This window comes from Orcinus orca, chromosome 16, assembly GCF_937001465.1.
Source record: "Orcinus orca chromosome 16, mOrcOrc1.1, whole genome shotgun sequence".
Classification (NCBI taxonomy): domain Eukaryota; kingdom Metazoa; phylum Chordata; class Mammalia; order Artiodactyla; family Delphinidae; genus Orcinus; species Orcinus orca.
The window spans coordinates 76564856-76636944 of record NC_064574.1 but is presented as its reverse complement, the minus strand read 5'-3'; positions in this window follow the sequence as shown (position 1 = coordinate 76636944).

The following is a 72089-nucleotide window of genomic DNA, read 5'->3' as shown; positions in this document are numbered from 1 at the left end:
AACTCCAGTCTACAGACAGCCACCATCACTGAGCTCAAAGATACCAGTGTCTCCATCACTAGTGCATCCTCTGTTAAAGAAGTGGCCTCTGGCCCTCCTAGGTACAAAGTCAGTAAATTTTCAAGTCTTACATTGTAAATCCATTCCAAGCCCCTGAGCATCCCAAGAAAGTTTAGGTATCTCTACTTTGTTACTGTAGGCCACTGACATGACAAGGCTTCACAGAGGTATTCATGTAAATATTAGAACCAGCTCCAGATAGCCTTGCCAAAGTATTAAATTTGAATTCACAAATAAAGTTCACTAAAGGAATGTGACAACTGCCTGCCACCTGTGATATGTGATTTCCTTTCCCTATAAAGGACACCGTCAGGATAATTGGTAGACTTTGTTTTTTGTGGGTTTTTTTGTTTTAATTTTATATTGGAGTATAGTTGATTAACAATGTTGTGTTAGTTTCCGGTGTACAGCAAAGTGACTTTGAATAAGGTTAATATATTAGCTAAAATATTACATTAATGTTAATTTCTTCATTTTGATAATTTTACTGAAGTTGTATGACAATGTTTTTGATTTTAGGAAATATACATTGAAGTATTTCTGGTTAAAGGGCAAATGATCTCTAACTTACTCTCGAATAGTTCAGAATAAACAGTATGTATGTAGGCATGATGGGGAGAGGAGAGAGAAAGGAAGGAAGGAAGAGGTAAAGGAAGGGAGGAAGGAAATGGGGAGCAGGGGTAAAGCAAATGTGGGAAAATATTAACACTGGGGAATATGAAGTTTCTTTGTATCATTTTTCAACTTGCTTAAGTCTGAAATTATGTCAAAATAAAAGATTTTAAATGTTCCGGTCAAAAACAAAATAGGAGAGAGCCCACATGCTGCAAACTACAGAGCCCACGCGCCCTGGAGCCTGCGTGCCACAACTACTGTAAGAAAAACCACACGCCGTACAGAGAAAGATCCTGCACGCCTCAACAAAGATCCCACGTGCCGCAACTAAGATCCGACGCAGCCAAAAAAATATAAGGAAAATAAATAAATTAAATATTAAAAAAAAAGAAACAAGATAATTAGCCAAAGGTAAACAAAGACCCAGAAGGACCCTCCTGTATAAGTGCTTTCAATCACCTCTTTCCTGCACTCCTCATTCAGGACGCCTGCACTCCTCTCCAGGTGCGTATTTCTGCCCAGCTTCTGACTTAAAAAAATAAACCGTTTCTCTGTGTGCTCTCCCATACGTTGTGCTGTGTCTCCTATGATAAACTTTGTACCTGTTTTTACAGATTTTGCCTCCTTGAAATATTCTTGCTTTCAAACAGGGGAGAGAGCCAGGGCCACTTTGCTTCTAGCCTCTAGGCCCTGGTGGTCTAGTGGCTAGGATTCCTGATTTTCATCCGGGCTACCCAGGTTCAGTTCCTGGTCAGGGAACTAAGATCTCTCTTCAGGACTACTCACTGCTGTCTCTCTGAGATCAGTTCTAGGTGGAGGATTGAGACAGCCATCACCCCTTTTCAGTAGATGCTTGCTAGATAGAGCTTGGCTTCCAGCCTCTCTCTTAGGCCCTTTACCCTGCTGGTCTTCAGATGAAATGCAAGCTGCCCCCAAGGCATTTCCCGCTGTGAGAAGCAGGGCTGGGGGGACCCTGAGGTCATGGCCACTCCAGAGCCTACTCTTCACTCCTGAGCATCTGTCTCCAAATGCTTCATTCCTTCTCTGCAGCTAGCAGCCATCCATTTCCTCCTTTGAAAGACAATGCCAAAAGAGAAAGAATTAGGCTAAGAGAAAGAAGACACAATTTGTAAGAGTCTTTCCTTGTGTATCTCTTGTTCCTTCTACTTAAGACATCGTTATCCATGATTTGTGCGTTGACACCCTCTAGATGTGGGAAAGCCCTGTATATAGGAAGGAAATAGACACTTTGATGGATGTCTTCTTGTTTTTCTGTCATTCACTTAATAACGTATCTTATTCCAAACCATAATAGCAAGTAGTTTTTAGATTGCATCTTGCAGGGGAGAAGATATGTTAGGAATGGTCTTTCTCTGCATACTCTTTTCTCTGGTACCGTTTAGGAGGAAAGATATTCACTGATTTACTTGCGAGCTGAGGTGGAGGGTGCCCTTGGATAGACTGTGGGGGCGGGGCGGGCACCAATCTGACTGTGGTTCATTTGTCTGAAATGCAAACATGGTCATTTCCTATGAAATAAGCTGACCCTGCAAACAAATTCCATCCAGGTGTAACACTTTGTACGGACCTCGAAGATCTCTGATGTGTTTCCTTACTGGTATTTTTCCACTGTGAAGCGTCCTAAATTCCTTAGAACTTCCAAGGGTCAGAGTGAAATGTCAGTGGTCCTGCCTTCTGGTATTCTGTCTTCCTCCTCCAATTCATGTAGTTGTCAGGCATCACTAAGTGTACCAGGGGCAGTGTACCAGACATATTAGGGCGAACTGGGGCGCAGGCTCTGCATTCAAATAGCTGCACATCGTAAGGAAGGTGGATTATGCAAATAGAGTTAACAATCGATGTATAGATAGCATCACATCAGGCAGGGGCCTTAGAACACAAGCTCATGAGAACACAAGGGCAGGGGCATGAACTCCAAGCTGTGCACTGAAGGATGAGTAGGAGTATCTGGGCAAACAGAGTAGGCAAAGGATAGCCCAAGCCGAGGGGAGATGACGTGCACTGCAACATGTCATACCAGAGGCTGCCATGCCCGGAGATATGCACGTACCTCCAAGAGCACGAACTGACAGAAGTGGCAGAGGGAAAGAAAGAATACTTTAAAAATAAAAAAAGGACAGAGACTTTTATTCTGAGAACAGTACATTTAGCAAGCACTGTATGTCTTACATTGTATGCAAGCATCTTACTTTTTTTTTTTTTTTTTGCGGTACGCGGGCCTCTCACTGTTGTGGCCTCTCCCATCGCAGAGCACAGGCTCCGGACGCACAGGCTCAGCGGCCACGGCTCACGGGCCCAGCCGCTCTGCGGCATGTGGGATCTTCCCGGACCGGGGCACGAACCTGCGTCCCCCGTATCGGCAGGCGGACCCTCCAACCACTGCGGCACCAGGGAAACCCCAAGCATCTTACTATTGATAGAACTTCACTGACTAATCTGAAGTTGATTTAATTTTTTTAATTAACTTATTCATTTTGGGCCACACCCCGCAGCTTGTGGGATCTCAGTTCCCCGACCAGAGATTGAATCCAGGTCACGGCCGGAAAAGCCCGGAATCCTAACCACTAGGCCACCAGAGAACTCCCTCTGATTTTAAAGATATGTATGGACCCCAGACAGCAAACCTCAGTTCAGAAGTGAGAGTGCTGGGCCCGTCTACTTGATCTATGTGTTCCCAGCACATATATAAGATACTGTGGTTAGTTCTACATCAAGGCTGCATAGCACAGTGGCTGGGGACACAGTTTCAGTAGCATAGGTTTAAATTCTGGCACCCCAGGTACTAGCCAGGTGAGTGCACCTAAACTCTCTCCATCTCAGTTTCCTCATCTACGATTTGGAGATTACCATGGCACCTACCTCACTGGGTTATCATCAAGAGTAAAAAAGCTAATTTATTAAGCACCTACAAAATACCCTGGAATATAGGAAAGAACTGTATACTTTCTAAACGTATTAGTTTGTTAACTAAATAAACTAGATTTTATTGGAAAGCTTATCAAGAGATGATCCCTGCCTTCAGAACCTGAGAATAAGAGTTATAACCTGATTCTAAAGGACAGTAACTAGCTATTCACAAACCTGAGCTGTGAAAACCGGGCTGTACCTCCGAATCAAATCAGCTTGCTGAAATGAACCCTGAGGTTACTGCTGCTGTTGCAAACTGCTGATTTGGGGAACCTGGTAAAAGTTGGTCCTCTCTAGACTAATCTTCATTCACAGCAAAGAGCAGCAATTCTGAGATTTTACTTTGAGTAGGAAAGAAAGGACGAGTAGAGGGAGTTAAATTTCCTCCCTGGTCACAGACTATTTTCTATGTAGGGATGAAAACCATTTTAAACGTCCTCAATTTCAAATTCTTCCTCTTTTTCCGTTCTCTCTCCTCACTCATGAGGTATTGATCACAAACTTTACAGTTCTTTTAGTTTAAAGGACAAATTTTAATGCAGAGTAAAAATCGACTGGTATTTAGAGTTGCTATTTGTTAGTTTGAATGTTAAGTAAATTTTTTAGAAATTAAAAAGCTCTTTTTCTTCTCTGACCCCTTGAGCCAGGTAAAAACAAGGATAAAAAAAATTTTTTTTTTTAAAGCTGACTTCTTTTAGTCAGTACTTGCTCTTACAAAAACACTGACTATTTGCTGGTGTTAACATTTTCTGTCATCGCATCAGCCATGTGGAGGCTTTGACTGATTCTAGGAAAACAGCAGGATGGGGGCAGGGTGTTAATTTCCTTGAACAAATCTGGTTGACCCACACCCTAAAAGGAGGTTCCAGGGCACATGCAAGCCTCCTGCTGTCACGGAAAAGGCTCCCTCCAGCCTCAACAGACACTGTTTCCTAGGGTCCTGGGGAGACCTTGCTGGGCGAAGTCTGGCACCAGTCTCAGTGTGCCCGACATCCAGGGAAAGGGCATTCCAGGGTTTCCCCTTCATCCCATTGGTTTGGGGTGGACGGAGCTTTTTTTCTTTATGTTCCATCAACAGAGGGAAGAGGTGGGAATAATCATGTCAAAAATAAAAGATATTACAACCACTGCTTCCTTCTCAAATTGGGTCCCGACAAGGACTACCATTAAAAAAAAAAGTCAAGTTTTCAGCCTGGTGGCCAAAGACCAATATAGGTAGAATCTGAATATATAATGTAATCATCATCAGTTTTAGCTGGTTACATTAAGAAGAAATTATATGCACTCTTTAACCCAAATTAAAAGGTTATGCGGAGTTATAGCAAATAAGCTTTGAACTTCAGACCTCATACAAATCAGAGATTCTTACCTCCTTCTTGCCAGGAGTTGTGTTTAAACCTCCCTGCCTCCTCTGAGCCTACAATTATGCCCTCCTTCAACCTCTTCAGTAACAAGCTCTCAAGGCTACCCTTTCAAAGGGCAATCGCTTACAAACCACAGAGGTACACAGCCCTTGGACTAAAGGATACTGTTAAATATGACTTTGATTTAGTGGCTCTGATTTTATCTTTTGTACTGTGCAAGGAAAAAAAAAAGCAGTAATGTTTTATCAGCAGCTACATGGTAAGCACATTGTACACTTCAATTAGATTCCCTTTATCTAGCACATCCTTCCTTAAGTGAACTGCTGCCTCGTGTTTCTCCCGTTCCCCAGGCAGGCACACGCAGCCCATGTTGAGGGTTCTAAGATGCTTTATTAAACAGAAAATTAATATAATGCTATTGTGTCGGCTGGCAGCTTCTTGAGAGTAAAAGACTTTGCAATATTTTATTATCAGAACCAAATTCCAGCTTCTGGGAACTGACAACCTAGAGACTTTAATATCCATGCTTTCCCAGGAGAAAATTGCATAAGCCCCAATGTGAAGCTTTGGCTACAACCACATGGAGCCAAAACAACAAGTGATTATATGAATTAAGCCAAACACCTGGCTCTTTCCTAACCAAGCATAAAACTGGTCTTCATATGGTGTATAAACTGATGGGAGTTGGAGGATTTGTGTAGATTTCATTTGTTTACTCAATAAATGTTTAAATGAACCCCTTCTATGCCCAGCACTGTAGGTCCTGGAGAGAGGGGAATGAGCCATGCTCTGGACTTCAAGGAACTCACTGTTTAGTAAGGAGAAAAACAGGAAACAAAAGAATTATAATACCATATGTGGCGGTTGCTGTTGTCATTATCATTTACCCAATATTCAATACTTTCTCTCATTTTCCCTACTAACAGATGCCACTTGTGTTTGGGTTGGTGACGTGCCCAACTCTATACTCACTTTATCAGTTTCCTTTGTAGCTAGGAGTAGGCTGGTAACACAATTCTGGACAACAAAATATAAGCTGATGTCGAATGGAATATTCTGGGATAGCTTTTGCCTGCTTGAATAAAGAGGACAGACATGGCCAGTGCTGCACTAATTTCCACCTTTTGCATTGAACACAGATGTGATGCCTGGTGCAGCAGCAGCCATCTTGAAACCATGAGGTAACAAGCATGCAAATGAGAGCTAATGCTCAAAGCATGGAAAATAGAAGGACAGAAAAGTCCTGGCTTCCTGATGACAACACTGAGATCCTGAGTCAATGCCAGATACCACCCAAACCTGGATGTTTTGTTAAATAAGAGACATCAAAGAAACACTTTTTTTTTTTTTTACTTAAGCCATTCTTCATCCAGTTTTCTGTTAATGTATAGCTGTATTCCTAATAAAGACTGGCATAAAAGCTAAAGATGTATACAGGTTACAGAGGAAGGTGTGAGTAACTATTCTTGAGTTGGGAAAGGTCAAGGAAGATCATACATCCTCCTTGGGAGGACATACTTCTTCCATGGAATGACATTTAGATCAATTTCAGTGGAAGCACAAAAGTTCCCTTGAGGGGGTGTGGTGTCCAATGGAGAAATGCAGACTAGACTGAGGGACCAGCACATGTAAGGCTGGGTAGCACGAAAAAGCAAGCATGCTGGGGAACCAGAGCGGTTCAACACGAAGGAAGCATGGGTTTGGGGAAGAGAAAGTGTGGAAGTGATGGTATATGAAGATGGAGACATATGCACATGGGAGCTAGACTGTAAGGGGCTTTGAAAGCAGATTAGGAAACCAATAAAGGTTTTAAACAGGTGAGCGATGTGAGTTTGAAAGATAACTCGCTTCCATGGAAACATGAAAGAGAAAGGGGTGGGGGTTGGGAAGGTGGCTTGAGAAAGATCAGTTTGAATATAATTTTATAATTATCCAGAACTATTTAAACCCTGGAGCCAATGAGCGGTTTTTATAGTATGTGGGAGAGAAACAATATTCGTATTTCAAGCCCGGCGCGTACACTATCTTATTTAATCTTTCCTTAACCCACTGGGTTGGGCGTGATATATCCTTTTTACAGATGAGAAGACTAAATGTACGGAGCTTAAGTAGTTGCCCAGGTTCTCACAACTACGGATAGGAGGTCTAGTTCCTAAGGCCACGTGGGTCTGGTGTACCACCCTGCCTGACACCCCCCGGCTCCTATGTGACAAGGAAATTTGCCCCCAACTGGATGGGGGGTTACAGGTCCCCAACACAGGGACCCAGAGATCACAAACATGGTGACCTGGAAACCAATCTCCTGACCCTAAGAAGTATCAACCAGAGGAAGGACACGGGTGGACTGATCTTGTCGGCATGGTCCAGGCGCACATCAGCTCTGCCAAAAACAGATCTGCAGGGAAATCCCTCTTGATAAGAATTCCCTAAATCTGTGGGAACCAGAATCATTGTCTTCAAGCTTGTCCAAGATAGATCACCTCGAGACATTTATTTAATATATATTTTTTTTATTTTATTTATGTTTGGCTGTGTTGGGTCCTCATTGCTGCCTGCGGGCTTTCTCTACTTGCAGCGAACAGGGGCTACTCTTCGCTGTGGTGCACAGGCTTCTCATTGCGGTGGCTTCTCTTGTTGCGGAGACGGGCTCTAGGCACACAGGCTTCAGTAGTTGTGGCGCACGGGCTTAGTTGCTCCATGGCCATGTGGGATCTTCCCGGATCAGGGCTCGAGCCCGTGTCCCCTGCATTGGCAGGCGGATTCTTAACAACTGCGCTACCAGAGAAGCCCTCAAGACATTTTTTTAAATGGTACTACTCATAACAAACCCTTTAAGAGTAACTTTTCCCAGTTGCCAGGCACTGTTCTAAGTGTCTTACATACATTATTTCATTTAATCAACAACAGCAACACGTGGGAAAACCTCCAAAGCAGGGTTTTTATGTTGCGCATTAAACCGCGTAGAGGCTGCCAATATGGAGTGGTACCTACCGGGGGAAGGGAGGGAGCTGCCTGCCACCTGCTCCCTGCTATTTAAAACCTCTGCAATGGGGATCAAAATGTGTATTCCTTCAGGGCAGAGCCTCCAGAGAGAGGAACACAGTGGCTGAGCCGGGCTGAAGGGAGAAAAGGAAAACAGCCAGCATTTATCAGGACATATTATAAGACTGAACCGGAGATGGGTCCTTTGAAAGCCCATACAAAATTGACTGCACAGTACCCACCCCTGAGCTAATGCTATCAAGAGGGCTGTTTAATGGCGTTACCCAGAAGAGTCATGGCAGTTTTGCTCCTGCCCAGCGAGGAAATCCATTTTCACTTAGGACATCAACCAGGAAGTTCCACAGCCAGGCAAATGGAATAAAGCATGGATCTCATGGCCCCACGTGGGCAGCACACAGGTGATAATTCTGATTGCGAACATTTATCGAGTACGTATACATGCCAGGCACAGCCCAAAGCACTGTACGTTTGTTATCGCGTTTGATCCATATGAGGTGAAAATGCCATCTCCGGTTTATTGGTGAGGAGAGGGAGACAGAGGGTTTCGGTAACTTGACCAAGTTTATCCAGCCGCTGAGCCGGGGGTTGGGGGAGGGCTACAAAATACAAGATACAGAGTGGTCAGATCCACGAGAAGGGAGGCAGAGCTAATAAACTGTAGGGTCTATTCTTGGAGTGGTTAATAGGAGTCATATCAAGTCCAATGATGGCCAGTAAGGCACTGGCACAAGCCAAACGGACTGGATGCTGGCCGTGGGCACCCACCAGAGCTGGTAGGTGTTGAATGGCTGAATGTGTGCCCAGGTGATGAGCAGGCAGCCAGCATCAGGGCAAGTATTTCGGAAGGAAGCCATGTTTCCCAACAAGAGCACAATAAAGATCTAGCTCTTGGAGCAAACACTGAACAAGTGTTTAAATGAAGACTAAACATCTTTACCAGGCTTTATTTTATTTCATGGTGCTCACTAATTCTTTCACTCAATCAGTAAGCATTTGTTGAGCACCCACTGTATACCAGGCATGGCTGTAAATGCCTAGAATACAACTGTGAATAAGAAGAGACAAAAATCCCTGCCCTCATGGAGTTTACATTCTAGTAAAGAGAGAGAGAGAGAGAGAGAGAGAGAGAGACATTAACCAAGAAAAAGTAATAACTAGGTAAACTATACTAGAAGATGATGTGTGTTATACAAAATAAAATAGGGACAGGTGGATTGGGAGTGCTGGGACTAGGGCCAGGGCCCCAGTGAAAAGGTAACATTTGAGCGACACTTAATGAAGGTGAAGAGCTTCCGATCCAGGCGTTGGAAACAGCCAATTCACAGACCCTAAGTGAAAGCAGTGTTTGGGCTTCATGGGGGAAGAGAGGAGAATCCAGCAACACCAGTGGCAGGAATAAAAGCCAGTGAACATGGCGTCCTGGAGTCTAGGGGATGGGGCTCATGTCCCAGCTCTACCAGGTTCTGAGCAAGTTCTTCACCTTTCTGAGTCTTACTTTCCTCATCTGTAAAATGGGAATAACAACTGTAGCTGCCTCACAGGTTCTCACGAGGATTAAATGTGACAATATGCAGAAAGCGCTTAGCACCCTCGTGCAGGGCAGAGAGTGAGCCCTCAGCGACGTCAGCTCCACCGTGGCCTCTCCCCTCAGCACCTAACCCCATATTTGCACTTCCGTGGTTACCTGTTGCCCCCACTTTACCTGAGGGGCAAGGGCTGTGTCGTACTTAACTCTGAATCTCCAGACCCTCAATCAGGATGTGGCACGGGGTAAGCCCAGGGTGTAGGGGGGTGTGGAAGAGGGGACTGAAGATGACCCAGCAGGGAAACGGTAGGTAGAATTGTAACTCCAGTACTTAATAATGCAAGTTATTGGCTGTTGCATTGAGCAATATAAACACTCTCTAAAGATGAGAGCTGGGTCAGGTGTTCCAGACCTCAGCCTGGAGGGGAAGGTGTAGCCAGGGACGTGGAAGAACCACCGAAAACAGACACTGACTGGAAGGGAAGCAAGTGAACCAGGCCTGTGAGGCCCTTTACGGCTCTTGGACAGAGGTATAATTTGGGAGGGGTCCAGGGCCACTGCCATCCATAAAGCAGGAGAAGTTGGAGCCTCCTTCTCTGCAGTGTGCCGCCCGAGTCTCAGTGCCGGGGTCTGCCCAGCGCGACTTGCTACAGCTTCGCATCACTGCACAGAGATGGGTGCTAATGAGCTGGAATTCAGCTCATGCCTCGTTCGTGGGATTTCTCTATTGCCAGTGACAAAAACAGGTACTTTTTTTTCCCCGTGGAAGCCTGAATCTGTGCTTTTCATGTATCTCTGTCCTCAAATAGCCTGCGAACAATGGGCTTGTGTGTTACGTGAAGAACAGAACAGGAAGAGGAGCGAAGGAAAATCTATACTCAGTGGGAGGCTGGACCCCACACCCACGACGGGGACATGGCTTGTGCACAGGCTCGGGCACCACGCTCGGGCAGAAGGTGCCTCAGGAGCTGCCGTTAATTCCCGAGCCTCTCCTGCAGCCAATTTTAGTCCAACTCCTTGATTTAATTACACTCCCACGTACAATAGGAAGCTTGCATTCTCTTATACGCAATGAATATTAAGCTGATAGACCTGTAATTTCCTCCGCCAGGCGCACTCCCATTTTTGCATATTGATGCCACATTTATTTTCTAATTTTCCATCCTCCTGGTCCTGTGCTCACCACCTTATCCCCATAATAATTTCTATCAGCAAGCACGTACATCCTCCTTCGCTCTCTCCTCCGACCTCACCCAGATGGCGAGCAGCACACACTTGAGCAATCTGAGCCCCCCTTTACACCTGTCACAGCAGTGGAGCGAGGTCTGGGCTCTGGGCTCTAATCGGAGGCCACATGGCTATAAATGGTCAAGGACAGTCAGTAAAGAACAGAGCTGCAGGTGGGGTTCTGAGGGTGAATGGGGAGATGGGAGACATGTGCACATGCTCACAGACATAAGAGCTAGCCTTCCTCAGGACGGCCTCCCTCCATAAGGTGTCCAGTACCTTTAAGGTATTCAGGGGACAGCAACATCTTGCCAGGGAGGAAATAGGAATAAAAGTCAGGAGCAGGTTCTGGTGTCCAGCAAAATTCAGCCTGGCTCCCACGTGTCCTCTCCTGGCAACGGTTTGTAATTTCGTAAGTTCCCTTGGTGTCTTGGTCAGTACAGCCTGCTGTAACAAAGCACCACAGAGTGGGTGGCTTACAAACAACAGACGTTTATTTCTCACCGTTCTGGAGGCCTGGAGGGCAGGCTTCCTGGTTCACAGAGGGCTGTCTTCTCACTGAGTCCTCACATGGTGGAAGGGGATGGAATGGGAGCTCTCTAGAATCTCTTCTATAAGGGTACTAATTCCATTCATGAGAGCTCCATCCTCATGACCTAATCACCTCCCAAAGGACCCACCTCCAGATACCATCACATTGGGGATTAGGTTTCAACATATGAATTTGGGGGGAGGAGGGCACATTCAGTCCATAGCACTTGGCTTTAGTCTTATGTAGCAGCCTCCCTATCATTTCTCTGGAACCCTGTCTCAGGGGCAGCTCACTCTAGGCTCCATCCAATTTGGTCTCAGGCTCCCAAACTTATGCACGTTCTCTGATTCCATTTGAACACCCCCCCCCCAGTTTTGACCTTGCTTTGTCCAATTCCTGGGTCTGTTCTCACCCCAAACCTTCATCTAGCACCACCACAGGCTCTGACTCTTCCTTCCTTCCCCAGGAACATTTCAGGGGTCTGCCGTGCCAAGTACTGGGCTAGACCCTGGTTGAATGGGCACTTGGACTCTGGCTTCAGGCACATGCTCCAGCCAAGCCCTAGGTCCCCTGCTATCCGCAAGGAACCTCTCCACCAAAGACAGGCAGAAGAAAAGAAAGGACATTCAGAACTATTCAGTGCAGGCAGCTTTGCCTGCATCTCCCAATAGTTCGCCTTTGTGTTGAACCATTTGGACACTTCTAACCTGCTTGGTCCTCAAAGAAATTCTTCATTCATTGGCCCTGTGGAGGTTGATGACCAGATGAGCTGCCTGCTTACTCTTCCATATAGGACACTGGATAACACTGTCAGAGGCTCCCTCCCTTTGAGAGGATGAGTGACACCATGCACATCCTCCCGTGAATCACAGTTCTCATCCACACAAGTCATTCCTTGAAAGGACTGGGGAACAGAAGGGGAGCAAGCCCCATGGATATCAAACTCTCCATGGAGACCTGTTTCAGTCCCCATCAACACCTTCTGATACGTACCCTTACTGACACTCACTGACAGACAACTGCTGTTTACATCTGCGAAGTTTAATAAAAAACTTAAATGGACATTTTAATAGAGATGCATCCCTCTGGAGGAAATACAGATATGCTTTGGAAACCACATGAAATGCGGATGGCTTAGCCTACTTAAACGTTTAACCTTAACTTGAGTGCCATGTGCTAAATGCACAGTGCATTATTTCATTTCCTCTTCACTACAGCCCTACAAGGTAACTATTGGTTTCATTTTTATTTTATAGATTAGGAAATTGGGGTTCATAAATGGTGAAGGATCTGCCCAGGTCCCACTGGCACTAAGTGGCAGGATGGAGATTCAAACTCAGAAGTCTTTATCCCAAAGCCTATGTTCTTAACCACTATGCAGAAAAGACATCCAGGTGTGATCAGGTGATGGTACAGACTGCCCACTCATCTCTCAGGACAGTGCATGGCAGAGCCAGCAAAATTCGGAGTTGGACTCAGTTTGAAGACAAAAATCTCCATTTTATTAGGCTTTCCAGAGGTCCTACCAACAGATGACCAAGTCCACAGGGCCAGCAGTTAAGCCAACGGCCCCTTATTCTTTGGGGAGGGGGAGCTTCACAAAAGCCTTCCTGCGCATCAGCAGTCATCTCGTTCTCTCTCTTAGAGGCAAGGGTCCAAGGGAAGCCATTCTCCCACCTGGGGCCATGTAGGGCACCTAGAACTGATCAGAGACTAGGATAATCTTAAAGCCAAAGTCACTCAGTTAGGCAGCCTGGGGTCGACCTTCACTCTAAGAAGAAGCCCGTCAACCAGCCAGCAGAATTCTTGTTACTGGACACAGCGACTTTTTTCACCAGTTCTAACAAGTTCTTACTCACTGATTGCCCTTCTACAACTGAATGTAAATACTGTCTTTCTATTATTAGTCTTTGTTTAGACAAACTAGGAGTTACAGTTTAGGTTGAGGCTGGCTTTCTTTACACGCTCATCCTGAGCACACTCTGGCCACCCCGGTTAGACTGAAAGACATGCCAGGCTAATGGGATTTTCTGGTGGTCCCCAAATCTCCTTAGCAACACATTTATAAAGGCTCTTGGAATAGGTTACGTCTGCAGCTGACTAATTCCATCCATTATGTGTTGCTTCATATGGGTTCCATTTGGAAGAAGATCTTTCCCTCTGTGATCCTCAATTATCTCCCTGATAAAATGGGGATCATTACTTAGGATGATGATGATGGTGATGATGATGATGATGAAGATGATGATGATAAGTGACCTGTATCAAAGGACTGCTGTGAAGATAATCAAAGGAACGTATGTGAAAATGTAAACTGTCAAGTGCCCAACTGCAGCAGATGTATCTAACAGACTATATGATAAAATAGAGCAAACACTGAACTGGGAGTTAGATTTCATGCTATTTCCGAGGCTGGGCACATCACTTAACATTTCAGTGAAATGTTCTCCCACCTGTGAAATGCAAGCCACGACCCTTGCCTTTCCCACTAGCAGAACTATTATGGAACCCGCGTGAGCATTCTGGAAAGTCATTTGTAAACTGTAACATGGTGCGCAGGCATACAGGACAGCCAAATTCACCAAGGAGGTTTCTTACGTGAAGAAATCATATGGCAAATCCTTTTGTAAAGCAAATAATCTCCTGCTCACATATGCCTCGTAAGTCCAAAACACACTTAGATTTCAATTTTAAACTTCACACTGAAGTGAACTTTACTCAATGGCTGTTTGATAAATGAGTGAATGAGTGAATGAATGACTGAATGATGCCAGGTATAATGAAGAGATGGCTCTCTTCTTATATCAACAACTCCACATGAAGTTTTTTTTTCCATTTTCTTTTACTGAAGTATAATTGATTTATAATGTGCTAATTTCTGCTGTACAGCAAAGTGACTCAGTTATACACATTCTTTTTTAATATTCTTTTCCATTATGGTTTATCCCAGGAGATTGGATATATATATAGTTCCCTGTGCTTTACGGTAGGACCTCGTTGTTTATCTATTCTAAATATAATAGTTTGCATCTACCAACCCCAAACTTCCAGTCCATCCATCTCCCTCCCCTCTGGCCCTTGGCAACCACAAGTCTGTTCTCTACATCTGTGAGTCTGTTTCTGTTCCACATGATGTTTTCAATTCCTCCGTATAATTAGCTTCGTGAACCACCAAGCAGCGTAAATCTTTATTGGTACTAAGAGTATCTGAATTATTGAAAAATCACTCTTACTACAAAGTTTTATTAAGAAGTGTGACTCATACAGTGTTTCTGTTAATCGAACATCAAGTGAAGGCAATACACCCAGATGCAGAGAACTCACCAGGTGAGCAGTAGAGACTTGGCTTCTGCACCCAGCCTCACAGCTGTCCTGGGTCTCTGTCCCCACCCAGTGCCCTGAGCTCTGACAGCTGTTAGGAAGACCCTGCCAGCTTCTCTTGTGGTCAAGCTGCCATCTCTTTTCTCCACCCACGGCAAGCCCTGTCCTTCAATGTCCGGGCTGCAGTCTCTTCACACCCCATTCAAAACCACACAGTAAACAAACAAACAAAACAAAAAACGCACAGTAGATGGTTCCTGCTTACTCTGCCAGCAGGAGAGGAAGCCATACCTGATTTCCTGGGTGCCTGGTACTGTGCTTGCTTTGCCTTAGGGCGTTCTTCCTGTCCTTTACCCCACAAGGACATCCTTCCTTCTCAGCCCCTGAACCCCACACTTTGTGTATGACACCTCTATATTACAGGATGCTATTCTCAAGTGCATTTTCTGGCCCTTCCCTAATACTGTAAAAAATTAATCGACTGGAGATTTGTGTCCAGTTCTCAAAGAACTTCCCTTAAAAAGCTGCAATAGGAGAAAGCCTAGTTCAATGGTAAAAATGATGACTAGCTTGGATGATGACCAATTCAGATAATTGGCCATAGACCTCTAATCCTGCTGGCATCCCTCTGTCACTTAGCAGGGAACCAGCCGATCAATACATTTATTTTGTCAGCTGTCACTGTGTGGCGCCCACACGTCTCAGCTGGGTAACTTAGGCTGAGAAATGGAAACCTGACAATATCAGAATCATTTCATCCCTATCACGTGCCTTTCTTGTCAGTGGGTTTCAATGCATTTCTGCCTGGCTTGGCAAACCTAAGCCATGATCTTGCTTTTAGCTGCTGGGTCCCTTTAATTATTACTACCAATTCCAACCAGCTTGAGTCAGTGCGTTTCCAAACTACATTAATTCAGTAAGTTCCACCCACAAGATTTCTATTTATTCTGTCCCACATCCACCTTTATAAACACACACACACACACACACACACACACACACACACACACACTCTTATCCATTATCACTTTGAACTGGTTATTTCTTCTTAGCAGCAAACACATGTATGTACATGCATTGATTGATTTTCATGCACAGTTTTTCTTTAGAGTAACTTTACTCCTGTCAAAGGAAAGTACTAGATTCTTGATAATGTTAAATAACTAAACTATTGCCTATTCAACCTTGAGTCCTTCCCATCAGGCACTATTAAGTTCACAGGCTATCAGTCATCATTTTGAGATGTGAAGCAAAACAAAACTCCAAAAAATGGTTCTCAGAGAAAAGCTATCTCTTATTTTTTTATAACCCCCAAAATGAAATGAGGACATCAGACATCTCATGAGAAAGTGATCATGAAATAGCCTGTCCCACCCATCAGGACTAGGGATGCACCACTGGCCTCCTCCCTTTATAGGGCCCTTGCCGGCTGGTCTCCAGGTAAACAGTGCTTCTGAGCATTGCACCTAAAGTGATTTTGCTCTGATGTCGAAGGCTGGGCACCCAGGTGTGGAAGGGGGATGAATGAGAGTTTTCAAGTCAGGTCTGCATTCAAACCAAGCCCTGGAACCTGTGATCATGGATAAGCTTTATCATCTGTATAACGGGAATGATAATAGGGTTGTCAGCTGGGTTCAAGTTAAGTAATGCACACACACAAAGGCCCAGAACAGAGCCTGTTACTTTGTAGCACCTCAAAGGTATATGCTACACCTGCTGCTGCTACTGTTCTACCCCAGCTCAGCCATTACCCACGTATATAAACTGTAATACTTCTTATTTTGAAACAATCCTTGGACTCCTCACCCCTCTCAAAGAACAACGACAAATAGTGTAGAGATGCTACTAGCTAACTCCCAATATATATCACCTTCTTCTTTAATAACATAATCATGATTTCTCACGAGCTATATTGTCAGCCACTTGGAAGAGTACATTCCACAGTCTCCCTTGCATCTACGTGCAGACATGACCACGTTCTGGACAATAAGATATAAGTAAAAGTCATGTGAAATTTAAAAAATGTGTTTTTTAATTTCAGGAAATATCTTTAAAAGAAGGAGGCATTCCCTCTTTCCTGCTACTTCGTCCACCTTGTTACCTGGAACGTTTATGTGAAGACTGGTGCTCTAGCAGCCATATTGGGTTATGAGCAGCGGTCCCCAGATTTTTTGGCACCAGGAATAGGTTTCGTAGAAGAAAATTCTTCCACGGACTGGGGCAGGGTGGGGGGATAGTCCAGGTGGTGATGCGAGCGATGGGGTGCCGCAGATGAAGCTTCACACGCTCGCCCGCCGCTCACCTCCTGCTGTGCTGCCCGGTTCACAGTAACAGGCCTCGGACCAGTACGGGACTGTGGCCCGGGGGTTGGGGACCCCTGATTATGAGGACAAGCCCATACCCCATACCCCATAGCCTAGGAAGGCAGAGTACGAGGACTCTAGTTCTCTGACATCTTCTTATAATGGCTTTACCATTCATGGGCCACTTATTCCTGGACTTCTTTTATATGAGAGAGAAATCCATTTTTACCTTATGTAAACCATCAAGTTATTGGGGGGTTTCCTGTTATAAACAGGCAAACGAACTCATGTGCCTGATTTCTGTCCTCCCCATCAGCTCAAGGGCCAGTTGGGCTCCGACTATTTCTTCTCCTCTTCCTTCATTTCAAAGAGTCTAAGGTCCCAGGATAGACGTTTCCATTCGCTGAGTTTAGATCAGGTGCCTGACCTTTCTCCATCAGGGATGAGGGACACTGAATTGGAGGAAGGAGCCTCCAGAGACTTCTGGACTGACTGACCACACCTTCACGAGGTGAAGGTAATGTCCCAAAGGGAAATGAGGGCGCCGCTGACACAGGTCCACCACCAAACCTTCTCTTCTTCATTCTCCCACTGAGCAGCTTGTCACTTCTGAGACCGTGGCAGGAGCAGTAATTAGTGTGTTTGTGACTGAGTGCCAACATCTCTGCCTTCCCAAAAGGGATGAACAACGCTTTTATCATGGGGTGACTCTAGGGGTGGGACAACGAGGCACGTATTTGTGGCACAGAAGAAGGTTAGAGGCTTCTTTGTTCCAATATTTATCGTAAGTCTCCTAATGCCAGGCCTATTCTAGACACTGAGGACACAAGGATGCAGAGTTAGCTGTCCTGCCTGGTACCCACAGCCTCGAGGGAGATGCACAAGTTGACAGACAAGTGTGTGATACACGCCAAGATAGAGACCTGGCTGGGAGTTCACAGGAGTGCACAGAGCAGCATGTAACCCAGGCTGGGGGGACTTGGGGAGGAGGAGGGGGGAAGAATAATTTCCACAGCGAGTTCAACTTCGAAGCAGAATAGGAGTTGGGGTAAGCAGAGGGCTGAGCAGGCTGGAGGCAGTGGAGGGAGGGAAAGCAGAGTGGGTCTGGGGAAGCACAGGTTACACCACTGGTCTTACTGGAGCCCAGAGTGTGAGGGGATGTCATGGGCCACGGGGAGTTGCCTCATGGGATATGGAGCAGAGCCTGGAATTTATTCTGTAACCAAGGGAAAGCCATTGCAGCATCACAATCACGAGGAGCAACATGATGAAATATGCATTTTAGAATGATTAGAATGATGACTCAGTGTGGAAAATGGATGGCGGAGGAGGGGGCCAGAATCAAGCCCCAGTAACTGACCAATCAGGAGCCTGCTGAAATAATATAATCAAAAAGTAACGGAGGGGCTTCCCTGGTGGCACAGTGGTTGAGAGTCTGCCTGCCGATGCAGGGGACACGGGTTCGTGCCCCAGTCCGGGAAGATCCCACATGCTGCGGAGCTGCTGGGCCCGTGAGCCATGGCCGCTGGGCCTGCGCGTCCGGAGCCTGTGCTCCGCAACGGGAGAGGCCACAACAGTTAGAGGCCCGTGTACCGCAAAAAAAAAAAAAAAAAAAAAAGTAACGGTACCCTGAACTGAGAAGAACACCGCTTTACAGATAAAAGTACAGCAATGTTCTTCTCCCAGCCAGTTCTTTCTGTTCCCCCAGTGAAAGCCAAAAACAAAATGCTAAATGACAGGCATGTCTGCATGTATTCAGGGGAACAGAAGCCAAGTGTCCAGATTGCTGGGACCCCACTTGGTACTCTAGCGGAGCATCCCAAAATTAGCACATGCTCAGTGCTTCTTTAGACCGTCTCTCTGGAATGTCAATGTTTTCCAACAAGCCCATCCTTTGTCAGGGGCTGGAAAAGTGACCAATCAGAATGGTGTTGTGGGTTATACCAGTATTTTGAATGAATGAGAGAGGGAATGAATGAATACATGAATTTAGCAATGAATTGCATTTCTGAATCAGGGCCACTCTGGTTTCCACAGTAAAACTTCAGGGTGAGGAGATTTTTGGCCATTTCCCATTTCTGCCTCTCTTTCTTAAGTACTTCTTAAAAGGACAGGAAAGTGTTATTGAACCATCCCTACCTCTCCACTCCATGGAAAGAATTGAGCAATTATCCTCCATCAGAAACAGTATCCAGGATGGGGGTGAGACAACTTATAGCCTGGAATTTTAAATGATCTTAGAGTCTTTTACTGACAACAAGGCAGATAATTGGGGAAATGTAGTTCTGTAAATGCAGAATAAGAGTTAAGCAGATAGAAAACATATGGAACCTGAATTATCAAACACCTTGTTGACTCTGTGAAAAGTCTCACTGAGCTGTTGGTCTTCACTTGGAGCCCTGGGAGAAGTAGATTGTTTCCAGGTATGGTACGTGTCCTGGTGGGAGTGAATTCAGCAAAGGAGACAATGTGCCATGTGCCTAGCTAGGCAGTGCTTTTATTTATGCTGAATTGTCCGTAATGAGTTTCTTCCCTTTCCATTCTGCCTCTTAACCTCTTGAAAGAAGACAAGGAAAGTTTCTAGGGTAAATCAACATTCAGGATTATCAAGCAGATGCTGATCTACATCTCATATTCAGAGAATTCTAAGACCATTCACCAGCGCCTCACTTTCCCTTCCACTGTGATCAAACGCATTCATTAGCACTTTTGGGCCTGGGGACCCTGAGATGCCCCAGAAAATTTCCAGGGGCCTTCCTGCCACCCTAAGGACACACAGTGTTTGATCACACAAAATGATAGCACAGACTAATAATGGTCAGCCAAAAAGTACCTATGGACCACCTCAGACCCATGAGGATAGCCACTATAAAAATGAAAATGAATAAAAACAGAAAATAGCAAGTGTTGGTAAGGACGTAGGGAAATGGGAACCATTGTGCACTCTTGGTGGAAATGTAAAATGGTGCAGCCACTGTGGAAAACAGTATTGTGGCATCTTAAAGATGTTAAAATAGAACTATTGTTCTATATGATCCAGCAATGCCACTTCTGGGTACATATTCAAAAGAATTGAAACCAGAGTCTCTAAGAGCATTCTTCACAATAGCTAAAAGGTAGAAGCAACCCAAATGTCCACTGATGGATGAATATGTAAGCAAGATGTGGTATATATATATACAATGGAGTATTATTCAGCCTTAAGAAGGAAGGAAATTATGACACCTGCCACCACATGGATGAACCTGGAGGACATTATGTTAAGTGAAATAAGCCCGTCACAAAAAGACAAATACTATAGGATTCCACTTAGATGAGAAACCTAGAGTAGTCAAAAATTCATAGAGACAGAAAGTAGAATGGTGGTTGCCAGGGGCTGAGGGGAGCAGGGAATGGGGAGTTAGTGCTTAATGGGTATAGAGTTTCAGTTTTACAAGATGAAAAGAGTTCTGGAGATGGATAATGGTGAAGGTTGCACAAAAATGTGAACATATGTAATACCACTGAGCTGAACTGTACACATAAAAATGGTCAGGATGATAAGTTACATGTATTTCACCACAATTTTAAAAAAATTAAAAAGCATCTATGGGCCTGGAAGAGAGAAGAGGTACCAGAGTCAATGCAAAGCACATCACTGCACTGTGACTCTTTTTAAACCTAAGGGGCATGTGTCTTCTCCTTGCCCTCTCAATCCCTCCCTTCCTCTCTCTACCCTGCTGACTTTGGACATGCAGAGACCATCCGGTGTCCTCAGAGCTTGGGAGCCCTCTGCTCTACCCCCTCCTCCACCACTAAGGTCACTGTCACCAAGACTTCAGCCACCCTCCTAGTTCACAATGAGCCCCAAATTGAAACTCCAGATTCCTCCTTTCCGCCAAGTTTCAGACCCACATTTTCACTTGCCCACTGGAAAGGTCTCCCTGCAGGTCCCACAGAGAACTCATTCTCTCCCTAGACACACCTCCTTCTGAATTCTGACCTTAGCTAATAGTATTACTTCTTCAGCAGGGTCCTGGGACTCTTTCTTGAACCATCCCTACCTGCCTGCCTCTCCTTTTCTCAGCTCCCAGGCATTATCCTTTCGTTTCTATCACCAAAATGTTGACTCTCTTCCCTCCATCAGCCCCTTCCAAGTGCCCTGGCCACCCTGTGTCACATCCTAACTGATCCCTCAACTTTCTCTATTCTCTAAATTCCTACGTTCCGTTTTCTACACACCTTTTTAAAAACATAGATGTGACAATTCACTCTCCTGCCGAGAAACTTTCCCAAGGCTCCCCATTGCTTATAAGAGAAACCACCTCCGATGTCCCAAGGCAGAGTGAGGCAGTTTCAAATAGCTCAGGAACTTTGACAATTTCCGGTCTAACCACTTGTGACATGAAGGCTGTGGTCATTTAGGAAGAAGGCAGCTGTGGGAAGCAGAATTCTAAAGATGACACCCCAAGATTCCTGCCCCATGATTATTAAATCAAACATGAATTGAGTGACTGCTGTGAAGGGATTTTGCTGATGCAATTAAAATCCCAAATTAACTAAACTTAAAGTACAGAGATGATCTGGGTGGGCCTGACCCAACCAGGTGAACACTTAAAAGAGGGAGCTTTTTCTGTAGCAGAAGAGGGAGTCAGAGAGAATCAAATCGAGGGAAGGATTCAACGTGCTGTTCTGGCTTTGAAGATGGAGGAGCCACGTGCAAGACCAGAGACCAGCCTCTTGCAATGCAGAGTGATCCACCCCCCCCTAAACTCTGCCAACAACTGAACGAGCCTGGAAGCAGCATCTTCTTTAGACCCTCCATGCAAAAGCCCAGCCTGACCAACACCTCCATTTCAGCCTTGTGAGACCCCAGGCAGAGCACCCACCCAAGCCCACCCACATATCTACCTAAAGTACCGCAGGCTAATGGATGTGTCTGGTTTGAAGCAGCTAGTTTGTGGCAATGTGTTACACAGCAATAGGAAATGAATACAGCCCCTCTCTGCATGTCTCATGATGGGGGCGGAGAGGGGTTCCCGGAGGGCAGGATGTGCTGAGCAGACAATTCCCTAAGTAGCTGTTCCACCCACCAACCCACTTTAAACAGTTCCATGGACCTCTATCTGTCCTTCATTACTTTCTCTGCCGTCCATCAGATTCACTTGGAACTTCATGGACTTTTCAAAAACAAGCATTAAAATTGTAATTACTTTTATCCTAATCTAGATATTTGTCAGATTGCCAAAGTCTAATATATCATCATCTTTCTCACACATCCTTGTATAAGGTTGTAATAAGCTTCACAAATTAATATCAACTCCTCCCACTACCTCCATCCCCCATTTCTCTCCTCTCTCTCTCCCTCTCTCTCTCTCTCTCTCTCTCTCTCTCTCACACACACACACACACACACACACACACACACACACACTTACTGCATGATCGCATTATGCCTTTATCTCTTAACTGGAAGGAAATAAATGGCCATTTTCAATAAGAAAATAAGAGCATTCACCCTTAACCAGTACCCACACTGTCCGTTAATTCTGATTTCTGAACGTGAACTATGGAATCACTTAGAGCAAAATCTGAATCCCAGATGCCTCATTTAGTGGCTAAATGACATCTCTCGGTCTCAGTTTTATCATCTGTCAAATGCATACAATAATATCACCTACCTCATAGCATTCCTATGAGGATTAATTTAAATAATGCTCTTGGAGTCCTGAGCAACTGCCTGGCGTGAAGTCTGTACTCAGCAAATGGGGCCATTACTGTCGCAAAGGAGAGGAAAACGTGATCCTTTAAAAGTAAGGGCATTAGAACCAGCTCAGGCTCACTCAAGGCTAGGTGCCCACAGTAGTTTGGTTTGGTTAGGGTTTTGAGTTTAGCCCGGTCTAACTAATTCTCTCCCTGACTCTGAGTCCATCTTTCTGCCATGGAAACATTACCAAGAAACTTCCAGCTACGCATTTTTGAGTTACTTGCAGACACTTGGTTGATGAGGAACAGAGTAAGGAGTGCAGATAGGAGCCAGCACAGCATCTCTTCTGTCTGGTGCGTTCCACAGTGAAGCCCAGGATCCTGGGTGCTAGAAGCACGCAGCAAATACACCTGCACCCATCAGGAGGTGCTCCTCTGGGCTGTGACTGCTGTATCCATGGTGGATGTCAGAATGGGTTACCGAAAACGTCAACAACAAATCAGCGGAGACTAAATGGACACAAAGAAGTGCTCTCCATCTGAGTGTTCAAAAGAAAGAGCTCAAGGGGCTTCCCTGGTGGCGCAGTGGTTGAGAGTCCGCCTGCCGATGCAGGGGACGCGGGTTCGTGCCCCGGTCTGGGAGGATCCCGCGTGCCGTGGAGCGGCTGGGCCCGTGAGCCGTGGCCGCTGGGCCTGTGCGTCCGGAGCCTGTGCTCCGCAGCAGGAGAGGCCACAGCGGTGAGAGGCCCGCGTACCGCAAAAAAAAAAAGAAAAAAGAAAGAGCTCAAGAACACAGAAAATGCAGTAGAGCTTGCCATGGTACGGGGGGGCCTTTGCTACCAACAGCTCTTGGGACCTGGGCAGAGTCCAAGGCATACTGTGGTCCCAAGTGTTCTTAGCCTGGCGATGAAACTGACCTGCTTAATATCATACTCATTACCTCACTTTTGTTACTTTGATTTTTCGTACTGGAGTCTAATCAAGGGAACTTTGTGAAGGAGGGCTGTTATATAATTTTCAAGGATTTGGAAGAATTTAGAGCTACCTTTCAAATTCAGGTCCTGGGTATGTTATATTAATAACATTATTAAACTCTCTGATTCCAGTCTGCTCTTTGAAACATGAGAACAAGTGACTCCCCATGGAGCTGTCAAGATCAAGCGAGAACACATACAAACGGCACCTAGCACGCTGCCTTTGACACAATACGGTAGGTGCTTGCCAAGTGATACCAGCTTGTAGGACTGCATTTCACACTGGATGAAAACTTCCCCCATCATAAGATTCTCCGATGTCTTATAGGCAAGTGTGTGGATAGGTTTTGAGTACATAAACCCCTGAACTCTCACTGGACCCACTAGTGGATTCCAAAACAAACCTGATCTGGAACTTTCAGTTGGGTTAGAATGGTGGGAAATGCATGCTGCCTTCATTGAAGGAAAGGGGGAAGGGATGGAGAAAATGAATAAATGGGAATGCTTTATTCTACAGACAAGCTGAAAAGTGGTTTTAGGGCATGAGAATTACCCAGACATGCACAACGTTCTACCATCCTGTAAGGACAAAGTAAGATGACTGAATGTGCCCACACCACTAAGAAAGGGAATCCAGCAACCTTGTCAACTCACTGGCCTAACCAGTTCTCTCCCTTTGTACAGACTCCTTTGTACATGTGCTACTGAGAAAGCCTGCTACAGGAGGGCAGGGTCTGAAGGAGAACACCTGGGGGCATTGCCTCTCCTGGAAATTAAGTGCTCCAAAGGGAGCAGGCAGATACAGTCCATCTCAGACAGGAGGTCTCTACCTGGGGTTTGTAATCATAATTTTGGATGGAGGGGAAAGAAGTACATCTTTAGTTTTCCCTGTACCTCTAACTGAAATCTAGCATTTCCTTCAATTATGGATGCAGACAACAAACTGCAGTAGACTTTGCATTGCTTGTGACTTTACTCCTGATAAAAATCAGATATTTACATATCACCTCATGTCGTTGCAGATATCACAAAATAGCAACTATGCTCATCGTGACTTAAAATTAGGCTCACCACTAGAAAGCGTTACCCAAGGTGTTAATAAAAGAAACAGATCCATTACTATGGCACAAATTTGTTTTCGTAATATTGTGATAAATACTTTAAGCATAATTGGTTTCTCCTTTGACCTAAGTTATTTTACTTTATTCTTTAGAAATGGCTTTCTGGGAAGGGGTCTATAGGGCTCACCAGACTTCCAAGGGGCCCATGGCTGAAGTGGGGGTAATGAACCTGCTGCCTGAGCATCAGGACCCAGTGCTGTAGAATGTGTCCTGCCCATGAGAAAAAGGGATTCCTAAGGAAGAGTGTGCACTCTGCACCCTGGTGAGGAGGACAAGAAATCCTACAAGGGAAGGAATGAAAGGAACTGACTTGGTAGAGCACCCACTTCATGTCACATACTGTATTTTATTTAAATACGGTACTCCCTAAGAGCAAACGCACGAAGTGAGAACAATTGCCCCCAATTCACAGATGAGGAAACTGTGGCTCAGAGATATACAGTCACCCTGCTAGGAAGTGAAGGCACCAGGTACAACTCCAACCCAGGTCACTTTGACTTTCTACTGTCTGACCATGGCAATGACAGTGAGACGAAACTGCTGGGCAAATGGAGAGTCCAATGCACCCAGCAGAGAAGAAGCCACCTTGGGTGGTCTCGGAGGTGTACCACCTAGAGTGCCCTTCATGAGAACTGCTGTGAGGAATCCAGCTTCGGCACCTTCAGCTCCTTGACAGCATCTGCTCTGAGGACACACCCTCCCCAGCTACTCCCAGTGATTGAGGAGGGCTAGGCCATTCCTGCCTGCAAAGCAGGTCTCCTCCAATGGACAATCTGCCTGCAGTCCAAGGCTTCTCCTATTCAACTACATCCTCCTTCCTTCCCTCCACCCTTTCACAGGGGCCAGACTGGCAGTGCGATGTGAAGGCCCTCCTGGCCTATTCCTGCTCACTCTCCCCTTTACCCTTCACAGGTATTTCCTTCAATCAATTTCCATCTTGATGTCTGCTTCTTGCAGGACCCAAATTAATGCAGCCCCCAAGTCTGGCAAAAGCTACAACCCTATCCCCCTCTGATGGGCAATCAAAGGAGAGTGTGTTTCTTATGACAGATTCATGGGCCAAAGAGGGACACCCAATCTCTCCTCCTAAGGACTGTCACCTGGGGAGTACATCATGGGAAAAGAAACACACGTGGCACGGGACAAGGCTGTTAAGGCTGAAAACAGGGTAACTATACCAAAAGTCAAGACAGTGGTTACATTGATGGAGAATATTTGGGGGAAGGGGGCATGAGGGGTGATTTCTGGGGTGCTGGTAATGTTCTGTTTCTTGAGCTGGGTGCTGAATAAAGAGGTGTCCTCATTTGTTGACAATTCATGGAGAGGTTCACTTCTGATCAGTGCAGTTTTCTGTCCATCTATTCCTCATTAAACAGTTTTTTTAAAACTAGGTATATTTATAGTACTTAGCACCTCTCCCAGTGAGGTGGGATTTGAGGGGCTGCTCTCTGTATATATAGGATACAATGTATTCATTGACTGGGGGGGTGGGTACTCTGCACACGAGCTCCAAGGATCCCTGATGTGAACTTGGCTGTGGTCCTTAAAGAACCTTAAGGCTATTTATCTTGGGGTCCTGAGTTGCTAACAGAGGTTCTAGACTTATTGGATATAAATGCCCTTTATAGCCAAATGTCAGTTGAATAAATAAATGACTTACTTATGTCTTGACATTTTGGAGATGTCAGAAAGAGAAGAAATAGGGAGTTCTACAATCCTCGGTATTGCCTGCGACAGGATTGAGTGCTTGACTTTGAAAGCATGATGTGTAGCTTGCTGAGAAAATGAATCTTCCCCGGGTGGAGAAATGTGGATATATGTTTGACAAATCAATTCCTTTCTTGGAGGAGGAGAAGGGAGACTCCCACAGAGGTCGGGCAGCTAAATTACCAGAGGCAAAGCAGAGCAGCGGAGGTCTTGCAGAAGCAAGGAGGCCCCTCACGCTGACGGCTGCACAGGGACTGGCTGGCATCCCCTGGTCGGCTGGGCACTGCAGCGAGCCTCTGAAATTAATGAAATCCTCACTTCCATGAGCAGGGCCAGCCTCCGCCTTCAGTCTCACCAGTTCAGAAACATCTCAAGGCTAAAAGGCATGCAGTGCTCTGCTAAACAGGAAAAGTGCCCCCACCGGATCACGGGAGCCCGGACAATGGCTGCCTTTCTCCTGTTCATTCTGCCAACCCTCTGCCCCAGGGGCTCCCTGCCTCTAGTGCCCATGACTGAGGTCATTTACCTCTTCTTTCCAGGCAGAGGGAGCTAGCTCTGTGGTACCCAGGCAAGTTATAGAGAATATGGCTTCAGCTCAACAGCAGCACATGAGAGGCAGTGAACTGTAAGAGTTAAGAGCATGGGTTAAAAGTATCACTCTACCACTCAGCAGTATGACCATAGGCAAGATTGTGACCTCTCTGTGCCTCAATCTTCTCATCTATTAAAATAATTATTTGTTATAGTACTTACTTCAGAGAATTATGAGATTTTAATTAGTTAGTACATAGAGAGCACCGTAAAATAAAAAAAGTGCAATTGATAGACATCAGCTATTATTATCGCGGTAATCATTAGTGATGTCCACCAAATATTTCTTGCTCTCTGTACCCAGGTACCTGTCACATGGCAGATTGCCCCAGAAAGGTAAGCTATCCTTGTTTTAGTCAATGAAATGTATCACGTGTCATTTCCAGACAGAAGCTTTAAAAACTGGTGTGCAGTTCACCATATTCATTTTTTCTTGGAAAACATGGCAACATGGAGATGAACCTTCCTTCTTTCTGAAGGCTTGAGTGGGGAAGATACAAAGCCAAGCTCCCAGCCTACCTTAGGTAGACCTGTAGTATGAACAAGAAATATATCTCCACTGAAATGTCACATTTATTGGCCGCTTTGACCTCATCTTGTCTTTTCTACCTGAACAAAAAATGGTTCCTAAAAATGAGGTGCTGCCATTAACATGAACCTCAAGATGTGGCATTAACTTAGGATTCGGGGTGTCGGTCTATCGTAAGGAAATCATTATTGGAGGCTGGAAGGATGGCAAACTCTGATATGCATGGTTGAAGTATGTGGTAAAACTGTCATCTGCTATAACCCAGAATACAGGTAATATTTGGTGGCTCTAGGGAAGTGAGTTACAAGACAAAAATCTGTGTGTTGATTGCAATTGGCTTCATTTGGCCAGGTGATACAAGAGGGTAGCTCAGCAAAGAAGCAGCCTTTGCAAGCAGAAATAAATAGAAATGCAGAGTCCCGAAATTCAGACACTTGTAGATTTAGAACAGTAAACATTAGGGGTAAAGTTGAGAAGTACAAAAGCCAATGAAGCCTTTGCAGCAAGAATCAAATCAACAGTGTAGCCTCATACCCGTTGTTGATGCTTACGAATGTCCTTACAGCTATGCTTGGAACTCCGGCACCACACGGGGAAGCAGAAGAGCTTCTGCACCTGTGGTTCAGAGTGTGTGGACTCACTGTGGCCCACGCCCAATTCTAAGACCCAGGGTCCTCCCAGTGTCCTGGCCCGTATCTGGTTCCCTGTCTTGTCTCACCTCCTGCCTCGCAATTCCCAGTGCCCGTCTTTGCCCTCTGTCCAAAATTCCAGCTTTTTTAGCTCCCTGTCTTGCACCCCCGCCCGGTGCTTCTGGGGATCTTCTCCCGAGCCCTGGTCCTCATGATTCTGTCTCCACCAGCACCTGTCAGGCCCTTGAGACTCAGCAAAGCTGACACTGTGAATACGGCCCCGACCAAACAATCCTGAATCTGTGACATTTGCTTTAACTCTCCAACACGCCCTGACTTTGCTGTCCTTCTGGGCTTCCTCTAGTGGTCTTACCCAAGGACTTGTCAGCTGACAAGCCACACTTGGACATGGTTTGCACCAGCCCGGTGTTCCCCAGGAGCCCCACTTGGGACCTTACCTTTGTCTAAACTTGGTGCCCAAAGCTGAATTCCATAATCCAGATGGGATCTCACAGGGCAAAATGCAAATGGACCATCACCTCCCTTCCCTAACTCTGAACTCCTATTAATGCAACCTGAGATTCCACTGGCTCTTTTCTTAGCTTTATGCCTTTCAATGAGCCTACCTACCTGCCCTTCAGCACAGAGCCAGCACCCCCAGGAACTTCTGCTCTTGGCATTGCGACTTTGTTGCACCCACATTCTGAACCCTTCCCTTCCTCGTTTATTGACTCTGCTTCAGATTCCCTCTGCTCCTGGCCACAAAGCCTCTCCCTGAGCTCTTCTGCTATGACCTATGGCTCTATTTCCAGGCCACAATTTTCACTTGTTCCTTGAATTATAGCTGCTTCCAGCAAATGAAACACCCCAGCCCAGGGCAATCTGGCCTACGGGACTATCATGAGATGATTCATGTGGTTGGCTTTCCCACTGAGCACACCCCAACTCAGAGGAAAGAAGTTGGACTCCTGCTGCGTTGTAGGCTCAGAAGGCACTTTCGCTCAACAAAAGTGCCCAGGTGTTCTTCACATGAACAGCTTCCAAGATGCAAAGATCCCTTATCCTATGTCTGAACATTTCATTTGCTGTAACTACATATAATTTTAACAACTTATTTCAGAGCCATTGGCCACAAAATTGGATTAACTAAAATCCTTTGTTAACACACTGTCAACAGTAAGTACAAGTGGTCCTCTTCTGATTTGTTTCATTAATATCTATTTATATGGCTACTCATTTATTTTTTTAAATATAGTGAAGTTTCATGAACCCGAAATTGAACCCCAAAAAACTAAATATAACCTACATCTACTTCTACGTTCCTTCCTGATACCATTGGTCCACAACTAGTGCAAGAAAAGGAAAATTGCCAAACATGCTCTTGGTCAGTCCATGCTCACTTTACCTGGTCATTCCTTTCCTTTCTGATTATAAACAAATTGCCAGATGCCTGCCTGATCTGACCTTGGGCAACTTTGAACTTCTGCCCTCTCCTGACCCCATTGTTAGCCCAGGGATCCTTGATATTTGGCCACTCAGTACCATGGGCCTGGGGCAGCATTACTTTGCAAGGCTCAGATTTGCCTTGCACACATTTAGGACTGACATCTATTCTATTCCCCCATGGTTTCCCTCCTGGTATTTTTTTCTTCCTATTTCCACAAAACATTAGTTTGCAAATGTCCCATTTTAGAATGCTTTTCGTCTTTAGAAAAACCCACAGTTCTGTTCTTTTGAATCTGGAAGTTAAAATGTAACATCCATGTTCCTAGCCACATGAGAAACTACATCCTGTTGTGTCACCTCTGATATTAAGTCTGCCTGGCTCACACACCTGCACAATTGTCAATTGTCTCATTTTTTCTCCCAAAGACACCTTAACATCTGCTGGGCTTTCAGGCAACTCATTATAGGAATTCAGCACCTGGGTTGCCTGTGGAGTGTCTGCTCAGTTTTCCCTGGGGTTCCTAAGGGGCTCTATGCTCATCTATTCATCAGAGAATTGATATGGGCAAATCTCATAAATGTCAAAGGAAAGTGCATTCAAGATGCTTCCTTTGGTACATTTTAAGGGCAACAAAGCTCATTCTTAAAAGGCTTAAAGGCAATATATGAAGGGTAATACCATAGCAAGTGTTTACATATAAAGAAAAGGAGGGCTTCCCTGGTGGCGCAGTGGTTGAGAGTCCGCCTGCCGATGCAGGAGACATGGGTTTGTGTCCCGGTCTGGGAGGATCCCGCATGCTGCGGAGCGGCTGGGCCCATGAGCCATGGCTGCTGAGCCTGTGCGTCCGGAGCCTGTGCTCCGCAACGGGAGAGGCCACAACAGTGAGAGGCCCGCGTACCGCAAAAAAAAAAAAAAAAAAAAAAGAAAAGGAAAGAGGAAGATAAAGAGAAAGAATGTGGGAGGAATAGAGACGGGGGAGAGAGAGAAAGGGGGGAAGGGAGGGAGGAAGGAGGAAGAAAGAGAGATAGAGGAAGAGTAAGCTGTCCATTGAAATCTACTCATGAAACTTTTTAGACTTTGCAATGCAGAGCCATATGGCAGGGCTTGTGAAGAACACCCCAAGAGTATGAGGGTCCACTACTGTCATCAAGCTTACAGTCACATGGTGGGGCGGGGCCAGGAAACAAATCTTTTGAATTAATCAAAGGGCCATCGAAAGAGTGCAGAACCCTTGGATTGGTGAAACTACTCATTGGCTCGGCCCCATAAATATTAGCAGTTCTGTGTACAATACAGGAATATGGGCCATAGATCACATTACACAGTTGGAATGTGATATCAATAAAATCTTATAACTGTTAATAAATTTTCATCATAGGCAAGTATTCTGAACAACAAAGTTATTGGCATATTATGCAGTTGGCCCAGAGTAAGCAGATGTTTCAATCTGAAATAGGTCAGTATGAAATCTTTTACAACATATGACCTTGTACAACAATAAAAATTCTTCTCTGATTTGTGACCACTGAACAAATATAATTTTAAAATAAGGGACTTCCCTGGTGGTCCAGTGGTAGAGAAACTGCCTTCCAATGCAGGGGACACAGGTTCGATTCCTGGTCAGGGAACTAAGATACCACATGCTGCGGGGCAACTAAGCCCACGTGCCACAACTACTGAGCCTGTGCGCCTCCACTAGAGAGCCCACCTGCCACAACTACAGAGCCCACACGCTCTGGAGCCCACACCAGAACTAGAGAGAGAAAAAGCCCACACGCCACAACTAGAGAGAAGCCCGCACGCCGCAATGAAGATCCCGCGTGCCGCAACTAAGACCCAATGCAGCCAAAACTAAATAAGTAAATAAATAAATATTTTTTAAAAACCATAATTCTTAACTTTTAAAAAAATAAATAAAATAAAACTTTTCTGCTTTCCTCTGTGCAAACTGCCTACTTCTCACCCCCATCCAAAAAAACCCTCAAATCTTTCAGCTGAATTATTCCCAACTCTGTCATCCTACCATTAAGCAGCCATTAATCTGCAAATGTCCTCGCCTCTTTCAATTATCCAACATAAACTTGCACCCAAACTCAGAACCTCACACCCACAGAAGTAAGTCTACATAGAATTTTTAAAAGGAATTGGAACAATCCAATGCCATTAAGTGGTTTTGAAAATTGAGTGGATAAACCAATCAATCAACCAAAGAATTAAGAAATTAATGCAAGAGCTTGGAATCCGGTAGGAAAGAAGTGAGGCAATTTGAACTGGGCACACTATCAAATCCAACTTTCACCAGTAGGAGCAGAACGCTTCTTTTTAATTTTTTTAAAATAAATTTATTTATTTATCTATTTTTGGCTGCGTTGGGTCTTTGTTGCTGTGCACGGGCTTTCTCTAGTTGCGGCGAGCGGGGGCTGCTCTTCGTTGTGGTGCGTGGGCTTCTCATTGCCGTGGCTTCGCTTGTTGCGGAGCATGGGCTCTAGGCACGGGGGCTTCAGTAGTTGTGGCATGTGGGCTCAGTAGCTGTGGCTTGCAGGCTGTAGAGCGCAGGCTCAGTAGTTGTGGCGCATGGGCTCAGTTGCTCCGCAGCATGCGGGATCTTCCCGGACAAGGGATCGAACCCGCGTCCCCTGCATCGGCAGGCGGATTCTCAACCACTGTGCCATTAGGGAAGTCCCTCCTTTTAATTTTGATTAAAAATTAAACTGTCGCCTGCCGATGCAGGGGACGCGGGTTTGTGCCCCGGTCAGGGAGTATCCCACATGCCGCAGAGTGGCTGGGCCCGTGAGCCATGGCCGCTAAGCCTGTGCGTCCGGAGCCTGTGCTCCGCAACGGGACAGGCCGCAACAGTGAGAGGCCCGCGTACCGCAAAAAAAAAAAAAAAAATTAAACTGTCACCAGAACAGTTGTTCTTCAGTTCTACGTCATTTCCTCTTCTGCAGATGGAGAAAATGCTTTCTAGCGACACACTTATGGTGACCCCACGGAGTACAAGGTAAACAGACTGTGCTGCTGGTTTCAAGAAGTTGGCTTCTTGACATTTAGTGTGAAGGCAGGGAAACCCTCAGACAGCTATGGAATCAAATTATGTGTTAAGTGCAATTTTTAGTTTCCTGGATATGAAATACTCACTACTCTACATTTGAGGACTCACATGTGAGTCCTAGTATCTAGAAAGATGGCAAAAGATAAGAATCATAAGACGCAATCTAATAGTGTGCTAGTTTTGAGGCATAATCTAATTATTTTATAATTTGTCATGTTTCTTTAAAAGGTTTGATAAACAGGCTTTTTTTTTTTTCCTATTCAAGTCTTCCTTCTTGTTCTCCTTCTTGTTCTAAACAGAAAGAACAATGCTGATGATTATGAATGAGAATACATAGTCTCTGGTGGGATCAAGGCTTCTAATTCTATTTCATCCCATTCATAAACCATCCTAGGTAAGCTAGCGGTTGAATACGAGTCCTGAATTACTCAGTGGAAGCTGCACTGAAGTACCGTGTGAAATAAGGGAGAGCCTGTAATATGCATTTCGTGTTCTTCCAGGCTGCTGTCCTGTGTCCTGCCTTTCTAACCCTTCTCCCTACCCTCAACTCAGCAATTCCCTTCAGTGGCATAGATACGTGCACGCATACCCATTCTAAATAATCCCTTCCTTGTTTTACAACACAAGGAGGTCTCCTTTAACATACCTCATGCCCCAATAAAATCGTTTTTTAGAGCTATTTCTAAAATAAAGAGTTGCTTTCAAGGAATAATTATACACAGTCCCTCATTAATTGGGACCCAGCCTCAATAATTTTACATACGTAAGAGTATAAAAATGCCGTAGCTGGTCCCATATGAGCACAAATAATTTCTACTATTATCAAAGTCATCCTTCTATCCTGAGGGTATGGGTAGCCCATTTCTAAAGCAGGTGTGTATAAAAGAGCTTGGTTTACATGCAACCAACTTAAAATGAATTAGCAAATGAAATCCAGGGATACCTTTGAGTAAGAAAGAGGACTACAAATGGAATGAGGATTGAAAACGTAAGATATGTTTGAATCCAACAAAGGTTAATGAAATGATTTTGCTCTGCACTTTCTGATAGAGTTCAATGAACAGATTTATGTCATATATGGGACAGTGGAAAGAGCAGGGAGATGATTTGCCCAGGGGAAGAGGTAGAGCTAAAAGGCCAGTGTTTGGGAGTCAAAGAAGGGGGAAGGTAGGAAGGAGGAAGAAGAAGACAGAGTTGAAAGAGAAGGGAGACAGAGGGAAGAAGAATCAGATCACTATTTTAAATATTTGTAGGAAATAACATATTAGAAAACAAATTGATGAAGCCCCAGAGAGCAAAATTCAGAGTAAGCATAACCGTTTCAAGGAGCAGATTTTTCAGCTCTCTACAAGGAAGTATTTCCTAGTCATCAGAGCTAAAATGAGATATGTTATAGGGTACTGGGCACCCCATCAGATGAATTAACCAAGTGGAGGCTAGTTCACCATCCTTCCTGGCTCTTCTCAAAGAGATTGCCCTAGAAACTCAGAGATTCTAAGACAATGTGATCACCTCAGTAGCATATGCCTATGATAAAATCCATAACACAAAGGAGATACAATCTCTTCTTGTTACGTTCAGTAGTTATGTTCTCTCAAGTCATCATTGCCCCTAGGGGAAATACAGGGCTGGGTTCCTGTGAGCCTCTGGTCACAACATTTTCGCCAACTAATCAATACATAACCTTGTTAATCCCAATCTCCTAATTTATCACTTCCCCCCACATTTCCCCTTTGGTAACCATAAGTTTGATTTTGAGATCAGTGGGTTTAACATATACACACTACTATACATAAAATAGATAACTAACAAGGACCTGTGTATATAGCACAGGGAACTCTACTCAGTATTCTGTAATAGCCTATATGGGAAAAGAATCTGAAAAAGAATGGATATATATTTATGCATGACTGATTCACTCTGCTGTATACCTGAAACTAACACAACATTGTAAATCAACTATACTCCAATAAAAAAAATTTTTTTAAATAAACAGTTTTATATAAAAAATACATAACATTGTCTTAAGTGTGTTTCTGTTTAAAGACACCTATTTAATATATAGAATTGATTCTGTAACATTGAACTCACAGCCAACAGCACTATCACTCATGCCTAAACAAGGCCTATCTAACACACATATTCTCTTCTTAAGGCACATCACAGCCTTCTCACACTTAGGACCACAAGACAGCTCTTCATCTCTATGCTCAAGAAGCCAGGGAAGTCACCCCCAAACAAGCAGAAAAATGCAACAACAACAACAAAAAAAGTGGCACTAGACAGAGTGAAAAGGACACTTGCTTACAGCATGAGCTACAACAAGAAGGCAGAGTGTCACTTTGTTCAACCTCAGCTGGGGACGTATTGCGCGACTCAAATTTTTCACCTCTCTGCACATATCCGTGAATGACTGTGAGAGGTGCACAAGTATCGATTTTGGGGTTACAAATACATTTTAGCAAGTAGGTGAATTTGCAAATACAGAATCCACAAACAATGAGGATGAACTGAACTTGTAAGAAAGGGAAGCGATAATGGGCGAAGCGACCAGGACAGGGGCTCTGGACAGTCCAGAACTCGACTTCCAATTCTAAAACCTCCTGTTACACAGCAGGGCACAGTGGAGTTTGCACCTTTGCCTGGCCACAGCTGTCTACCCCCCGGTCACAGGCTGGGCAGGCAGCCCAAACTACAAAGGTTAAGTGGCTTTTCCGTCTGGTAACAGCTGAAACCTTCTATGAAAATCGGAAGAGCTGGTCTCAAATGACCCCCTTTGGGTGGACTTAAGACTTCCTTTTGGAGTCCTGCAAGCCAGTGGCCCTGACTTGGAGATGAGAATCAGTGCCAGAAGGGACTTGCTGGTCCCCTGAGTCCTCCCTGGTATACAGTCCTTTACACTTTCACAAAGAGGAATTATGTCACTATCACGAAGATACACAATCGCTCTCCTGACCTGGACCCTGTTTATCTCTCCAGGCTCATCTTTTGCCGTCCCTCATTTATATTGAGGTTTTGTTTTTTGTTTTCCTCCAGCTTCTTCAGTGAGTCAGGTTCTTTTCAAGAGCTTTCAATGATGTGTCTCGCTTTGCCCTTCTCCGCTCTCATCTCCTGAGTATCTCTTACTTCTTCAGGAATCAAGCATCATATCACCAGCCCGGGGTCTTTTAGCTGAAGTCACAGAAACCCTGACTCAGCTGGTTTAAATATAACAAAGATGTATTACATCGTAAAACAGGAAGTCTTTAGATAAGGGAGTTCTCAGGTTGGTGAATTCAGCTTCTCAACAATGTCATCAATGACCCTGCTTTGCCCATCTTTCTGCGCCCCCATCCTTTGCCTATTTTGCTCCTTTGTGGTCGTAGATGACTGCTATGGTTCTAGGCAAAACACGAGGTCACAACAATATCCAGGGGAAGAAAAAGGCTCTCTCAGTCTCTGAGTGTCTCTCTTTAAGGGCAAGGAAATATTTCTCAGAATCCTCTATCAGACTTTCTCTCAATTCTCAGTGACCAGCATTGTGTAACAAACCCATGCCTAAATCCATCACAAGCAAGAGAGGGATTACCGTGATTGGATTAGTGAAGCACAGATTACAGGAACAGAATTAAGTCTGCTAGAAAAGAGGATGGTGTCAGACTGGCAACCAGTACTATTTTCTACTATCCCCAACCCCCTGCATGTTGCTTCAGGGAACCATGTGCTGCCACTGCTCCCAATTTTGCCCCCTCTTAGAAATCCGAATCCTCTATATTGTGATTGACAATCCACTTACATATCAACCCATTAATCTTAGAATTTCTTAAAGTTAGACATGATGGCTTATTCACTGTTACATCCTAGAACCTAGTACATACTTGGGGCTTAAGAATGAATGAATGAATACATCAACGACTGTATGGATGACAGCTACTGGGTACATGGGTAAACAATAACTTTCTAATGTAGCCATTCTTTCTCCCATTCTACACTTGGGAAAACTTCCCTTCAGAAAGAACAAAAGACTTTTCCATCACCATCATGGTATGGAGCAGAGCCAGAACTTAACGTCAGAGTTTCTGGCTCTAAACTGAATCCAACAGAAATGAGGAAAAGAAGGCCAGAGTATTAAATGGCCTTCCCAGCATCCCAGAGTAGTAGTGCTTGGAACTCTTTACATATATATATATATATATATATATATATATATATATATATATATATATAATTTTATTAACATGTCCAAGGACCATTTAAAATTTTGAGTATAGACACACACATAATCCTAAGGCTCTTCTTTTCCACCTGACTCAAATCTTACTCTGACTTCAGCTTTTTCATGCCGGAAACATTTATATAGCAAATGGACTGAGATCTTTTGAGGATTCAGCTTGCAATCCCGACAAATTAAGGGCCCTGAAGAATCAATTATTTTTACTTATCTCCCAGGCTGAAGGGGAGAAAGCCCTACATTTCTGGAACTTTGGCTTTGAAACCTCTTGAAAGCATTACAGAAAAGCCAAGGGAATTAGACAATAAGAATTCTTTCAAAACAGTAGGATTTAAAGGATCTTATTACCTACTTTATAATCTTACCTTAAGGCTGTAGAAAGTATATTAATTGGAGCAAAGACATCCAAAAGGGAACAGCTACTGTAAGTCATCTATATTGTTGAAGTCTGTCTTTATCTCTTTAATTTGTTATATTGCCTCACCCTTGGCATCTCTTTCAGATAAACCTATCCAACTACTGACTCCCTGGTGTTTTTCTTGTTTTTTTTTTTCTAGGCACAGACAGGAAAAATAAAAGGAGCTAGGCCAAGAGAATCAGTGGCACTTTAAATCACATTTCCTGCCCTGTTCAGTGGTTGATCCCTTCAAGGAAAGTGGGTTGGAGAACAGAGCAGGCTCTAGGCAAGTAGAAAAACTCCAAGTATCTCTAGAGGTAGCTTACATGTGGCCTGAATCCCCAGCTTTCAGTTCTTACTAGAAATAATATACTGTTTCTCTATGGAAAGTGTGAAAGACTTTAAAATAGGTTGGAAACTGCTCAGATAAATAAAAGCAGGATGTGCTAATAGGATCCTGTCGTTCCTCACTGACTGTGCCTTGGGGACCATCTTCATCCCACTCATACATTTTTGTAGCAGGACTGGAAATACTTATTTTTTATTTGAAGTGATAATCTTTGGCAAAAAAAAAAAAAGTCATAATCCCATAGAAAATGGCAGGGGAAAAGGGAGTTCTGATCTTCATAAAGGGAACAAAAAGCAAAATCAACCCTTGTTTTAAGGAAAATGGGTCTTGGTATCATTTCCTCTCCCAATTTGTAAATGGTTTCTGAGTGCATTAGGCTAGCACATAATTCCCTTTTTTCGGAAGTGCTACCTTTCTGAGGGCAATCTAGGGTACTGAAATATTCCTCAAATTGCAGTTCTTGTGTCAATCAAAAATGCTAATTCCTGGGTGCCTCTCCCAGATCCTCTGACTCTGACGCTCTGAGCAATAGGGCCCAAAATCAGAAACGTTTGAGGCTCCTTGGGTGATTCTTAGGCATTCTAAAGTTTGAAGACCATAGGCATGGTAAATGAATTCATGGGTTTCGGAGTCAGAAAGAACAGGATTTGAAGGCTGAAAGCTTAAAAAAGGAGAAATCAACTAGTATGCAGGAAGGAAACACATTTCATTTTTATTGGTTTAACTAAAACAAGGTATTTATGAAGCTAGGTGGCTCCAAAATGTCAGTTTCACAAAACTTTACAGATGACAACCAACCAACTCCATTGAATAAAGAGCCCACTGCCCTTCTAGGGCAGTGCTGTATTCCGTGAAACTGACTTGCACGATTTTTGTTTCTTTCTCAACTCCTGTCATTTCATCATAACTTATGATGTGGGCCCTTCCTTTTGATTCTCACCAGTTCTGCATATGTCTACATCGCAGGCTCTACAGAATAACAGTTGTCTTTGAACGGTCACTTGGATTCAGACATTTAACCTCACTGATTATTTTGACACGTTTTGACAGATTCTAAACTAAGAAATAGCCAAAGCGCTGACCCCCAACAAGGCCTGGGTTTGGGGTACTGGGAGCTTTGATTGGTAGGGATTCCGGAGTCTATTTTCTGTGTCTGGTTGACACTCAGCAGAGCCAAGGTCCTCAGGCACAGTGGTGAACTGGGTTAAAGAATGGATCTGGGTACTTCTTAAACTCGCTCTGATTGCAGCCAGAGAAAACAACTTGAGCGAGCTTAAGTAGGTGATGGTGATGATGATGATGATGATGATGATGATGATGATGATACTGAGGCATTTCAGAGATTCCAGTGAAAATCTGAACAACCAACCCAATAGAAAGATAGGAAACCAGGGCTGCTCTCAGGTTTTCAGCAAGGAGAGCTGATAGGTCTTTGTTCTGGGATCCTGGTCTTTCTTTTCTTTTCTTTTTTTTCTTTTCTTTTCTCTTCTCTTTTTTCTTTCTTTCTTTCTTTCTTTCTTTCTTTCTCTCTCTCTCTCTCTCTCTCTCCTCTTTCTCTCTCTCTTTCCTTCTTTCCTTTCCTTCCTTCCTTCCTTTCCTTTCTTTCTTCCTTCCTTCCTTCCCTCCTTCCTTTCCTTTCTTTCTTTCTTTCTTTCTTTCTCTCTTTCCCTCTCTTTTTCTTCCTTCCTTCCTACCTTCCTTCCTTCTTTCCTTTCTTTCTTTCTTTCTTATTTATTTATGGTTGTATTGGGTCTTCATTGCTGCGCACAGACTTTCTCTAGTTACGGCGAGCGGGGGTTACCGTTCGTTGCAGTGTGCAGGCTTCTCATTGCAGTGGTTTCTCTTGTTGCAGAGCACAGGCTCTAGGAGTGCAGGCTTCAGTAGTTGTGCCATATGGGCTTAGTTGCTCCACAGCATGTGGGATCTTCCAGGACCAGGGTTCAAACCCATGTCCCCTGCATTGGAAGGCGGATTCTTAACCACTGCGCCATCAGGGAAGTCCAATTCTGGTTTTTCTTGACTCTGCTCACAACACTCACTCTCCCAAGAGATAGACTCCAGTGACCTCCCCTCCAATCACTTTCCCCCTGGTTTGATGTGCCACGGCCAGGAGGGAAGTGTCACACAGTGGAAGCATAGGTATTCTGTGAATGGGGTGGCCCATTCCGAAGAGCAATCCCAGGTAACCCATGGTCTTAAAAAATACACTAAAATGGAATTGAATGTAAGGTTCTAGCAGACTGGCAAACTGTTGAGGGCAGAATCTATGCCTGACTAATCCCCCCAACACCTCTTATAAAGGCTCAGTACCTGGGAAAACTGGGTTTGGACTCAGACTGTCTCAATTTGAATTGCCAGTCTCCTTACCAAAGTTACTTACCTGATTTGGGGTATGTCTCAACTCTCAAGCTACTCTATTCATCTGTAATATAGGATGGTACTAGTACCTAACTTCCAAGTTATTGCAAGCATCCCACCCTTGTTTTGACGGGACTATGTCCGATGAGGAGACACCCTAAATATCAGACTTCTTAATGACCTCAGCTAGTTAGGGCCATGGAGTTTTATTTAGATTTACTTAAGGGTGGCATTTCTTGTATGTCGGTCACAGTAGTTCCTCCCTGATACATACATACATACACACTAGTATCATTTAAGCTCCTGCCTGCCCCCTGACGTGGGCTTCATCACTCTCTTCTCAGTGGGAGTAATTCCTGCAGCAGCTCCTGTTCAATGGGGCTGGACCAAGCAAAGCTTGTGGTTGGGGAGGAGCAGTGATTGAATCCGTTAAGTGGCTTCAAACCCACATCTCTCTGTGCCCACAACTGCAGAATGAAGGTAGAGTCTGACTGGAGTGAGCCCATAGCCCCTGCTTCCCCACAGAAAGCCAGTGGATCCTGCGCACTACAGAGAGGACCCAGGGCTTGTAAGGTCCAGGAACAGAGAAGCCAGGAGAGGCCATCGGAAAGAAACCAGCAGCAGAAAAGATAGGCAGAGAGTAAAAGGGAGGCTCAGACAAGACCCAGAATAACCAGCCAAGGAAGGCTTAGAACAGCAGCATCACAAAAATAACTCCAACTCAAGATCCTATTAGGTGTATTAACAGTCATTAAATTTTATGATGATTGAGGTACTGTGCTAAGCCCTGTAGGTATGCTAATCTCACCTAACTCCCTAAATGACTCTTCCAAATACTATTAAGAACTCCACCCTATAGAAGAAGAAGCAGAGCACATAATTCACCCAAGATACCCAGCTGATAAGCAAACAGGTTACTTGCCTCTTGAAGCAGCAAATCTTCACTTGCATCCCATGTACAGCTAGAGCTGACCTAGGACTTGGGCAGATTTGATCCTAACAAGGAGAAGGGAACACTGGCTGGGGTGAGGGTGCCATGGGGCAGGGTCAGACCCCTCTGACAGTCTCTCACCCCTTCAGGGATGTCAGGAGAGGCAAACAGAATTGATTCAATGTACAGTCACTACTCGTGATTCACTGTAATCATGTTCTATAAAGTCACCGCAAATACTGAATCATTGTTCCTGGGAGAAATATATTTTCATCAACCAATCAATACATAACCTTGTTTCATCTATGTTTCTGTTTAAAGACACCTTATTTAATATGTAGTTGATTCATTAACATTGAATTCCCAGCCAACAACAGCACTGTAACTCTGCCTGAACAAGGATTATCTAACACATGTATTTTCTCCATAAGATACATCCCAGCCTCCTTGCACTTGGGAACACCAGACAGCTCTTCAGCAGTATGCTTGGGGGCCATTCGAAACAGCAAAATTGCCAACCAAAATCACAGAAATGTGAAAAACGTGGCACTAAACAGACTACAAAAGGGACCCTTGTGGACAGTCTGAGCTGGGCAAAAAGCGTGTTGCTTTGATCGACCTCAGCCGGGAACGTATGTGTTGGGCAACTCAAATTTTTCTCAGGTCTATGCACGTCCACAAATGCCTGTGAAAGAGCGAGTGTTGATTTGATGATTACAGATAAATCTTAGCAAGTAAGCCAATTCACAAGTGTGGAATCAATGAGTCATGAAGGTCAACTGTAGCTTCTCCACTAGCCATGCTGCCTTGGGCAGGAGAAGCACCTGAGCCTATTTCTTCATCTGTAAAATGGGCCTAACACCACCTTCTCCCAAGGTTGCCGGGGGTTGTGAGGGTCACGCAGGGAAGCAGGCCATGGCTGTTTGCGAAATGGGCTCAGAAAGCTGTCACTCCCTTCTCGCTCTCTCCAGGGACATACGTGGATTATCTCCAATCCCTACACTGATGAGAAGCCTCAGCAAGGCTGAGTGAGTGCTCAAGGCCACACAGCTTAAAGGCATCTGACCCAAGATGCTCCTCAAGGAAGAAGGACCCGTTTGAAGTCCTCCCATTCCACTGCTCAAATAACTGCAACATGAATGGACTCAGTTGTCCATATTCTTTTTCTTCCCTTCTCTTCCTCAATTCCTCTTCTCTCAGCCCAGGAAGACTGGCCACAGGGAGGAAGAAAACAAGTCAATTAGTCTGGGCTGGGCAAATACCACCACAGAGCAAGCCTGCCTGTGGGGAGTTTATGGAGTCAAGTGCAGACATTGAATCCCTGCACATCACAGCACTGAAGTCATCTTTATCTTTTAGCTTCTTCCAGGCCATTCATTCACCAAATAGACAAACATCTGCATTTTTGTAGATAAAATGAATGCAGAAGGAGCCATTTCCAAAGATAGATGACTGTCCTTTTTCCTTCAGCAAAGTTTAAAAAGGTAAAAATTATCATATTATGGGCACGGTGGTCATGGAGAGAAAATGAGGCCACTGCTCAACGGGAGAAATTGCTCTCCTTGCTCGGGAATGTTTTAGCATTAAATTAACTCTCCTATCTCCTGCCTGCTAATAGGAAAGCTTTCACCTCTCTGTTTGGCAGGGAATCTACATTTGCATTTAGATGGAGCTGTTGTAAAGATGGCTCTGCACAGGGGCCTCCATCCCTTATTTACAATGGCAGCCGAGTGATAAAATGATTATCACATAAGTGGTTGTTTCACTGCTTTTGATAGAGCTGGAACCAGAATGGGAAAGACTGTCATGTGAATTAGTCAATGAAAGGAAAGGATAGTCATTTTCCACGTGGTGAGAGCTCCCTCCTGTCTGCCAGAGCAAGGCAGCCCGGACACTGGATGCCTGTAGAAAGGTAGCAGTGGCTGCTGCTACTGTTGCTACTGCTGCTTCCTGGACAGATTCCACAATACGTTTTGCACCTCACAAAGATAGAGTTTGCATCTTTTCACACCTCATTTGAGGAAGGCAGCACGTGGATTGTTGTTCCCATATTTCAGATGAGAAAACTGAGGCATGGGAGTGGGGTGCCATGATTCTCCCTTAGCCATACCTAGAGAATGAGAGAATTTGAAAGAGATCCGAATCCCAACACAATGCACTATTACCAACAAGCCTCCCTAATCAGCCATCCGTCCATCCTCCCCGCATCTTCTTGAGTGCCTAGAATGGAAGGTACACTGAAGTGGGAATCCAGAGAACTAAAAGCCATTCCCGATTTCTGCAGCTAACCGTGTGACCTTGGGCAGCTCCTCCCACCCACACCTTTTTTTACTCTCAAAGTTTTTATCTGTAGGAGTTAAGGATTTGGACAATGTGTCAGAAAGAAAAGCTATATCTCTTGTCTGAGTGTTGCAGGTTCTTCTAACATACAAGAACCTGTCCTGCAGACTAAGAAAATGTTCAGCTGTCAAGGAAATGAGTCCATTCCCAGCTCTCGAGCAGTGTTTCTCAGACTTAAGCTGCCATCAGAATCACCTGGAGGGCTTGTTAAAATCTCTGGGTCCCAGAGATTCTGATTCAGTAGGTCCAGGATGGAGCCCAAGAATTTGCATTTCTAACAAGTTTCTGGATGATGCTGATGTTGCTGGTCTAGAGATGACCCTTTGAGAATCACTGCTCTAGAAATAAGAAAGTTCATACCATTGCAGGAAGGACTCTGACCGCTTTTTGTGCCATAACTAGAGCTTTGTCCGTTCCTACTGTTTTTGCCCACCTGTGATGACATCAAATGGTGCAAGCCCAATCAATGAGATATCTCACCATCCATGTGCCCTTATTGGCTAGGGAAATAGTGACCACAGTAACTGACCACACCAACATATGGGCAACATGTGAGGAAATGATCTTGAAATGTGTCAATGGAAAAATTCTTACTTTGCCAAAACTATAAAACCAAGTCAAGCAAGGTCTTTGGAAAGCTGGTCAACTTATATGTGTTGCTTGTCTGTCCTGTAATCAACAGCAGTAAAACTTCCCTTCATCAGGCGATAGATTCAAAAATAGACAGATTTGATATACAGGATGGATAAACAACAAGTTCCAACTGTACAGCACAGGGAACTATATTCAATATCCTGTGATAAACCATAATGGAAAAGAATATGAAAAGAAGTTATATATATATAACTGAGTCACTTTGCTGTACAGAAGAAATTAACACAACATTGTAAATCAACTATAATTCAATAAACTTAAAAAACAGTAGACAGATTTGGACCCAGATCACCAAATGGATCCAGAGGAAGAATGTCCAAGAAGACTCAGGATAACCCAGGATAACATCCAAGGAGACCTTCACAGCAGATATTGTGTTGTCCCTCTAGACCCAGAAAACGGTCATGCTAATTGGTGTCTGTCTCACTGTGTACAAGCCGGAATCCACTCACACATCCCAGCCTGGGAGGCAGTTACTGAAAAACAAACTCCTCATGTCTATAGCTGGGCATCAGGAACCCGATTAGGATAATGAGACAGTCTCCAAGGCTTCCTACAGGAATTAAATTCCCTGTAACTGAGCACCCCAATGTTTAAGGGGACTTATTGCTCCAAAGAGAAATCCCCATCATATTTTAGATAACAAAATTATCCTTAATGAAAAAAAAACAGTTGCTTAATAAAAACCGGAAAGCCCAGTTTGCTTGAGCAGATCATGTTCTATCCATGAACCCCATGAAAATAAGAGACAAGAGGAACAAGGTGGACAGCGGTGGTATCAGCTCTCTCAGAGGCTACCTTTTCCCTGCCTGGGGCAGACACTGCTTATGTCTGAGCAATAAACTAGGGAAAACTTCCCATCATCCACACTTAAACAAAACAAAAAAACCAGAAAGCGCAGAACGTCCAAAACCGGTTCTCCCCAATCTATATTCTTTGGTCTCAGAATGGCGTGCACCCATCGCTGCCCCTGCCCAACACGCACACACATACACAGGATTCTTATACTGGATCCTTATCTCTCCCATGTGCTACCCCCTTGGGCAGGTACAAGGACTCAGCTGAGCAAGGGCTGATAAAAGAGGGAAAGGGAGAGGAATGATGACTCATGGTGACTGTGTCCTTATGGGCTAAGCACTTGACATATACTTTTTAGAGTCCTTGTACTGGATTTGTTCTGTATCACGTCGGCTAAGATGGGATTATATTTCCCAGAATCCCCTTCCCTGCACAGCTCTGTGTTAGTGTGACCACAGCAAACATTTCACGTGAGATTTGGAAGTGGACCTGAAGTAGCAGCCATATTCCTTATTTGCTTGCAAGGTCGGTGCTGGGCACCAGGCAATGTTTCAGCTCAGGTGCACTGTCACTCATCCCTGGATAGTGAGGGAACTCACCAGACACACAACTAGTAATTGGTGGAGCTGGAATCCCAAACTTCAGGGGCTGACCAGTTGGGTAGTCCAACCTCATCTGGCAGGGGGAAGGGTGGGGAAGAAGCCTTCTGGAAATGCACCATCTTTAGCCTGAAAGAAGATAGAAGTTCCCTCTGTTTTGTGCTCTTTTGATTAAGACAGACATAGAGATAACATGTAAGAGAACTTTAGCTCATCATCTATTGTGTATACATAATTGCTGATCTTTAAGCTGAGATCTCAGTGCTCATTAAAGCATCCTGCCTTGACAGCACTCAGAAAACGGGGTCGGCAGAGATGCCTGGGTAAGTGAATGAGACTGAGTGGCCGTGCTGGACTCGGGGGGAGGGAGGGTTAAAAGACTGCCACCTGCTACTGCTGTTTCACCTCTGGCCCCCACTGCGGAGTAATGACCCCTGAGAGAGGACGGGGAAAACCGGGCAGTGTGGAGCGTGGAAATGTCGATGAAAAGAAATCAGAAGGCTTTTTCTTTCATGTTTCAAGTATCAAATTATGCTTGACATTTGAATTTTCCCCAAGGCTCACTTCCATAAAATCATGCCAAATTACCCTGAAAGGGCTGGAGCTTCCCGGAGAGACTTTTGACTGTAATCACACAGGTTTCCCCCATTGTTCCAGACACTCTGGAAGGACGTGGAGGAGAAAGGGGCGGGGGAGGGCAGGTGAGGGAGGGCGGGCTAAGGGGCGGCGGGGTGGCTGCAGTTCTGGTCAGAGACCCACCACCGTGAGACTGGGCACTGAAGCAGCTCCTCGAAATGCGGACACCCCGGGGGGCTGGGAGAGCGTGAAGAGACCCAAACACTCCAAGGCAAAGGGACATGTAATAATACTCATATTGGCTAACGCTTGTGGAGGTTTATTGCAAGGCAGGCACTGTGCTGGGACCCCTACTCATTTGAAATTCATGACAGCCCGGCACTGTTATTATTCAGTCTTCGAAGATGAAAGCTGAGACTAGAAAAAAAGTAATTTATCCTGGTCTTCCAGATGCCAAAACCTGAGCCCAGGTGCTACTATACTGCCTGAATGACCAGGTGTAATGCCAGTGCCAAAGGAAGAGGAAAGGAGCAAGGCGGCGCCAAAATATTCTTGGATATCAAAGTATCAACGGACGTGATTGTCTGATGGAATCAACCACATCACCCAGTTCCAGGGGCTTCATCTAGACTAGCTTATATGCACTGACTGATCAGAGAGCACTCGTTCTATCACATCATTCTCCTGCCGGACACCTGTCGATGTTGGTTGGGAGTGGACACCAGGTTGGGAAAAATCTTTAAGGCCAGTAGAAGATCACTGTTGCAAGAGGCGTTGGCCCTTCCAAAGAGGTCCTTCTGGATCTTGCCTGGGAAGCTGGACCTGCTTCCTGTGGACTCCTTGCCGGCTTTGTTCTCTGAGTCGCCCACAGACTGTGGTGTGCATTCTTGTTTTCACTGCACTTTGTTCTTTGCTTTTTCCAAGCCGTGCACTTTCCTCCCATGCAATGACACCAGCTTAGTAGCAGTCTCCATCATTTTCTCCCCTGGACTACTGCTGAAACCTCCTAACAGTTCTCCACTCCAACCCTTGACCCTTCTGCATTTCTGCCAAAGAGATCTTTCTAGAAGCAAATCTGATTGTACCGACTGCCTGCTCCAAACCTTCCATAGCTTTCGACACCTTCCGGGATCAGGCCCAGGTGCCTCATGGGCTGCGCAAAGACCATCCAGCTCTGCTCACTGGGGCCCACCTCTCTCCAAGCCCTGCTATTTCCTCCGTGCTCCATCCACTGTCAATCATCAGCACGTCTACAAATGCACAGTGCTTTCTGTAACCCCTGGAACTTTGTGGGCCACCCTCATATCCTCAGACAGATAAAGTCATGGTGGGGGGAGGAAGTGTGTTCCAGGTAAACCCATGCACATTTTTCACTTCTCACTCACATGCCACATGCAGGCATCTCTCTCCGAGCAACAAACAACACAAACAACCGCCTCCACCTCGTTTCTACGCCCGCGTACTTGATGGTACCCTGGGATTGACAGAGGTGACTGAGTGGGAGTTTTAGCCACATGTGACCATTGAATAGGCAATGCATGGAACCAACTAGCCATCCAGGGGTAAAGTTCTCTACCAGGAAACGATTCTCTAACAGCATGGAAACCACAGCTGACACTATAGAAAAAGCCAGCTCTAGCTTCCAAGTTGTGGCACTCCAGAGAAGAAAACTTGGAAAATACTATGTTCGTTGCCCAAGTCAGATGTAGCTCAGCTTCACAGCAGAGACAACACCGATGAGGCAGTGAACCATGTGCCCATCCCCCCAGCAGGTGGATGCCAGCATCTTGCTCAGCCACTGCAGGCTTCCTCCACGCTCAGATGTATTAGTTCAGTCTACATGACATGCATCTTTCTACTCCTGTCTAGAAGCCTCTCAGAACCCCAGACCAACTGGCTGGACCTTGACCTTTTGGCAGCGGATTTCACAGAGAGCTGGGCCCCCAGCTATCTTCTGCTTCCATTCCCAATGAATTATAAGCACTGAGGTGTTCCCAGCCTGTGATTTCTTAGGTCTTCCTGCCTTGGCCTCAGCACTGACCCAAATCAAGCCTACGTCTCCAACGCCCCTTTGAATACCCAAATTTGAACTTCTACTTCTATCTTTCTGGGACAAGGCCTATACCTGGACCAGTTCATCTAACCTGAGGCTCACCCGTCCTTGGCATCTTCCCCTACCTTGTCACTCAAAAAACAATTTCATTTTAATTTTATTATCTCTCTCTCTGCAGGACACACTGAGTCAATCTGCAAATTCCTCGTGACATCACTCAGCTTGGTGCTTTATAGAGAGTAGGTTTTCAATGAATATTTGATTTGAAACATTAATAGTTTTAGTTCACAATGATGAATTGACTATGGGCTGGAGATTATCACTACTAAAAGTCCCCAGTGGATGAGTGAGCTTAGAGGCGATGCCATGGCCTGGCCAGTTCTGCCCCAACATGGGACTCCTTTACAGGAAATCTCTGCACTGCAGCTCTCCATTTGGCTGGCTAAGACTTTCCAGGAGCTGCACCACTGTCTCAAGCTCTTCCCACTTTATCTCCCTTCCTCCGCTCTCCTTTCACATGCATCAGGCCTGCATGATGGCCTGACAGCTTTCCCTGCCCACACCATAAAAGTCTGAAGGCTCCGCAGGCTCCCCCCATTCAGCCTTCACAGGTAAGCTCCTGCACTTCTAACTACATGTTGGCATCCCTTTCCTGGAGGGTCTACACTGATACAGTATCACTCCACAGATTAGGACACTGGGATTCAGAGAGGCTAAATGTCATGCCTTAGGTTGCAATATGAGATGATATGCAACAGAGAGAATTTACATCTTGGGAGATGAATATCATAGTCTAAAGCATGACAGCTCTATCCCTGTTAGTGGATGAAGTGTCCAAGATTCTAGACAAGGATGGTTGAAGCTAAACTTGCTATGGTTTGGGCTGGGCGGACATGAGAACCAGAAACATTCGGGTCAGTGCCAGAAACCAACAAGCAAGCAGAAGGTCCAGTCTGCCACCCTGGGATGAGACAGTCAACACAAGTATCAGGAGATCATTCGGAATTGTAAAAGGAATGTTTTGGAAATTCAAATCCTGAATGACAATCCCCAAGGAAACAGGAATAAGGAAAACGGGGCTACAGCCAGGGTCATGCTCCCAAGGAGGTCCACTGACCCAGGCCTCTCTCACCTGGGGCTGCCTGTACAGGTCTCCACCTCCTGGCATTGCAGAGGTAACCCGGACAGATGGCAGCTGAGAAAAGCCAATTTTCCCTCTGTGCCTTATTTCCTTCCAGTTAGAGCAGCAGGGTTCAAAAGCACAATATGGATGACTATTGCTGAGCTGACGCTGCTTGGTCATTTTCCAAGTTGATGGGGCTTTGAGAGTGGTGCATCATTTATAGGCTCACGAGCCAGACAGAGCAGAAAACAGAGACTGGCATTGAACACCACCTCCCACTTCTTCTTCAAGGTTTCCTAACACTTCAGCGTATGGGGTGCTCTTTTTAACATCAATAAAACCCAAAGAGCCTTCTCCTCCAAAATGGTAGTCATTATACCTTGTATCCATTGTTTGAGGAAATGGGTAACAATTATTATGAATGAGGCAATTCTTCAAAATAAAATCTGTATTTCATGAATCTTAACATTTACAGAGATTAGAAAATTGGTAATACATAGACAGGCAAGGTGTCTTACCTATTTGGTCATAAGACAAGGCTTTTCTGAATATAATTTTCACATATATGGTGTTATACTGGATCCTGACAACAATATAGATGATCCCCATTTTACAGAAGGAAAAAATCGAGGCCCAGGGATATCGAATGAGTTGATAAAGGCCACTTAGTGGAATTTGGTGATATGCAAAGTTTTTTCCACTCTGCCAGAAGGGTGCTAAGTGTAATGTGTCTGACTCCTTCCTGGTCATACATGTAGAAGACAATGGAACTTCAAGGGCCTGAAACAATATTGTCTGGATTTTAAACAGAAAATGGTCCATTTTCTAAAAGGAAAGTATTACCAAGTCTCCCTGTCAACCTCTCTCCCTACCCACGCTGTGGTGGCTGTCCATCACTGGCCTGGCTGCCCTCCCTCTGTCTACACGCCTGTGCAGCTCAGAATCCTGTCCATCCTACCCAGTGTGAATGACCTGAGATCAGCCATGGTAATCTGGTCTCTCCATACCCTTAAGGTCCAGCACAGAGTAGCAGTTCAATAAATACTCCTTGACTGTGGAATAAATTGATCTGAGAGGACAAGTCAGGACAGACTCTCCATGGACTGGAACAAATACACAGAGTAAATCCAAGTCGCTAATTAAAGTGCTGAGGCCCCTGCACTTTGATCAGACAGAAACGAGGAAACCAAGGGACAGAATCCAGACCCCGGATCTGTCAATCAATGACAGCCCATCAGTTGACCATAAGATAATGAAGACCTGATCTTGTGGTCGTCAAACCCCAGCGGGTGTCGTTCTGAACATACCAGCATCACCAATTTTTACAAAATGATTTGCAGGACTCTTCCTGCGGCAGAGCGAGTTTGAGGAGGTGCCTCACGGGGGTGAGACGTTTAGGGTGTGGTAACACAGACCCTGGAGCCAGATTTGCTGGGTTTGTTCCCCAGCCCCAACATTTAAGCGCTCTGTGGCTTTGGGCAACTCAGGTAGCATGAATCTCATCATCACGAGAGAAAACTTCCCTGAAAGCTCACTGCAGAGCCGCGGGGCAAGCCAGATTCCACTGCTGCAGCAGCAGGCTTCATGGTGAGAATCACGGCTTGTGGGCGGTCTCGGTCTTCCTGCAGCTCGTAGACCCTCAGGCTTAGGAGGTGTTTCAAGCACACCACCTTGAGAGAGTAAGGTGTTCTCGAGACCATCTGTACTGAACCCAGTTAAGACCTCTATATAAACGTTTAAGATTCTGGCAGCACATGCAGAGACCTACTCTTTTAGCCACAGGCTGCTGGAGACAGCCTCGTAGACAAACTGCTCCCAAGTCGGCCTGTTTTAGCTGAACAGCTATTGTAGACCCTCATAATCTGACATCATCAGGGAGACCGCCACATTCACTGCCGTGTGACTGACAGCATCTTGGTGCTCTGGCTGGGTGTCAGGCCTGAGCCTCTGAGGTAGGAAAGCCGAGTTCAGGACATTGGACCACTAGAGACCTCCCGGCTCCATGTGATATCAATTGGCGAGAGCTCTCCCAGAGATCTCCGTTCTCAACGCGAAGACCCAGCTCCACTCAATGACCAGCAAGCTCCACTGCTGGACACTCTATGCCAAACAACTAGAAAGACAGGAACACAACCCCACCCATTAACAGAGAGGCTGCCTAAAATCATACTAAGTTCACAGACACCGCAAAACACACCACCGGAGGTGGTCCTGTCCACCAGAAAGACAAGATCCAGCCTCATCCACCAGAACACAGGCACCAGTCCCCTCCACCAGGAAGCCTACACAACCCACTGAACCAACCTTACCCACTGGGGGCAGACACCAAAAACAACGGGAACTACGAACCTGCAGCCTAAGAAAAGGAGACCCCAAACACAGTAAGTTACGCAAAATGAGAAGACAGAGATGAAGGAGCAAGGTAAAAACCCACCAGACCAAACAAATGAAGAGGAAATAGGCAGTCTACCTGAAAATAATTCAGAGTAATGATAGTAAAGATGATCCAAAATTTTGGAAACAGAATGGAGAAAATACAAGAAATGTTTAACGAGGACCTAGAAGAACTAAAGAGCAAACAAGCCGTGATGAACAGCACAATAAATGAAATTAAAAATTCTCTAGAAGGAATCAATAGCAGAATAACTGAGGCAGAAGAACGTGACCTGGATAAGTGACCTGGAAGGTAAAATTGTGGAAATAACTACCGCAGAGCAGAAAAAAGAAAAAAGAATGAAAAGAATTGAGGACAGTCTCAGAGACCTCTGGGACAATATTAAACACACCAACATTCAAATTATAGGGGTCCCAGAAGAAGAGGAGAAAAAGAAAGGGACTGAGAAAATATTTGAAGAGATTATAGTTGAAAACTTCCCTAATATGGAAAAGGAAATAGTCAATCAAGTCCAGGAAGTGCAGAGAGTCCCATACAGGATAAAGCCAAGGAGAAACATGCCAAGACACATATTAATCCAACTACAAAAAATTAAATACAAAGAAAAAATATTAAAAGCAGCAAGAGCAAAACAACAAATAATAAACAAGGGAATCCCCATAAGGTTAACAGCTGATCTTTCAGCAGAAACTCTGCAAGCCAGAAGGGAGTGGCAGGATATATTTAAAGTGATGAAAGGGAAAAACCTACAACCAAGATTACTCTACCCAGCAAGGATCTCAATCAGATTCGATGGAGAAATTAAAAGCTTTATAGACAAGCAAAAGCTAAGAGAATTCAGCACCACCAAACCAGCTTTACAACAAAAGCTAAAGGAACTTCTCTGGCAGGAAACACAAGAGAAGGAAAAGACGTACATTAACAAACCCAAAACAATTAAGAAAATGGTAATAGGAATATACATGTCGCTAATTACCTTAAATGTAAATGGATTAAATGCTCCAACCAAAAGACATACACTGGCTGAATGTATACAAAAACAAGACCCGTATATAAGCTGTCTACAAGAGACCCATCTCAGACCTAGGGACACATACAGACTGAAAGTGAGGGGATGGAAAAAGATATTCCATGCAAATGGAAACCAAAAGAAAGCTGGAGTAGCAATTCTCAAATAAGACAAAATAGACTTTAAAACAAAGACTATTACAAGAGACAAAGAAGGACACTACATAATGATCAAGGGATCAATCCAAGAAGAAGATATAACAATTGTAAATATTTATGCACCCAACATAGGAGCACCTCAGTACATAAGGCAAAGGCTAACAGCCATAAAAGGGGAAGTGAACAGTAACACAATAATAGTAGGGGACTTAAACACCCCACTTTCACCAACGGACATATCAACCAAAATGAAAATATGTAAGGAAACACAAGCTTTGAATGATACATGAAACAAGATGGACTTAATTGATATTTACAGGACTTAACATCCAAAAACAACAGAATACACTTTCTTCTCAAGTGCTCATGGAACATTCCCCAGGATAGATCATATCTTGGGTCACAAATAAAGCCTTGGTAAATCTAAGAAAATTGAAATTGTATCAAGTATTTTTTCCAACCACAATGCTATGAGACTAGATATCAATTACAGGAAAAAAACTGTAAAAAATACAAACACATGGAGGCTAACCAATATGCCACTAAATAACCAAGAGATCACTGAAGAAGTCATAGAGGAAATAAAAAAATATCTAGAAACAAATGACAATGGAAACACGGTGGCCCAAAACCTATGGGATGCAGCAAAAGCAATTCTGAGAAGGAAGTTTATAGCAATACAATCCTACCTCAAGAAACAAGAAAAATCTCAAATAAACAACCTAACCTTACACCTAAAGCAATTAGAGAACGAAGAACAAAAAAACCCCAAAGTTAGCAGAAGGAAAGAAATCATAAAGATCAGATCAGAAATAAATGAAAAAGAAATGAAGGAAGCGATAGCAAAGATCAATAAAACTAAAAGGTGGTTCTTTGAGAAGATAAACAAAATTGATAAACCATTAGCCAGACTCATCAAGTAAAAAAGGGAGAAGACTCAAACCAATAGAATTAGAAATGAAAAAGGAGAAGTAACAACTGACACTGCAGACATACAAAGGATCATGAGAGATTACTACAAGTAACTATATGCCAATAGAATGGACAACCTGGAAGAAATGGGCAAATTCTTAGAAATGCACAACCTTCCAAGGCTGAACCAGGAAGAAATAGAAAATATAAACAGACCAATCACAAGCACTGAAATCGAGACTGTGATTAAAAATCTTCCAACAAACAAAAGCCCAGGACAGATGGCTTCACAGGTGAATTCTATCAAACATTTAGAGAAGAGCTAACACCTATCCTTCTCAAACTCTTCCAAAGTATAGCAGAGGGAGGAACACTCCCATACTCATTCTACGAGGCCACCATCACCCTGATACCAAAACCAAAGATGTTACAAAAGAAGAAAACTATAGGCCAATATCACTGATAAACATAGATGCAAAAATCCTCAACAAAATACTAGTGAACAGAATCCAGCAGCACATTAAAAGGATCATACACCATGATCAAGTGGGGTTTATCCCAGGAATGCAAGGATTCTTCAATATATGCAAATAAATCAATGTGATTCACCATATTAACAGACTGAAGGATAAAAACCATATGATAATCTCAATAGATGCAGAAAAAGCTTTGAGAAAATTCAACACCCATTTACGATAAAAACACTCCAGAAAGTAGGCATAGAGGGAACTCACCTCAACATAATAAAGGCTACATGTGACAAACCCACAGCCAACATCATTCTCAATGGTGAAAAACTGAAACCATTTCTGCTGAGATCAGGAAAAAGACAAGGTTGCCCACCCTCACCACTATTATTCAACATAGTTTTTCAAAGAAGAAAAAGAAATTAAAGGAATCCAAGTCGGAAAAGAGGAAGTAAAGCTGTCACTGTTTGCAGATGACATGACACTATACATAGAGAATTCTAAAGATGCTACCAGGAAACTACTGGAACTAATCAATGAATCTGGTAAAGTAGCAGGATACAAAGTTAATGAACAGAAATCTCTTGCATTCCTATACACTAATGATGATAAATCTGAAAGAGAAATTAAGGAAACACTCCCATTTACCATTGCAACAAAAAGAATAAAATACCTAGGAATAAACCTACCTAAGGAGACAAAAGACCTGTATGCAGAAAACTATAAGACACTGATGAAAGAAATTAAAGATTATACAGACAGATGGAGATACACCATGTTCTCAGATTGGAAGAATCAACATTGTGAAAATGATTATACTACCCAAAGCAATCTACAGATTCAATGCAATCCCTATCAAACTACCACTGGCATTTTTCACAGAACTAGAACAAAAAATTTCACAATTTGTATGGAAACACAAAAGACCCCGAATAGCCAAAACAACCTTGAGAAAGAAAAACGGAACTGGAGGAATCAGGCTTCCTGACTTCAGACTGTACTACAAAGCTACAGTAATCAAGACAGTATGGTACTGGCACAAAAACAGAAATATAGATCAATGGAACAGGACAGAAAGCCCAGAGATAAACCCACACACATATGGTCACCTTATCTTTGATAAAGGAGGCAAGAATATACAATGGAGAAAAGACAGCCTCTTCAATAAGTGGTGCTGGGAAAACTGGACAGCTACATGTAAAAGAATGAAATTAGAACACTCCCTAACACCATACACAAAAATAAACTCAAAATGAATTAAAGACCTAAATGTAAGGCCAGACACTATAAAACTCTTAGAGGAAAACACAGGCAGAATACTCTATGACATCAATCACAGCAAGATCCTTTTTGACCCACCTCCTAGAGAAATGGAAGTAAAAACAAAAATAAACGAATGGGACCTAATGAAACTTAAAAGCTTTTGCACAGCAAAGGAAACCATAAAGAAGACCAAAAGACAACCCTCAGGATGGGAGAAGATATTTGCAAATGAAGCAACTGACATAGGATTAATCTCCAAAATATAAAGCAGTTCATGGAGCTCAATCTCAAAAAAACAAACAACCCAATCCAAAACTGGGCAGAAGACCTAAATAGACATGTCTCCAAGGAAGATATACAGACTGCCAACAAACACATGAAAGGATGCTCAACATCACTGATCATTAGAGAAATGCAAATCCAAGCTACAATGCAGTATCACCTCACATCAGTCAGAATGGCCATCCTCAAAAAATCTACCAACAATAAATGCTGGAGAGGGTGTGGAGAAAAGGGAATCCTCTTGCACTGTTGGTGGGAATGTAAATTGATACAGCCACTGTGGAGAACAATATGGAGGTTCCTTAAAAATCTAAAAATAGAACTACCATACGACCCAGCAATCCCACTACTGGACATATACCCTGAGAAAACCATAATTCAAAAACAGTCATGTACCACAATGTTCATTGCACCTCTATTTACAATAGCCAGGACATGGAACCTAAGTGTCCATCGACAGATGAATGGATAAAGAAGATGTGGCACCTATATAAAATGGAATGTTACTCAGCCATAAGAAAAAATGAAACTGAGTTATTTTTAGTGAGGTGAATGGACCTACAGTCTGTCATACAGAGTGAAGTAAGTCAGAAAGAGAAAAACAAATACCATATGCTAACACATGTATATGGAATCTAAAAAAAAAAGTGGTTCTGAAGAACCTAGGGCAGGACAGGAATAAAGACGCAGATGTAGAGAATTGACTTGAGGACACAGGGAGGGGAAAGGGTAAGCTGGGACAAAGTGAGAAAGTGGCATGGACACAGATACACTATATAAAATAGATAGCTAGTGGGAAGCAGCCTTATAGCACAGGGAGATCAGCTTGGTGCTTTGTGACCACCTAGAGGGTTGGGATAGGGAGGGTGGGAGGGAGATGCAAGAGGGAGAGGATATGGGGATATATGTATACATATAGCTGATTCACTTTGTTATACAGCAGAAACTAACACAACATTGTAAAGCAATTATATTCCAATAAAGATGTTTAAAAAAAATGATTTGCAGACTGACTACACTACTGGGCTATGCAAACCAAATGCCAAACAATAAACTACAAAACGGGGAGAAATCAGACAAATGGGTGTTTTGAGTACCATAGAGAAAAAATAATTTTCTCCAGCCATAGCCGTCTGTGTATCGAGATACAACAAACCGTTCTGTGCTTTCATTCTGAGCAGAGAGCACTGATTAGTTGCCAGGTTCTCAAACTCTTTAAAGTCTGTTTTTAAATTCAAAGGTCTGACATTCCAAAGCATAAATGTTGTGGGTTTGCATATCGTGGCCTGGTGTGTTTGCAGTGTGGCAATTCCAGGCATGTCAGCATTTCCCCACAAAAGGGAGAATTGAAGGAATGCCTTTCTAGCCCAAAGATTCCACATTCACATGCTTGCCTTGGCATCTACCTTCTTCTGGATGGCTTGGGGGAGGTGATGTGACACTGTGTCCTATTTCAGAACTCACAGCAGCAGGACCCCGGCCTGGACCTAGGGGAAACTTGGCCATCTGGTTCACTCTCTTCATTGGCCTCTTGTCCACCGGGAGCTGAGTACTGGGCCAGGACGGAGCCAAGGTTTTCCCATGGAAAGGTGTCATGAGTGAAGGGGCTATCTTGGGGAAAATCAAAGAGATCTTCCTGGGGATTGCACTTAAAAAGTTTTATCCAGTGTGGAACTACTCCCTTTGGCTGTAAAGCTTCTGTGGGTACTAAGAGATACACAAATCCAAGCCACTGCAACTTCATAGAAATATGGCAGCCAGTTATACGGGTAACGAAAATAGCTGACGTGAATTGAGTACTTACCAACTGCTGAATTCCTTCCATGCTGTCACAGCTTGTAGCCAGCCCAGAAAAGGAGCCCATAGCAGGGAGTACAATAGCAGAACCTGAATGGGAGGAGGAGATACTGATGTGTGGGAACAAGGCGAGGAGGCAACCCAGAGATGAGCAGCAGCAGGAGGCTGCTAGCCCCTCCACCTTTTTCCATTCAACCCTCCAGCTACGCTCAGAGCAACTCAGACCAACTAGGATCTTTCCAGCTGTGACCTCTGTGCTGTTCTCTGTTTGCTACCTTGAAAGCCCCACTCACCCCACTCTGTCCTTCTCTGCCTGGGAGGCTCCACCCTCCACTGCCCTAGGCTGCCTCAATTTGTTCTTTCTCTGTGCTTCCAAAGCCCTCGGAGAAGCAAAACGTAGTTACAATGCAGTGTGCTGTCACCTCATCAGAACAGGAGCTCCTTGAAGGCAGGGACCAGGAATAAGCCATCTTTGGTCCTTGACTAGCCACGAAATTGATACTCAGTAAATACGAGTTAAAAGACTAGACAAACTAATGGTATAGTACACAGCTTCATTATTGGATACAAGAAAAGGTTCCTCTCACATTCTATAGGCTCCAAAGCACTACAAAATTATAGGCTAATAAAAAGTTAAATTAATGAAACAATGCTGTAATTAAAGAATTCTTTTTTTTTTCATGCCCATCCTCTTCAGGGCATGAAGAGATACAACACAACAACTGCTTAATAGATCAAATTGCTCCTTGATATTCTTTTTCTTACCCTTGCTACCATTCTAGTCTCTGGTTATTTGTCCACATAAACTTGTTTGAAAACTTCAAAATTCATTGAAACAGGCTAACAGCAGGTAACAAGTTAATGACTACTAATAGTCACTTTAAAAACTACCCATTTTCGAGCTGATTTTAGCTCAGACCTTGTTGGGTTTCCTGGTTATTAAGGGAGGCAGTCTGTACATAGTCACAGCCTCTATAATTATTCCCAAATGCAATTACATTTCCAACAGGAAATCCTTCTCTAGAAGTCATCCCCAGCCTGAGCAGCTGGACCATTAAGTTCGTGGAACACTGGGTGAAAAGGCCAAAACCTCGTTTCCATTCCAGTGGTGACTCCAAAGTGGCACAGAGCTCTGAAATGTTAATAGTAGTGGGATTAAAGATGAGTTTTCCTTACATATGTCTGCTTCCCATTCAGCATAAGGAGGATTGTGCTATTCTGATTATAGATTTGATTACAGATTATACTATAGCCATAGTATACATGAGTATACCATAGATATAGATAGATTTGATGATAGATTGTACTGTACCATAGATATACTATTTTGTAATTATAAAAAGTTATTTGTAAAATGAAGACAAATTAAATTTAAAAGCATATTTCTTAGTTAAGAAGCAAGATTCAACAATTTTTAAGTGTTAAGTCAGAAAGACAAACCAGAGTAGGAACGTAAGATGAATCCAGAACTGAATCTAAACCAAACATACATGCCTCCAAGACCATGCACATGTTCTGCATGGAACACGTATGTGGCTCTAAGGTTTCCAGCAGCCAATGGTGAATACGGATACCTGAGCAATTCCCCAGGTCTGGCTTCAGACAGGAACAAACCAGTTAGAAAAGGTCCACCATTTCCTGACTCTGGGCCCGATGGAAATTTCTCATTGGGGTCTTATACGAAGGCTGGTTCTGCTAGTGGCGAGGTGAGTTTTTCTAATGGCCTGAGCTGACTAGCCAGGTCTCACAGACAGCTCACCATCACCCCTTGGGTTTGCCAAGCCAGGAGCACACATCCTCCAGGGCAGAGCTGCCCCAGGTCCGCTCTCTCCATCATTTGTAATCTGCCCCATCCTCTCGTGGTCCTTCTGCTGACAATTGGTCCTCCTCTAGTTTCTCTCCTGCTCGGTCCTCCCAGTTTAACCCAACATTTAGCTACTTGCTCAGCTTCGCATCCTAGACTTGGCTCCTGGGACTCAGCTGAGCCTTTTCCCTTCGTGGTGGTGAAAAGCTTCTGCAAAGTGGTCAGTCAGTCTTCAAAGTCCCTGTGCCTGCCTATGGCCTGGGTCTGGTCCCCCTCTCATTGCCTTCCTGCCCTTCTCACCAGTCACCCTCGGGTGAAATCAGAGAAAACAAACAGCTGCTGCCCCATGTAATCAGATGGCTATCTACAGCAGTCTCTTCAAAGCTGGTGCCTCAATCAGCGCCTGTCTACTCGGCCCATCAAGAGAGAAGGGCAGAAGCCAACAGCAAGCTTGCCAAAACTCTGATGGCGTTGCCAGGACAGCCAACCATGGGAGCACTGGACTTGCTCCTTGTGCAGACTCTAGACTAGCTCAGATGTGGCTGCCTCAAGGTGACTCACATGTGGGCTGAGCTGCCTACCAGTCATATGCTGGAGGATCACTTATCAGTGCCTGATGCATTGGGAGTCTTTAGAAAGGTCTTTCTCCAAGTTGGTTTGGAAGCACAATCTGGAGCCTTGCAACAAGTCTCTTGTCTAAGCATAATAGCACCATCAGGGATTGAGTTCTTACTACTTTCCAGGCACTGTGTGAGACAAATTGCACGTGTTTTCTCATGTAATCACACCCACGCCAAGAGGCAAGTACTACTGTCATAATCCCCATTTCACGACTAACACAACAGAGTCCCAGGGTAGTGCTGCATCTTACTCTGGGTCTTGCAGATGGCACGGGTGAATCAGGAATTCAGACCCAAATCTGTTGGAATCTGAAACCCATACATTTACTATTGCCCTTCACAGAGCAGCAGGGCAATGTCTGCTGAACTTAAGGAATTGGCAGGAAACCTCAGGCTGTTTCCCCTTAATGAGGAGGAAGTAAGAGGTAGCTACCTCCCCTGTTTTCCCTACCTCAGCTCTTTACAGTTAGAGCTCGTTATTCCTGATTTAAAAACAGTTGTTCCCATGGCAACCCCCTGGCAGCCTCTCTTAGCAACCACAGCCATCTTTCACCATTTTCACGAAGTTGGTCAAATACAAATTGATTTTTGAAAGAGTTTTCAGAGGCAAAACCAAACTGACCACTTGACCAGTGCTTAACTTCTTATCCATCTTAAAAAAATCAGGGCAAGTTTTGAAAACCACTAGAAAGTGGTTTTTCTAGTGAAATGGGTAAAAAAGGAAACACCTGGCTTTGCAGTCCAGGATAGTGTTCTAAACCTAAACAGCAATATGTAAACTCCCAAGTGTGAAATTTTCCTCTGGTTGACAAAAGGTTCACAGATTAAGAGTATTTACAGATTGTATTGGTTCTCTGCTGCTGCTGTGACAAACTGTTGCCAATTTAGTGGTTTAAAAAAGCACACGCACACAAACTGAATATCTTACAAGTCTGTAGATCAGCTGTCTGACATGGAACTCACCAGGCTAAGATCAAGGTATTGGCAGCGTGCACTGCTTTCTAGAAGCTCTAAGAGAGAAGCCCTTTCCTTGCCTTTTTAAGCTTCTAGAAACTGCCTGCTTGCCTTGCATCATGGCCACCTTCCTCCTCCTTCAAAGCCAGCGACATTGAGCTGAGTCCTTTTCAGGCTGCCATCTCTCTGACAGCTCTGCCAATTCCCTCTTCCCCCTGTAAGGACCCTGTGATTACATCGGGCCCTCGGATAATCCAGGCTAATCCCTCTATTTTAAGGTCATCCGATAGACAACCTTCATCCCGTCTGCACCCTTAATTCCTCTTTGCACCTCTTTAGGATGTGCACATCTTAGGGGAGCTATTTTTCTCTCTACCACAGTGGATAAGCAACCTATGCAGCTTTTCCTAATGAGCAAGAAAATCGTGGGGATGATGGTGGGGTTTCTACCCTAACTCCTCCTCCTTGTGTCCAGAGCCTCCCTGCATCCTCACCCTGGTCCAGAGCCTCCCTGCATCCTCACCCTGGTCCAGAGCCTCCCTGCATCCTCCTCCTTGTGTCCAGAGCCTCCCTGCATCCTCACCCTGGTCCAGAGCCTCCCTGCATCCTCACCCTGGTCCAGAGCCTCCCTGCATCCTCCTCCTTGTGTCCAGAGCCTCCCTGCATCCTCACCCTGGTCCAGAGCCTCCCTGCATCCTCACCCTGGTCCAGAGCCTCCCTGTATCCTCACCCTGGTCCAGAGCCTCCCTGCATCCTCACCCTGGTCCAGAGCCACCCTGCATCCTCACCCTGGTCCAGAGCCTCCCTGCATCCTCACCCTGGTCCAGAGCCTCCCTGCATCCTCACCCTGGTCCAGAGCCTCCCTGCATTCTCACCGTGGTCCAGAGCCACCCTGCATCCTCACCCTGGTCCAGAGCCTCCCTGCATCCTCCTCCTTGTGTCCAGAGCCTCCCTGCATCCTCACCCTGGTCCAGAGCCTCCCTGCATCCTCCTCCTTGTGACCAGAGCCTCCCTGCATCCTCACCCTGGTCCAGAGCCTCCCTGCATCCTCACCCTGGTCCAGAGCCTCCCTGCATTCTCACCGTGGTCCAGAGCCACCCTGCATCCTCACCCTGGTCCAGAGCCTCCCTGCATCCTCCTCCTTGTGTCCAGAGCCTCCCTGCATCCTCACCCTGGTCCAGAGCCACCCTGCATCCTCACCCTGGTCCAGAGCCTCCCTGCATCCTCACCCTGGTCCAGAGCCACCCTGCATCCTCACCCTGGTCCAGAGCCACCATGCATCTCTTTGGCCTCCTCCTCTTGTGTATTCTGGCTATCGGCCAAAGTACATATTTATGAAGAAAAAAAAAATGTGGCCCAAAGTCTTTTCCCCAATCTTTACCCCAAACAGCAATGGCTCGTGCTGAGCAAAGGGCTGTGGAGCAGGACTAGGCCACTTAAACATTTGTTACATGGAGTTGGGAGCTGGTATTGGGGCGACTACCAGGCTGCCCTCTAGGGCAGGACAAGCTGTGGATGGGGAGAAGCTCAGACTCAGAGCTGCTGACGTTTGCGGTCGACGGTGATGGATGCTGGAGAAAGGGCTGACTCCATGAAGTGTAAACCTTCCCTGAAAAGCTGCGACAATTATCCCATAAAGACATTTATGTAGCAGGACAGAAAACAAATCCCCGCCGTAATCAATACAAACAAACTGAAAGCCATAATTTCCTGGGGAGAAATGGCTTCCAGTGCTGGCTGAAGAATGCACCAGAATGTCATCAAGTCCTGTGCCCGGTTCTGTGCTGACACCATGGAGGGAAGTGATGGGGGCGAGGGCCCTCAGGAGCCCCCCGCCCTAGCTGGAGAGGGGAGACACAAACTCCTGAAAAGCTAACTTACAATAGCGAACACGCTATGCGAAGGGCCGAAGAACTGGGAGCTGCTTTTTAAAGAGTCAGAGGAGTTTGGAAGAGATGGAGTCCCTGTGGCCTGGGGGGAGGGGAGTGAGGGGGTTGGCAAACAGAGGCGAGGAACAATAAGTGGCCGGCAGGAAGTAGGGCTCTGCTGCTTGCCAGATGTGTGACTCGGGAAATGACTTCACCCCTCATGCCTCAGTTTCCCTGTCTGTGGAAAGGCAGTGATATCCGAACTTTTGGGTTATACCTGTTGTAGCAAGACCTCGAGTACAGTGCCGGGAATGCAGTAGGCATGCTCTGTATTGGATTTCGTTTGTTTCTTTTTGTTTTTTGTGGTAAGAACACTTAACATGAGATCTACCCTCTTAACAGATTTGTAAGCGTCCAATCCAGGACTGTTGACCACAGGCACAGTGCTGTCCGCAGGTCCCTAGAACTCATGCATCTTGCATAACTGACTTGTATGCACCTTGACTGGGAAGTCACTACTCAGCACGTTGGTTCTGGTGCTGCAGCTGGGATTGTGAGAATACCTAAGTCTTTGTAGAAATGTGGGAATGAGGCTGCGCCCGTAAAGCTTTGGCTAGCCAGCGAGGAAAGAAAAGAAGGGGCTACAAAGGTGAGGCAGTGAGAACCATTCAGAACAGGAGGAGCCCAGGCGGGTGGTCCGACTTCCCTCGCTTTAGGGACAGAGCCTCTGTTCAGCAAAGAGGTCAGGATCATGCTGCACAGTGGTCCCAAAGGCTGCCTAAGAAACCCTCCAGAAAGTCCCCATGTGAATGAGATCAAAAGAGAGACACCAGGCCGTTTGCAGCTGGCACAGAGAGAGCCCATTTCCTCACTCATAAGGTAAGGATGACAGTCACCTTCCTCAAAGGGGAAGAGTGAGGATTAAGTGAGGAACTGTCTTTAAAGTGCTCAGCACAGTGTCTGGCGTATAGTAAGTGCTCAAAAAGTATTAACTATTATTATTTCAACGGGTGTGTGATCATCTTTTCTAGTGGTTTTCAAATGTGTTTCTGTTGATTTCAACAGTGAAACATTTTTCCCTCCAAGAAACCTCATGTGGTAGAAGAGGGTAGGCCTGGTTGGTATGCGGGGTGGGGGTGGGGGGGTCAAGGCCCAGAGCCTGCCTTGCTTGGCCTCCTTCCTCCCCGCAGGGCACCTCCCTGGAGAAGGGCCTCCCTGTGCTCTTCCGAGCTGGGCTGGCCCCAGCTGCTCCACTGGGAAGCCCACAGAGGAAGGCACTTTGGCCAGGGTCCACATTAGTGCCTCTCCACCTGGAGCTGAGTCTGGTTTCTGAATGACCAGTTCACTGAACAGCCAGTTTGCTGAGTCAGTTTGATAAAAGTCAGCATGCTTGTCATTCCACCAAATGCCAAGTCATCAATGACTAATTTTTCAGTTTCCCAAATCATCAAAAATGTGCTCCAGTTTTAACTACTTATTAAGTTTAGAGCAATGCCTACTGGACCTATGGGTGGTGCTGTGGGGAGCCGGAACTCCTTAGCTAGGTGCCTTCTCATCCTCAGCATAACCACCTTCTCTACCAACAGGAGCCTCTTCCCCCCAGGTCCCTGCCCTTGGATGCTGTGTGTTTGCCCACCCTTACCCTCGGCACCTTGGTCTACCCTGCCCTGCCCTCTGCTGCTCAGGAACCCCGGGTGGGATCTGCAGCCCAGGCTGTGTTCTCAGCTGACCCCTCTCTCCACCTTCCTCCAGCAGAGGGGGGCCCCTCTGATCCCCTTCCCTGGGCTCCAACCACCACGGGGCACTTAGGGCCCGACACAGGACGAAGAGTTCCTAAAATCTTGTTCTGAAGGCAGAATGAAAGCTGATCGCCTAAAACTTCCCCCAAATCATCTAAACCTTTTGTTTGAAAAACTCAACCAACAGTTTAAAATAAACACAATTTTAGTAAACTTTGCAAATTCTTTGAATTTGTTGTTTGGCAAGTTAGCCATAATGAATTCTCTGTTGGCAGACTGTTTTTTTGGAAAACTGACCTAAAACTGGAACTCAGGCTCCAGATTTCCAGTCCTATTTGCTTTCTTCTAAATAATATTTCTCAATGCTCATTTGTAAACACAATCAGTATGTCTTTACTGGTAGGTTAAATTTGGTTTCTTTTTTCTATTTTTGGCAACTTTGTTTTTGCAAAATGCATTTCCTCAATTTTTTTCAAACTCGCTTTCTTTTGTAACATGCAGTGTATTTAAGATGTTAATGGCCTCATTTTAATTTGCACATATTCTTGTTAATAATGAAATCTGCTTAATGTGAGTTAAAACTAAAGGTCTGTCAAGGTAATTCACAAACATTTAAAAACTCTGTAGCAATTCTTGGAGGACTCCCATTAATATGTTTAAGGACTTTCAATGGATATACTAAGTGGGCCTTGGTATTAACAGAAATACCAAACAAATTAAAATTGGACTCTTCGTAACAATTGGGAGAAAATGAATATGCACAGCCTTCAGCATGCAACTGAATCTAGTTGTACGAGTGCCTCCTACACTTTAAGAATATCTTTACTGAATTACCATCATACTAATAAGTATCACTGAAGACTGGTATTGAGTCACCTGACTTCACTATTTTCTTTCAGGAATGCATAAGAGCATGACATCAATCAAATTTAAAATAATGCAGTCCTCATTTGGCATTGATGTTAGCTGCAATCTCTATTTGCAGCGTGTAGCACATTTTCATGTGAGCAATGTAATTTACAAGGAATTAAAATTCCAGCTAAGAGACATCTTAAAATCCATTCTCAGGCCATGGAGAATATCCCGATGATTCATGAGAAATGTCAAAATGATCCCCCATTTCCACAGTGGATTACAACATCGAGAACAGTGCCCAGCGCTGCAAGGATAAATCTCTCTTCAGGTTTAATCTCTTTGAGAATTCGGTTTATACTAAAATAAAAACACTTTGCTGTGTTTTTGTATGTAAAAAACAGGATTTAAAGTGGAGATTTAATACATTATCCTGTTTAATCTTCACAACAATCTTTGGCCATAGGTATTATCATCACCACTCAAAAGACGAGACATCTGAAGCTCAGAGAGCCTAAATGACATTCCCAAGTTCACACAGCTAATGAGAAGTAGACCCGCATTAAATTTAAGTCTCCTGGCTCTGAGCCAGTAAGTTAAAACAACAAACATAAATCGCATATCATATACATAGACCCTCCTCTTTTTTCTTTTTTCTCCCAGGTTTGAGATGAAATTGACATAGAACACAGTGTAAGTTTAAGCTGTACAACACAGTGTTTTTATATATGTATATATTGCAAAATGATCACCACAACAATGTCAGTTACCACCTCCAGCGCCTCACAGTTACAATCTCTGGGTGTGTGGTGAGAGCTTTTAAAACCTACTGTGTTAGCAACTTCCAAGTTTCTAATACAATACTGGTAGTTATAATCACCATGCACTACATCACCTCTCCAGAACTTACTCATCTTATAACTAGAAATTTGTATCCTCTGACCACCTTCACCTGCTTGCATTTTGTCTACGGCGGCTTTGCCTTACAAGGACAGAATTGGGTAGTTGCAACAGAGACTGTACAGCCCGTAAAACAGAAAATATTTATGATCTAACCCTTTGCAGAAAAAGTTTCCTGATGCCTGTGCTGAAAGCAAGGGCAGAAATAAAAGTCAACTTCCAGCCCTACTAAATAGAGGGGAAAAAATAACAAAAAACAACCATATGGGAATCAGGGACTTGAGTTCCCGTCTAAGCTCTGGGACGGGCTTAGTCTCATATATTGGACAAATCAGTTCCCTGTTTGGACCTCAGTCTCCTTATCTGTAAGATAAGAAAGTTAGATTAGATCAGTGATTTTTAAACCAAAGCTGTTTCCCTCAATGCCATCTATAGCCGTGTAAAGCAAATTAAGAGAGACCTAAATGTCCATCTACAGATAAATGGATACGGAAGATTTGGCACATATATACAGTGGAATATTCACCATAAAAAGCAGCGAAACTGAGTTATTTGTAGTGAGGTGGATGGACCTAGAGTCTGTCATACAGAGTGAAGTAAGTCAAAAAGAGAAAAAAAATACCGGATGCTAACGCATATATATGGAATCTAAAAAAATGGTACTGATGAAGCTAGTGGCAGGGCAGGAATAAAGGCGCAGAGGTAGAGAACAGATTTGAGGACACGGGGGGAAAGGGTAAGCTGGGATGAAGTGAGACAGTAGCATGGACATATATACACTACCAAATGTAAAATAGATAGCTAGTGGGAAGCAGCTGCATAGCACAGGGGGATCAGCTTGGTGCTTTGTGACCACCTAGAGGGGTGGGATAGGGAGGGTGGGAAGGAGACGCAAGAGGGAAGAGATATGGGGATATATGTATACACATAGCTGATTCACTTTGTTGTACAGAAAAAACTAACACAACATTGTAAAGCGATTATACTCCAATAAAGATATATATTTAAAAAAAAAAAACCTATTCGGGTAAGGGCTGGGGCTGGGGGCTGCAGTCATAACTCATCATCTCCCAGTCTTTCCCTGTACTCAGGGGCTCCTGGGGGGTCTCACAGTCCCCCACAGCCCCAAACACAAAGGCCACTGAGCTGACCACTCTCTGAGCCCTTCCAGAGTCAACGTCCATGATTCTGAATCCATGGCACCTTGTAAACCTCCCACATTTAGAAACCTCCAAATCAAACTTCATCTTTGAGAATTTTCTTCATAACCAAACCACAGCTGAGACAGACTGAAAAGGAAATACATACATGTATACATACATACACGCAGACATGCATATATACATACATATCAGACATTTCCCCTCGTTGGCCGTAGGACAGCCTAATGTGTATCCTTCTGCTTACTGGAATAAACTGGCACTTTCTGTGATCTGTCTTGGGCATTTTAAAACACAAAAGCAGAGTGTTAGCTTTGGGGGGCTGTACAACATGAGGGACTGTCACTCCAGTGACAGAGCACTCCTCGGGACAGTGCTGCTTCAAAAGTCATCAGGCAGGTAACAACATTGTGAGTTATTTGTTGCCTTGAGCAGGGACTATACTGAGCAGCTCAGAGGTGCACTGGAACTGCATCAAAGAGTACTTTGTTCCCTTAGTAGGGGGCTTCTGAGAAACAGAGCTGGCCAGAGGTCCTTAACGTCCTGAGCTCTGGACCAGAGGTCAGGGCGCTGGCACAGCCGTCCCTCTGGCAGTCTCCCTGTACCTGTGACGAGTTCTCTGGGCTCTCTGGGGTCTGGCTTCCTCATCTGTGACCTGAGTAGGCTGCACCGGATAATAACTGTGTGTCAGGCTCTGTGCTAAGGCTTTGCATACATAGTTCAATTAATGCTCAAAAACCCTCTACACACATCACATCTCCCTTTTATGACAAATGTAGGAAACTGAGTCTTACTAAGTTAAGTAACTTACTCAACTTTACACAGCCAGTCAGTAGGACAGCAAGGCTTTAAACTAGCTATAGGAAGCAGTTTATCAAGATGGTTAAAGTATATATGTGTAACTGAATCACTTTGCTATACACCTGAAACTAACACAACATTGTAAATCAACTATACTTCAATAAAAAAATTTTTTTAATTAAAAAACATTTTAATGGTTAAGGTATGGCTCTGAAGTCAAACAGCTTCTGTTTGAATCCTGGTTTTGCCGCTGATGGGCTGTAACGCTAGTCAGTTTGTTTAAATACTTTGATTTCTTTTTCTATAAAATGAATATGAGGGCACTACCTGCCTCACAGAGTTTAGAGATTAGACGATTTTTACAAAACACCTGGTAGATACTGAGTCATAATCATGGGCGCTATTACCATCATCCGGCTAATTCCAAAATCCATGTTACTAACCACCCGGAAAAAATGGACCTTTCCTCCCTATCTCTTCTCTTCTTCTCTTAGCAATGTCACTGATGACCTACATCAGGCCGAGGCCAGGGATTGGTCAATTCTTCATCCTCATCCCACCCCTAATCTCTCAGCAGCATTTGAAATATTTTCTGTCTAGTTTTTGGGACACCACATTCTTCTATTTTTCCTCCTGCCTCAGAGGTCACTCCTCAACCTCCTTCACCAGGTCCTCCTCCTTTTCTGGACTCCTAAAAGTTGGAGATCCCCAAGGTCCTATTCTCATGCCCTTCTCTTCCCCATCAACACTCTTTTCTTAGGTTATAATGTGTGACCCACAGCTTCCAATGAGCTGACAACTCTCAAATTCCTCTGCCCTCCCTGGACCTAGCCTCAGAGCTCCAGATGGCTTCATGTTTCTACTTGGATATCTCAAAGGCATCACAAACTTAATGTCCTAAACAGAAATGCTGGTTTCCTCTCTATTTAAATTTCTGTCCTCCTTCCAGCCCAAGACAATAAATAGCACCACCATTTACCCAGTTGCTCAGACCACAAACCTACTCTTAGTTCCTCTCCTTCTCTTACATCCATATCAAGTTCCTCAGTAAGTTCTTTTTTCTGTACTTCTAAAAATATACATTGAATCTGATATTTTTCACCATGCTCACTGCTGCAAGTCTAGTCCAAACCACCATCATCTGCTTACTGGGTATCTCTGACAGCCTCCACTAAACCTTGACATGCTTCCTATTGAGCATTTGAATACAATTTAATTTGTTTCCCGAAAGAAGTTACTGAATTTTAACCCTGTTTCTTTAAGGACCACAGGCTTGAAAGCTCTCAACTGGATAGAGTTAAGCCATGTCACTTTGTTTTCCTGTTTTAAGAATGGAACAACTCATGAATGAAGTCAACTTGGTCATTTTTGCAAACTGGAGGAGCATTTGAGCCCAGTTGCTCCTCCATCCACCTCCTCTTCACTCTGCTTCCACCACCTGACCCTAATCAACGAAGGTACAGGCTGAACTTTGCTGGATTGGCTAGCAATCATTTGCTCATAAATGATGTGGTCATGAGAGTCCATGCTGGAATCTCTGGCCTGGGGATAAAATGAGTGACCTGGAATCAATTAAAGACTATGCCAGGACAGAGAAATCGACCCCACGTGAAAAGCCAGGTTAACAACACATGTCCAGGAAGGTATGGTAAACTCAATTCCAGATGAGCTGAATGGAAAGCCCACGGGCTCCAATTAGAAAGGCTTGGGAGAACAATGAACAAGAAGGCAGTGATCCACTCATTCAGCAGGTATTTTTAGGATCCACCACTAAGGAACCATTTCAAATCTATGTCAAACACAGTTTAGTTATCATAGAATCAAACCACATCAGGCCACAGAAGACTAAACGTCAGACCTAATCTAGGGTCAGAGGTATCTCATTTTGAGGCTTGAAACCTCTAGGTGGTTGATGAAGGTAGTCTACACATGATTTTTTAATACATGTTTCCAGAAAACTTAGCCAAACTCATACAATGACTGCTGCAAAAGCCAATTGCTTTAAATATCTTGGCTTTTTTCTGAAATTACATCAACTCAGTTACACGCCACTCACATCGGGATCCCTTCCTCTACTTCTGAGATTAACCAAAAAGGAAAAGACAAATTTTTACTTATGTTAAAGTACAATTCTCAGGATTTTAAAAACATAACTCATGCAAATATAAAATGAATACTTGTCAAAGATTTTATTCTACTTGTTAATTACTCAGGGAACCAGTGAGATGTTAAGACTGGTTCAAACAGCATTTAAGGAAACAGGTCTTTATAGGCAATTAAGTAAAGGGCTATTAGGATAAAATTTCTGAACTAGACACAAATCCTTTAATGTCCACTAGGGCAGGAGGCTTTAAACTTTGGATTTCCATTGAACAGAAATCATTTGCATATATACTGGACAAAAGTCTACAAAAGTTAACATGTAACTTCACTAAATTTGAAAATTTTACCAATATTAATCAATAAGAAACCCCTCTAAATTTGGGTGGGCCTGTGCTCCACTGAAAGGACATGTCACCCCATTTTTTGGCCTTATTTCCAAATTTTGGACAACTCAGAAGTCTCTCTACCACCCTCCTCATATCATAAATAACTTCCAGAGAGGCTGGTGTCAGTATGTTTGGGTGGCTTACTCATATATGTGCGAAAAAAGGGTCTTCAGTAACCATACATGCCTCCTTGAATATGCTCTATAGCCCTTCAGAATAAAGAAACTTCTGTGCAGAAATTTTTATATGGAATCTTGGACTGGACTTTTGAAAACCTCTATTATTTGTTCTTCTATCCTAAGGCTAGGAAATAAGTGCAACACACTCTCTCTACCAGATTTTACCTGGTAGTATGTACCTATATTTGGGGATGAATTCCTCTCTTCTTGAGGTCCCCCAAATTAGTGAAGGTCCCTGGCCTAGCAGGAGGTAGGCTTCCTTACTAACTGACACTGGGATTCTGTAAACCAGATACGAAGCTGGTTTTCTTGGGAGTGATTTGTAGGCAATGGCTCCACATAGCAGGTCAGTAATTGTATTAGTCAGGGTTCTCTAGAGACACAGAACCAACAGGATATACATATACAGGAAAAGATTTATCATAGGAATTGGCTTACACAATTACGGAGACTGTGAAGTCCCACAGTCCACTGTCTGCAAACTGAAGATCCATGAAAGTGGGTGGAATAATACTAGTCTGAGTCTGAAGCCCTGAGAACCAGGGGAGTCGATGGTATAAACCCCAGTCCAAGGGCAGGAGAAGACTGATGTCCCAGCTCAACAGGCAGGCTGGAAGCAAAAGGGGGTAGATTCTTCTTTCCTCTGCCGTTTTGTTCTATTCAGGCCCTCAACAGGTGGAATGATGCCCACCAACACTGGGGAGGACAATCTAGTTTACTGAGTCCACTGATTCCAATACTAATCTCATACAGAAACACCCTCACAGACGTACCCAGAAATAATGTTTAATCGAGGCACCGCATGGGGCAACCACAAAATAACCATCAGAGTAATTTTCCTTAAGATTGGGTCTTTCATACCTAATTAAATGAGAATCCTCCTCAAATGTAACATCCAGTCATGACCTTGGCTGCACAATTGATTTGTCCAATTATATTCCAGTAAAAAAGAGGACAGGTTCTAATGAGCCCATGCCAAAACTGTATTGCGATTAAAAAAAAATAAGGAGATATTCAGTAAAAACATTTATTTTTGAACTCTAAGGAATCAGCTAAGAATCAGATACCATTAAAAGTTTTACTTAGTTTAAAAGCAAAGTCTACTAAATTGAGGGTTAGTGAAGAAGGAGAAAAGGCTTTCTCATATTTTCTTACATGTCCATAAGATATAGAACATTAAAACACCATCAACAATATTGCAAACAAACAACTCAAGTTAAATTTCCCTCATCAGTCTCTTCAGTCCCATATAATTGATTCTCATTCTGCTGGGTGTGGGTAAGCAGTCCGCTTTCACGTGGTAGGCTAAAAAGAGTCCTTGAAACCCTGACTGTCTACTGATGCAATCTGAAAGTTGGTTCAGCTATGTCAGCTCAGAAGCATGTGCCTTAGAGTCTATTCTTAGACATACCAATAGTTTAGAGTATTTGGTATAATCC